This window comes from Carcharhinus amblyrhynchos, chromosome 33 (assembly GCF_965287045.1).
Source record: "Carcharhinus amblyrhynchos chromosome 33, sCarAmb.v2.hapA, whole genome shotgun sequence".
Classification (NCBI taxonomy): domain Eukaryota; kingdom Metazoa; phylum Chordata; class Chondrichthyes; order Carcharhiniformes; family Carcharhinidae; genus Carcharhinus; species Carcharhinus amblyrhynchos.
The window spans coordinates 20,855,389-20,927,477 of record NC_137356.1 but is presented as its reverse complement, the minus strand read 5'-3'; the positions used below and the strand labels follow the sequence as shown (position 1 = coordinate 20,927,477).

Here is a 72,089-nt window from a genome sequence, read left to right as displayed (position 1 = left end):
AGCAATCTCCCAAATCAATGGATCAGGTAAATGCCCTGCATTCTGACGATGAAATCAGTCAGATATAAAGCACAAACAGGCCCTTCAGCTCAACTTGCAAATGGGACTAGTTCAGTTCAGGAAACCTGATAGTATCCATGGATTAGTGTTTGTCCCATATCCCTCTAAACCTTCCCCATCCATATACCTGTCACCTGCCTTTGAAATGTTGTAATTGTCCCCATCTCCTCTGGCAGCTTGTTCTATATACACACCACCCTCTGGAAAAGGTTGCTCCTACCCTGGAGAAAAGACCTTGACTATATATCTTATTTATGTCTCTTGTGATTTTATAAACCTTTAAGGTTCCCCCTAATTCTCCTCAGCCCCCATGTGTCTTTTTCACTGGGCTCTCACACTCCTACCATGAAGTCAGCAAGGAGAAACAGCAACACTGGTGCCTACCAAAGGCTTGTCCTTAACCCCTTACTATACTCAGGCAGCATGGTGGCAGTGATCTCAATTCCATTCACTCTCAGTTGACAGTCTGTGTGGAGTTTGCACATTCTCCTACAGGCCAAAGGTGTGCGGTTTGGGTCGGCTGGCCACACTGAATTGCCTCTTAGCCCCCGACCCTAACAGGGTGAATATGCAAGGTTTTGTGGTTCAGGCCTGAGTGGGATTGTCAGTGCAAGCTTGATGGGCTGAATGTGAGGTAATGCATTTTGGAAGGTCTAAAACAGATAAGAAATATACAGTAAATGGCAGAACCCTTCAGAGTATTGATAGACAAAGGGATCTGGGTGTCTAGGTAGACAAGTCACTGAAAGTGGCAATGCAGGTGGAGAAGGTAGTCAAGAAGGCATACGGCATGCTTGCCTTCATCGGCTGGGGCACTGAGTTTAAAAATTGGCAAGTCATGTTGCAGCTTTATAGAACCTTAGTTTGGCTGAAGTTGGAATACAGTGTTGAATTCTGGTCACCAGACTAACAGAAGGATGTGGAGGCTTTCGAGGGGATATAGGATTTTGCCTGGTATGGAAGGCATTAGCTGTGAGGGGAAGGTGGATAAACTTGGTTTGTTCTCTCTAGAATGACAGAGGATGATGGGAGACCTAATAGAAGTCTACAAGATTGAGGCATGGTCAGAGTGGATAGTCAGAAGCTTTTTCCCAGGATGGAAGGGTCAGCCACGAGGGGACGAAGGGTTGAGGGGCAAATTTTAAAGGAGATGTACGAGGCAGAATTGATCCCTGTGATACTCCACTGGTTATATCTTTCCACTGTGAAAAGGACCCATTTATTCCAACTCTGTTTTCTATGTGACAGCCAGTTTTCAATCCATGCTAACACACTCTCTTCAATCACTTGGTCTTTTACTTTTGTGCACCAGCATCTTATGTGGCACCTTGCTGAATGCCTTTTGGAAATCTAAATACACTACATCTGCAGGTTCCCCTTGATCTATTCTCCCTGTTACATCCTCAAAGAATTTCAGCCAATTTGTCAAGCATGATATACCTTTCATAAAAGCATGTTGACTAAGTTTGCTTCTATTCATGTTTGCTAAATGATTAGCTCTTTCCTCTTTGATTATTGACTCCAGCATCTTGCCTATGATAGATGTTCAATAACTGGCCTCGAGCTCCCTGCCTTCTGTCTTTCTCCTTGTTTTGAACAAGGCAGTCACGGTTGTGATTTCCAATTTTCTGATACCTTCCAGAATTTAGCAAGTGATGCAAATTTTTAACCAATGGGCCCACTATTCCTGCAGCTGCTTCCATTAAACCCTAGCATGCAGTTCATTGGGTCATAAGAACATAAGAAATAGGAGCAGGAGTAGACCATCTAGCCCTTCGAGCCTGCCCCACCATTCAATAAGATCATGGCTGATCTGAAGTGGGTCAGTTCCACTTTCCTGCTTTCTCCCCATAACCGTTAATTCCCCTGTCCATCAAAAACCTATCTACCCGTGACTTAAATATATTTAGCGAGGCAGCCCCCACAACTTCAATGGGCAGAGAATTCCAGAGATTCACCGCCCTCTGAGTGAAGAAGTTCCTCGTCAACTCTGACCTGAACTGCTCCCCCCACCCTTATCTTGAGGCTGTGCCCTCAAGTCCTGCTGTCCTTTCTAAGCGGGAAGAATCTCTCTCCCTCTACCCTATCCATCCCCTTCATTTTCTTATACGTCTCTATAAGATCCCCCCCTCATCCTTCTGAACTCCAACAAGTACAGACCCAGTCTATTTAGTCCTTCTTAATAGTCCAACCCCCTCATGTCCTGTATCAGCCTAGTGAACTTCTGCACTCCGTCCAAGGCCAATATATCCTTCTGCAAGTGCAGCGATCAAAACTGCACACAGTACTCCAGCTGCGGCCTCACCAGTACCCTGTATAGTTGCAGCAAGACCTCCCTACTTTTATATTCTATCCCCCTCGCGATAAAGGCCAGCATCCCATTTGCCTTCTTGATCACCTGCACCTGCAGACTGGGTTTTTGCGATTCATGCACAAGGACCCCCAGGTCCCTCTGCACCGTAGCATGCTGCAGCTTTTCGCTTTTAAAATAATAATCCCTCCTACTATTATTCCTGCCAAAGCGGATAACCTCACACTTGCTCACATTATACTCCATCTGCCAGGTCCTCGCCCACTCACTCAGCCTATCCAGATCCCTCTGCAGACTTTCCACACCCTCCACGCAATTTGCTTTTCCACTCGTCTTCGTGTCATCAGCAAATTTCTTCACCCTACTCTCAGCCCCCTCCTCCAGATCATCGATATAAATGGTAAATAGCTGAGGCCCCAGCACTGATCCCTGCGGCACTCCACTAGTCACCAACCGCCAACCAGAGTAGCTCCCATTGATACCAACTCTCTGCTTCCTATTAGACAGCCAATCCTCTATCCACGCTAACACCTTACCCCCAACTCCGTGCACCTTAACCTTCTGTAGCAACTTTTTATGGGTCCTGGCAACTTCTCTGCCTTGAGCCCCTTGGGTTTCTCTAATACTCTATCCCTTGTGATTGGGATTTTTGTAAGGATCTTCCTTGGTGAAGACTGATTTATTCAGCATACCGGCCATTTCATTGTTTGCTATTATCAATTCACCCGCCTTGTTCAGTTCAGGTCCCACATTTCCCTTCGCCTGGCCATCTCCTATTTCTGAATCAACTCGAACTGCTTCTCATGCTGCAAGGAAGTTTCCTCTTTTCTCTCTTCTAATGAGCTTTTTTGATTTTAGTTTTAAGTGTTCATCTTAATATTTCTTCAATGTTGAGGTTTCCACTCCTGCCACCCTTTCAGACACTGCACATTCCCACCATCCTATGGGTGATGAAGGTTTTGTCTAAATTCCCTGACCTTCATTGGAAAGGCTTGTGGAAGAGCAAATGTGCCACAAAGCTTTAGAACACCCTTAGTTAACAATGTGATCCTGAGCTCAGCCTCTTCCTTTCTTTGGTCTCCATTAATTTGTTACTTTACTTGCTACTCACAGTAGAGGGAACACTGTTCCAGAACTTTCCAGCAGAGCATGGGGCAAGCAAGGATTCTTCTGAAGTTGGTTATACGGAAATCTTTGTTTTAACTGGTGCTTTGGATGGTGGTGGTTGCTACATGGAAAATTATACATTTAAAAAGGATACAAACAGAGAGAGGGAGACGTACATCACAGAAATGTAGATTGACAGGGTTTTAGATGGAGGAGCCATCTCTTGCTGATGTGACACTAAACATATCGAAGTAAATGAGGAATAACAAGAGAGAATCGGAGAATCCTACAGTGAGGAAGGAGGCCATTTAGCCCATCGAGCCTGCACCAACTACAATCCCTCACAGACCCTATCCCCATAACTCCAGGTGTTCGACCTGGAGTTCAGTTACAAGTGGTGTACCTCAAGGATCTGTTTTGGGGCCACTGCTGTTTGTCATTTATATAAATGTCCTAGATGAGGGTGTAGAAGGATGGGTTAGTAAATTTGCTGACGACAAAGTTGGAGGAGTTGTAGACAGTGAGGATGGATGTTACAGTTTGCAGAGGGATGTAGATAAGCTGCAGAGCTGGGCTGAGAGGTGGTAAATGGAGTTTAATGCAGAAAAGTGTGAGGTGATTCACTTTGGTAAGAATAACAGGAGTACAGAATATAGGGCTAATGGAAGGACTCAATAGTGTTAACGAGCAGGGAGATCTCGGGGTACATGTTCATAGCTCCCTGAAAGTTGGCACCCAGGTTGAGAAGGTTGTTAAGAAGGCGTACAGTGTGTTAGCTTTTATTGATAGAGGGATTGAATTTCGGAGCCGTGAGGTCATGTTACAACTGTACAAAACTCTGGTGCAGCTGCACTTGGAGTATTGCGTACAGTTCTGGTCACCACATTATAGGAAAGATGTGGAGGCATTGGAAAGGGTGCAGAGGAGGTTTACCAGGATGTTCCCTGGTATGGTGGGAAGGTCTTATGAGGAAAGGCTGAGGGACTTGAGGTTATTTTCATTGGAGAGAAGAAGGTTACGAGGTGACATAAGAACATAAGAACATAAGAAATAGGAGCAGGAGTAGGCCAACTAGCCCTTCGAGCCTGCCCCGCCATTCAATAAGATCATGGCTGAGCTGTCGTGGCTCAGTTCCACATTCCCGTCCTCTCCCCATAACCCTTAATCCCCTCGCTTATCAAAAACCTATCAACCCGCGTCTTAAAAATATTTAGCGAAGCAGCCTCCACCACTTCAACAGGCAGAGAATTCCAGAGATTCACCACCCTTTGAGTGAAGAAGTTCCTCCTCAACTCTGTTCTAAACCGCCCCCACTTTATCTTGAGGCTGTGCCCCCTAGTCCTACTGTCCTTTCTGAGCGGGAAGAGTCTCTCCACTTCTATCCTATCCATCCCATTCATCATCTTATACGTCTCAATGAGATCTCCCCTCATTCTTCTAAACTCTAACGAGTACAAGCCTAATCTATTCAGCCTTTCCTCATAGCTCAACCCCCTCAACTCCGGCATCAGCCTAGTAAACCTCCTCTGCACTCCCTCCAAGGCTAAAATATCCTTGTGTAAGTACGGCGCCCAAAACTGCACACAGTACTCCAGCTGCAGCCTCACCTAAACAAGGAATACAAGGTGAACAGAGGATTGGATAGGGTGGACAGTGAGAGCCTCTTTCCTCGGATGGAGATGGCTAACACGAGGGGACATAGCTTGAAATTAAGGGGTGGTAATTATAGGATGGATGTCAGAGGGAGGTTCTTTACTCAGAGGGTAGTAAGGGTGTGGAATGCCCTGCCTACAGCAGTTGTGGACTCGCCAACTTTAAGGGCGTTCAAATGGTCAGTGGATAGGCATATGGATAACATTGGAATAGTTTAGGTTAGAGGGTCATTAGATTGGTTCCACTGGTCGGCGCAACATCGAGGGCCGAAGGGCCTGTACTGCGCTGGAATGTTCTATGTTCTATAACCCCATGCATTGACCCTCGTCGTCCCCCTGACACTAAGGGGCAATTTACCACGGCCAATCCACCTAACCTGCACATCTTTGGGTTGTGGGAGGAAACCGGAGCACCCAGTGGAAACCCACGCAGACACAGGGAAAATGTGCCAACTCCATCCAGACAGTGACCCAAGGCCTGAATTGAACCCGGGTCCCTGGCGCTCTGAGGCTGCAGGGCTAACCACTGTGCCACTGTGCTGACACTGATGTGGCCATTCAATCTCCCCACTTCCACAGAACATAGAACATTCCAGCACAGTACAGGCCCTTCGGCCCACGATGTTGCACCGACCTGTGAAACCAATCTAAAGCCCATCTAACCTACATTATTCCAATATCATCCATATGTTCATCCAATGGCCATTTAAATGCCCTTAATGTTGACGAGTCCACTACTATTGCAGGCAGGGCATTCCACTCCCTTATTACTCTCTGAGTAAAGAACCTACCTCTGACATCTGTCCTATATCTATCACCCCTCCATTTAAAGGTATGACCCCTCATGCTGGCCATCTCCATCTGAGGAAAAAGATTCACACTGTCCACCCTATCTAATCTTCTGATCATCTTTTATGCCTCTATTAACCTTCTTCTCTCCAACAAAAATAGCCTCAAGTCAATCAGCCTTTCCTCATAAGACCTTCCCACCATACCAGGCAATTTCCACAGCTAAGATCAGAATTATGGAAAAGAATTCCGCTAAATTACCTCTCAGGGTCAGGGGGACAAGCATGGTAAATACATGGGGTTACAGGTATAGGGTCTGGGTGTGATTGTTACAGGTGCAGGGTCAATGGGCTGAATGGCCTGCTTCTGCACTGCAGGGATTCTATGATTCTCTGAATCGATCTGAAATTCCTTTCAACTTCCACATTGACAGACCCTCCCAATAATTGTCTGCTGATGTAGAACATAGAACACTACAGCACAAACAGGCCCTTCGGCCCACAAGTTGCACCCATCACATCCATACCTACCAGGCCATAGAACTATCTGTAACTCCCAATCTCATTAAATCACAGGTACTCATTCAGAAGTCTTTTAAAAGACCCCAGTGAGTTCGCCTCTACCACCAACGACGGCACCGATTCCACTCACTCACCACCCTCTGAGTGAAAAACTTACCCTAAACATCCCATCTGTCCTTGCTCCCCAGCACCGTAAACCTGTGTCCTCTTGTGGTGACCATTTCAGCCCTGGGAAATAGCCTCTGAGAATCCACCCTATCCATTCCTCTCAACATCTTATAAGCCTCTATCAGGTCGCCTCTCAACCTTCGTCTCTCCATGGAGAAGAGACATAGCTATCTCAACCTATCTTCATAAGGCATGCCTCCCAATCCAGGCAACATCCTTGTAAATCTCCTCTGCACCCTCTCAACAGCTTCCACATCCTTCCTGTAGTGAGGCGACCAGAACTGCGCACAGTACTCCAAGTGGGGTCTGACAAGGATCTTATAAAGTTGCAGCATTACCTCCCGACTCCTAAACTCAATCCCTCGATTAATGAAGGCCAGTACACCATACGCCTTCTTGACCACATCCTCCACCTGCGAGGCCTTCTGCTCCTCAACACTGCTAAGACTCCTACCCTTGATATTGTATTCCTTCATCCCAAAGGACCTGCCAAAATGGACCACGACACATTTATCCATGTTGAAGTCCATCTGCCACTTCTCCACCCAGTCTTGCATCCTATCTATGTCCCGCTGCAACTTCTGACATCCCTCCAGACTATCCACAAAACCACCAACCTATGTGTCATCGGCGAACTTACTAACCCATCCCTCCACTTCCTCATCCAGGTCATTTATGAAAATGACAAACAACAAGGGTCCTAGAACAGATCCCTGGGGCACTCCACTGGTGACCGACCTCCATGCAGAAAAAGACCCATCCAAAACCACTCTCTGCCTTTTGCAGGCAAGCCAGTTCTGGATCCACAAGGCCAAATCCCCTTGGATCCCATGCCCTCTCACCTTCTCAAGAAGTCTTGCAAGGGGGACCTTATCAAACGCTTTGCTGAAGTCCATGTAAACCACGTCCACCGCTCTTCCTTCGTCAATGTGTTCAGTCACATTCTCAAAGAACTCAACTAGGCTCGTAAGGCACGACCTGCCCTTGACAAAGCCGTGCTGACTATTTCTGATCATTCTAAACTTCTCCAAATGCTCATAAATCTTGTCCCTCAGAATCCTCTCCATCAACTTACCAACTACTGAGGTCAGACTCACCGCTTGGTAATTTCCCAGGCTATCCCTGTTCCCTTTCTTGAAAATAGGAACCACATCCGCATTCCTCCAATCCTCCGGAACCTCTCCCGTCTCCATTGACGACGCAAAGATCATCGCCAGGGGCTCTGCAATCACTTCCCTCACCTCCCACAGTAACCTGGGGTACATCCCATCCGGTCCCGGTGACTTATCTATCTTGATAGAATTTAAAAGTTCCAACACATCCTCTTTCTTAACATCCACACACTCAATCTTTTCAGTCCACCGCAAACCTGTAGTACAACCTCCCAGATCACTTTCCACCGTGAACACCGAGGCAAAGTACTCATTAAGCACCTCTGCCATTTCTTCTGGTTCCACACAGACTTTTCCCCCTTCACCTTTTATCGGTCCAATCCCTTCTCTTCTCATCCTTTTACTCTTCGCATATTTGTAGAAGGCCTTGGGATTCTCCTTAATCTTACCCACCAAGGCCTTCTCATGTCCCCTTCTGGCTCTTATTTATTTATCATTTGTAATTATTTATTTTTTGATAATGATAATTTTAATTATTAATTATATAATAATTATTACATTATAATTATTTATATATACAAATGATTTGCAGGAAAATGTAACTGGTTTGTTTGGTAAGTTTGCAGACAGCACAAAGGTTGGTGGATTTGCGGATCGCGATGAGGACCATCAGAGGATACAGCAAGATATCGATTAGTTGGAGACTTGGGTGGAGATGTGGCAGATGGAGTTTAATCTGGACAAATGTGAGGGAATGCATTTTGGAAGGTCAAATACAAATCGGAAATATACAGTAAATGGCAGAGTATTGATAGGGAAAGGGATCTGGGTGTCTCGGTACACAAGTCACTGAAAGAGGCAATGCAGGTGGAGAAAGTAGTCAAGAAGGCATACGGCATGCTTGCCTTCATCGGCCGGGGCACTGAGTTTAAAAATTGGCAAGTCATGTTGCAGCTTTATAGAACCTTAGTGAGGCCGCATTTGGAATATAGAGTTCAATCCTGGTCACCACACGACCAGAAGGATGTGGAAGCTTTGGACAGGGTGTAGAAAAGATTTACCAGGATGTTGTCTGGTATGGAGGGCATCAGTTATGAGAATATGGAAGTTGAAGGAAGTTTGTTTGTTCCCACAGGAATGACGGAGGTTCAGGGGTAACCTGATAGAAGTCGACACTATCAGCCGACAAGGCCTGTGGAGGATCATGTCAATGTTCGGCTGTCCCCCCAGATTCATTCAGATGGAATGCCAGTTCCATGATGGTACGATGGCCAGAGCACTGGACGGCAGAGAAACTTTGAAGGCTTTCCCAGTCACCAATGGTGTCAAACACCCAGACTGTTCAGCATGATGTTTACTGCCATGCTGAATGATGTATTCCAGGACAGTGTTGCTGGAATCAGCCGAAAGTACAGAGTGGATGGGAAACTCTTCAACCTGAGGAGACTTCAAGCCATTACCAAAGTGAAGGAGATTGTTCTGAGACACTTCCTCTTTGCCGATGACTGCGCCCTGTTTACTGGCTCAGAGCCAGAGATACAAGTCAGTATGGACAAATTTTCCACAGCTTGTGACAACTTTGGACTCACCATCAACATTAAAAAGACTGAAGTCATGCACCAGCCTGCTCCTCATGTACCGTACACAGAACCCATAATCACAATCAAAGGACAGAAACAGTGAGTTTTAAGGGGCGTCTTGAAAAATCCATGAATAGAATGGGAATAGAGGATATGATCTGCGGAAGGGGAGAGGGTTTGAGTTCAGTCGGGCAGCATGGTCGGTACAGGCTTGGAGGGCCAAAGGGCTGTTCCTGCCCTGTAAATTCTTTGTTCTTTGGTTGTTGTTATTTGTTGAACGCTTTCCCTTTCTGTCCGTCCAGTGTCTGCTTAGCTGCATTTTTGAAAATCTCAGAGGGTTTGAATTGAAATATTGAAAACATTGTGTTTGTTTATTCATTGTCAGTAATTTTAATCCCCAGAGAAACTCCTCTCTGTGGATTCCACTCCCACATAAATGTGAGGCTTCTTTCAATGTCCTTCCACAATGCCTCAGTAACCTCGAGTGCTGACTGGTTCACTCTCTGCTGCCAAAGTCCAAACATGCTTCGGGAATTCTCAATAACCTTCCGTATGCTACACACACTCTGGGAAGTGCAGAAGATATATTATCCCATCATCGCTACTCTTGGCGTTCCCTGTAAGTGTCGCTGTTAACTCCATGCATCATGTTTAACTGTGGCATTTCTCCTCTGTACCTCCGGATTCCTTTCACTCTCTCAGCCCATTGATGGTCCTGGTAAGTAACATATGCTGAATTAGTGCTGTTGATGGCGAAGAAACAAGAAGACAGAGATTTTGTGAGCTAAATCACAATTTGCCATGTTCAGTGTGTTCTATGTATCTGTCTCCATGTGTCACACTGGAACATATCTGCCTAATTCTGTTTGTTACACGATCACCTCCTCACTTTGCCAGATGTTTCATTCTTTTACTGAATTGGCGTGGGCATCTGTGTGTTCAGCATTTATTGCCCAATCGTTCTTGCTCTTGGGACAGTGCAGATGAAGCAGCTTTTGCTCTGCTGCTATATTTTGTGATATCGGAACGCCAGCAATTCCAGACTCCACGGACTTTTACTCGGAAACCATGAAGGAACAGCAGTATATTCCCAAGTCAGGACACAGAATAAAATTCTGATGCTTGCTGTACCAGGACATAGCAAGCTTTGATAGTTTAACACATCATTTGGACACAATGCCTGATGTAAAACTGCATGTTGCTATTTGCTCAGTTATGTTTTCAAGACTTTATTTGCATTTCCAAGTCTTTATTCTGCACACATTTTCAGATGTAGAGCAGCAATGTGACAGAGTTGTGATAAATATGCAGACAAAGAGTTGAACATCAAATCCCTACCGTGCAGAAGGAGACCACTGAATTTGCACGGATTTGCCGACACAGCATCTTACCCGGCCCCCTCCCTCTCCCCTTCACAACACTTAAGAATCATTTAGAGGAACACTGCAAACACCATTGCATCCAACACAATGCAGGAAGTGCTGGGAAATGGGACTGGGCTTGTGCGTGCATCATCACACGGGGCACCGCATCTAGAAGTAGCACGTTTCACCTCCACGTTTCTGAGTTAGTCTGAAAGTGTAGCGAAATACCCTATCATTTTTCACACAGTAATTGGATAAGTTGTCCATGGATGTTGCCTGATGTGGCTCTGTTGGCAAGGATGCTGAGATTTCTATGTTCTTCTTCCAATAATCCCAACTTTCATCTCCCCTGAACAATCTGCCTCGGCAAAGCTGTTCCCTGGACAAGCTCTGTCTCAATGGAGTGTGGGGAGGAGGAGAGTTTGATGCCCCAGCGCTGAACTGGACTGTGAACCCGTACTGTTTCCACATTTGTGCACTTTCTTCTAACAATCGGTGAGCAGTGATCACAGGAATATCCACTCCCCAAATCTCCCTCCCAGGCAACAGCAGCCTGATATCTATTACAGTTAAAGCCCAATTCTACACAGCTTTCAGTTCTTTCCAAGTTTGGGTGAATGCTGCTTTCACAAACAATAGCTTGTTATTTTCTACAAGATGGAGCAGCAATCCCCCATCTCAGGAATGACATTTCTTAACGTTTGCAGCAGATTCTGAAAGTCGTGCTGGTTTGGTGCATTGGCCGTGCTAAATGAACCTTGGGGCAGTAGTTATAGCTGGGGGAAGGGTAATTATGAGGCTATTAGGAGAGAATTAGGGAGCATAGGTTGGACTAGGAGACTACAGGGGCTGGGAACGTCCGAAATGTGGAGTTTATTCAAGGAGCAGCTACTGCGAGTCCTTGATAAGTATGTCCCTGTCAGGCAAGGAGGAAATGGTTGAGCAAGGGAACCGTGGTGCACTAAAAAAGTTGATTCGCTGGTTGAAAGGAAAAAGGAGGCTTATGTCAGGATGAGGCTTGAGGGCTCAGGTAGTGCACTGGAAAGCTTTAGATTATCCAGGAGGGAGTTAAAGAGTGAGTTAAGAAGAGCTAAAAGAGGACATAAGAAGACTTTGGCTGATAGGATTAAGGAGAATCCTAAGGCTTTCTATAGATGTGTTAAGAAGAGAAGATTGGTTAGGGCAAGATTCGGGCCAGTTGGAGACAGCAGTGGGAAGTTATGTGTGGAACCGGAAGAGATTGGAGAGGCATTGAACCAATACTTCTCTTCGGTATTCACGCAGGGAGACATAAATGTAGTTGTGGAGAATACTGGGTTACAGGGTTGTAAACTGGATAGTATTGCAGTAGATAAGGAGGATGTGCAAGATATTCTTGAGGGTTTGAAAATAGATAAGTCCGCTGGGCCGGACGGGATTTACCCTAGGATTCTCTGGGAGGCAAGAGAGGCGATTGCAGAGCCTCTGGCACTGATTTTCAGGTTGTCGTTGGTCACAGGTATAGTGCCAGAAGATTGGAGGATAGCAAATGTTGTCCCATTGTTTAAGAAGGGGAACAGAGACTTCCCCGGGAATTATAGACCGGTGAGTCTTACTTCTGTTGTGGGCAAAGTTTTAGAAAAAATGATTAGGGATAGGATTTATAGTTATTTGGAGAGTAATGAATTGATTGGAGATAGTCAGCATGGTTTTGTGAAGGGTAGGTCGTGCCTTACTAACCTTATTGAGTTTTTTGAAAAAGTGACCAAAGAGGTGGATGGGGGTAAGGCAGTTGACGTGGTATATATGGACTTTAGTAAGGCATTTGATAAGGTTCACCATGGAAGGCTTCTGCAGAAAATGCAGATGTATGGGATTGAGGGTGATTTAGTTAATTGGATCAGGAATTGGCTGGCGGATAGGAGACAGAGGGTGGTGGTTGATGGAAAGTATTCGTCATGGAGTTCGGTTACACGTGGTGTGCCTCAGGGATCTGTTTTGGGGCCACTGCTGTTTGTAATTTTTATAAATGATCTGGATGAGGGTATAGATGGATGGATTAGTAAATTTGCTGATGACACCAAAGTCGGAGGAGTGGTAGATAGTGGAGAGGGGTATCATAGTTTACAGAGAGACTTGGACAAGTTGCAGAGCTGGACCGAGAGGTGGCAGATGGAGTTAAATGCGGAAAAGTGTGAGGTAATTCACTTTGGCAGGAATACCAGATGTGTAGAGTATAGGGCTAACAGTAGGACTCTGAATAGTGTTGATGAACAGAGGGATTTAGGTGTATGTGTGAAAGTTGGGAATCAAGTCGATAAGGTTGTTAGGAAGGCACACGGTGTCTTGGCATTTATTGGTAGGGGGATTGAATTTAGGAACCGCAGCGTCATGTTGCAACTGTACAAAACTCTGGTGCGGCCGCACTTGGAGTATTGTGTACAGTTCTGGTCCCCACATTGTAGGAAGGATGTGCAGGCTTTGGAGAGGGTGCAGAGGAGGTTTACCAGGATGTTGCCTGGTATGGAGGGAAGGTCCTATGAGGAGAGACTGAGGGATTTGAGGTTGTTTTCGTAAGAAACCTCAAGATAAAGGGGAGGCGGTTTAGAACGGAGTTGAGGAGGAACTTCTTCACTCAAAGGGTGGTGAATCTCTGGAATTCTCTGCCCGTTGAAGTGGTGGAGGCTGCCTCGCTAAATATTTTAAAGAAGCGGGTTGATGGGTTCTTGATAAGAGAGGGGATTAAGGGTTATGGGGAGAGGGCGGGAAAGTGGAACTGAGCCACGACAGATCAGCCATGATCTTATTGAATGGCGGGGCAGGCTCGAAAGGCTAGATGGCCTACTCCTGCTCCTATTTCTTATGTTCTTATGTTCTTATGAAAGAAGGCGGCTAAGAGGAGACCTTATTGAAACATACAAGATGATTAGAGGTTTAGATAGGGTGGACAGTGATAGCCTTTTTCCTCGGATGGAGAGAGCTAGCATGAGGGGACATAGCTTTAAATTAAGGGGTGGTATTTATAGGACGGATGTCGGAGGTAGGTTCTTTACCCAGAGGGTGGTGAGGGATTGGAATGCCCTACCTGTTGCAGTTGTAGATGCGCCTAGTTTGGGGGCGTTTAAGAGGCCCGTGGATACGTTTATGGATGGAAAGGGATTGGTTTAGGTAAGAGGGTCATTGCTTTTTTCTTAATTGGTCGGCACAACATTGTGGGCTGAAGGGCCTGTTCTGCGCTGTAATGTTCTATGTTCTAATTCCCCCTCTGTGTCCCCGAACAGGCGCAGAAGTGTGGCGACTTGGGGATTTTTCATAGTAACTTCATTGCAGTGTTAATGTAAGTGTATTTGTGACACTAATAAATGCATTTTTGCTTTAAGAACTTAGATTCTGTATCTATTATGGATAGTTTGATCCTGTTTGGTTCTTTATTTCACAGTCCATTGCTGTTTTTGCAATGCCTGTCTCCAACAGGAGAAACTCTCACAAAGACACTCTTCAGTATATGTAGTAATGAAAATTCTAATTTCAGACTGAAATCTCATTGAATACTGCTGCTTTTTCTTTTTCAAACTCCCTTACAGTGAACTTAGTGACGATTGTGATCCTATCTCAAGGACGATGTGGTCTCTCGAAATGTGTCGCTCGATACCTGGTATCCATGGCAGTGGCAGATCTACTGGTTATTATAGTTGATGTGATACTCAGACAGATTCCCATTGCTCACGTCACACACTTCCTTTTTGTACGGAACATTAAATTATGTAATATACACGGCGTCCTGCTTTATGCAATAACTGACTGTTCAGTCTGGTACACAGTTGCTTTTACCTTTGATCGATTTGTGGCAATTTGTTGTCAGAAGTTGAAAGCAAAATATTGCACAGAGAGAACAGCGACCATAGTTGTGGGAAGCGTGACGGTGCTGTTCTTATTGAAAAATACTTTCTGGTATTTTGTTTTGACCAGTGAATATACACTGTTTAACATTCCTTGGTTTTGTAACGTGTTAGACACCTTTCTTCTTTCAAGGGTATGGGGAGCAGTAGAAACAATACATTATATTTTAACTCCGTTTGTTCCTTTCTTTCTGATCCTTCTGCTCAATGCGCTGACTGTTAGACACATTCTGGTATCGAGCGGGGCCCGGAGGAGACTCCGGCTCCACAGCAGTGGGAAGAATCCCAGTGATCCTGAAATTGAGAAGCGAAGAAAATCCATCATTTTACTCTTTGTCATCTCGGGAAATTTTATCTTGCTCTGGGTGATGTTTCTGGTGAATTCTATATACTTGCGAATTATCAGGATGCAAAATAAGGCATCAATTAGCATTTCGGATGTCCTCCAAGAAATCGGTTTTATGCTTCAGCTTTTGAGTTCTTGCACAAATACCTGCATTTATGCAGCAACTCAGAATAAATTCCGTAACGAATTAAAGTCGGTGCTGAAATATCCCATCACTCTGATCTTGAAATGTTGCTGGGGAAACAAATAGAAATTAAAACATGCCCAGCTGGCTCCGGGAATAGAAACAAAGAGCAAAACATCCCGTAATCGATTGCTATTTCATTGTTAGCTTCAACAAATATGCAGCAATTTGACTTCATGCGAGAAACTGGATAAATCATTCCAACCTTTAATATGTTAATGAAATAAGATAAACAAACAACTTTCCACCTGGATCAAATAATCTGCTTGTTCTTTCTCTTGTTGTATATTTTTTATTCATTTATGTGATGTGGGTGTTGCTGGCTGCAACCAGCATTTATTGTCCATCCCAAACTGCCCCCCATTTCAGAGCACATTTGAGAGTCACCCACACAAAAAGAACAAAGAACAAAATCAGCCCGGGAAACAGGCCCTTCGGCCCAACGAGCCCGCGCCACCATCTCAACACCACCAGTCCCCCTCTCCACCCATGACCCCTATCTAATGTTTTATGGCCATCCAGATTGAGGGAATCTGATTTAGGGACAATTTACTCCTGCCAATCAGCCTAACAGCACATCTTTGGGGTGTGGGAGGAAACCGGAGCACCCGGAGAAAACCCACGCAAGCACGGGGAGAATGCGCAAACTCCCACAGACACCAGCCCAAATCCATGTGTCTGCACAGCAATCAGCGATAGTCACTGAGATGTCGTCTTGCCCAGTATCTGGTCCAGTTTAGACACACACTAACGACATGAAGCACTGGGCCAATCTCAAACAACCAAGAGCAGCCCCAGTACGACCCATTGCGTGTATGCCCCTCGTTGGACACGAGGTGGACCGACTTAAAACCTGTGAATGAAAGAGGAAAACATGATTATGTTGCAGCTTTTTAGAACCTTAGTTTGGCTGAACTTGGAATATAGTGTTCAATTCTGGTCGCCAGAGTAACAGAAGGATGTGGAGGCTTTGGAGAGGATTCAGAAAAGATTTCCCAGGATTTGGGCAGTTGGATAAACTGGGTAGTTCTCCTAGTATGACAGGGGTTGATGGGAGACCTGATTGAAGTCTACAAGATTGAGACATGGTCAGAGTGGATCGTCAGAAGCTTTTTCCTGGGGTGGAAGGGTCAGTTACTCGGGGACACAGGGTTAAGGGGCAAGGTTTAAAGGAGATGTACAAGGCACATTTTTTTTTTAAGAGTAGTGGGTGCCTGGAACCTGTTTGCTGGGGGAAATAGTGGATGGAGATATTGTAGTGACTTTTATGGGGTGTCTTGACAAATACATAGGATGGGAATAAAGGGATACAGTCCCCAGAAGGGTCGGGGGTTTAGTTCAGTCGGGCAGCATGTTTGGTGCAGGATTGGAGAGCCAAAGGGCCTGTTCCTATGCTGTAATGTTCTTTTTGAATAGATTCCTTCTGCATTGTAGGGTTTCTATACTCATACCGAGCTGTGACAAAATTTCTCCCTTCCCCCTGCATCCTGAACTGATTCCATTCTGAAATTTGTTAATGGCCCTGCTGTCCTGGGTTAGAGCTCAAACCATGAGTGCACTGGAAAGAACATTGGTGCGACGACAGTCTCTCAATGTCAGTAAAACTGAGGAGAGAGTCATTAACTTGCAGTGTAGTGGAGGACAGGCCCCGTCTCCATCAACAGGAATCAAGTGATCTCCATTAATTTGTTACTTTACTTGCTACTCACAGTAGAGGGAGCACTGTTCCAGAACTTTCCAGCAGATGGGTACAATTACAGCATTTCAAAGGCAGGTGACAGGTATATGGATGGGGAAGGTTTAGAGGGATATGGGACAAACACTGATCCATGGATACTATCAGGTTTCCTGAACTGAACTAGTCCCATTTGCAAGTTGAGCTGAAGGGCCTGTTTGTGCTTTATATCTGACTGATTTCATCGTCAGAATGCAGGGTGTTTACCTGATCCATTGATTTGGGAGATTGCTTAGTGTCATCCTGCAGGCTGCTTCCACTGTGTGCCATGCAGATAGTGCTCCCACACCAGAACAATTGCTAGATTTGTAATCATCTCAATTTAGCAGAGTGCTAATGTCAGCCAGCAATGGGCCATGTGAAGGGATTGTGGATGGACACTTGAACCAAAGCTGTAATGGGCAGATGTATCTGTGGCAGGGAGATTGGGGAGGATGTGGAGAGGTCGCTTTCTCCCTCATGTCACAGACAGTCCAGCAGTTCTACCCAATAGGACTCAGCCAGCTTGATCAGCAGAACATCCTCCCAGGTCAATTCCTCATCTCTGCATCCCTGAGTGAACAGAGTTCAGCAGCCAGGGAGGACAACTGGTTTAGTGATCTGCCCCTCTCCAGGGTGTGATCACCAGGGGAGAGATGAAGCACCCTCAGCTCCACATGGACACCCCCAGACCTGATCACACCCCCTCCCCTACACTGGGCTCTGAAACAGACAGAAAAACAGCAGCAGCCCATCAAATCCAGAGAGTTAGTGTTTCTCTCTCAACCCTCAGTAAACCAATCACTCAGCAGGCCCAGTTCTGTGCTGGGATTGGCTCAGCCCAGCCATCAGTCCCATGGAGCCATTGAACTAAGATGGAGGATGCATTGACCAATCAGCTCCCAGACACTAGAAACAAGGAGGCGGTGCTTTATTGATCATTTGATGACTGGTTGAACAGAGTTTGTTTGTGTTTCCTGTACAGGAACAAGGTGATCAATGAAGCAGAGATCAGAGAGACAGCTGTCACAGTCAGGCTCACAATCAGGACCACCTCAGACTCCACACCTACAAAGCAATGAGAAACCAATGGTTAGTGAAGCTAACACTGAGGGGGAAATGGAAACCAGCAGACAGCCAACTCACCCCCTGGAGACCTCTCCTCCATCCTTCCCTCAGCCTCATTCAGGGAGGCTGTTGCCAGCTTGGTCCCATCAGTATCCAGAATGAGCAGGGGTCCAAGTGAGGCCTCAGCCTCCCACTTCAATCCAGCTTCACTCTCTGCAATATCAACCATTCCAGTTAGAGAGGGGAAAGGGGGGAGCTCCCACATCTAGAGGATCAATGTCCTACCAGCATCAGCTACAAGATCTCTCCTTCCTCTGGACCCAAATCCCAAATCCCTTGTGGTCCCACAGTTCCCCACATGGCAACAGGCACAAATGTCAAAGCTCGATTCCTCCAATGGGGTCCAGCTAAACAAGAGAAATCAGTCAACCAGGTTGTGCATCATTTCTCCACACAAACACATTCCTGAGGGAGAGAGGGGGAACTCACACATTCTGCATCTTCTGCCAAGTACAAGCTTTGTTCCTGGAATCTCTCCGATCCACTGGAACAACTCTCAGGTGACAGGTGATGAAAATCTGAGGGACACATTCAACACAAGTGCTTATTGAGTGACTCCCTCCCAACATGGAGAGCCCAATGATCAGCTTCCACTTACCAAGGAACGCTCATCCCCAAAGAAACGGAAGGCATCCAGGTCAAAGCGGAGCTTGTCCGGCTCCCGCTCCTCTCCTGGCAACACAAAGGTTGAAAAGGAATCCTCAGCTTTGCTGTCCAGGAGGCAACTGAAGAAAGATGGGAAAAGAGACATGAAGTGAATCCAGAGAAGCCATTGAGATGGGAGGAGCTGGAGAAAGCAGAGAGCTCCTTACCCTTTGGAGTCAATGATGCTGTAACTGGGCCTGGAGTCCTGGCCTGGCCTCAATGTAGCTACACAGCAGTCAATGTCGAGCTTCAGGGCCATGTGGTTGCTCATTGAAACAGAGGCCTCAATGTGAATGAGCTCACCCAGGTAGTAGACAGTGGAAGTACGCTCTGTAAGCCAGTCACCTGAAGGACAAGAGTTGGAGACAGTGGGTATAACTCCCAGTGAGTGAGGACAGGAAATCACTCACTATCCACCCATCACATACCATTCATCAGGCGCAGTGAGAATGACAGATGCCCTTCTCCAGACCTGGTGGAGCTGAATGGGATCCAGGTGGGTTTGATGGGGTCACTGCTCACATTGCCCTTCCTGGAAAGACAGTGGAGCCATTTTAGGACAAGGTCAGAGGTCACTAGCAGCTGGAGATCTTATTGACAATTGAGGAAAGATTCTCACCTCAAATAACGACACTCAATGGGAACGACAGCTCCATTGGTTCTCACAATAACAGATCCACGATACTCTGGGCTGTGGCTCAGGTGGGTGCTGTAGATCAGGAAATCTCCACTCATCTGAAAGACAGCAGCTTAAGGAATGAAGAACTGATGTGAAATGAGAATGTTCTACACTGGGGTTAACAATGAACTCATCCCATTAGAACAATTCTTCAGAGGGGATTGACAGGGTCAGTGTGAAGAGGCTGTGCCCCCCTCCTCCCCAGGCTGGCAAGAGTCTGTTGGGTGGTGGGGGGCGTCATCATGATGTGGAGATGCCAGCATTGGACTGGGGTAAACACAGTAAGAAGTCTGACAACACCAGGTTACAAGCAGACCATTGTTCACAAGCTACCCAGCCTTCAGGAGAACAGTGACCACAATACCACACAACCCTGCCACAGCAACCTCTGCAAGACATGCCGGATCATCGACACGGATGACATCACATGTGAGAATACCATCCACCAGGTACACGGGAAATACTCTTGCAACTCGGCCAACATTGTCTACCTGATACGCTGCAGGAAAGGATGTCCCAAAGCATGGTACATTGGGGAGACCATGCAGATGCTACGACTACAGATGAATGAACATCACTCGACAATCACCATGCAAGACTGTTCCCTTCCTGTTTGCGAACACTTCAGCCGTTATGGGCATTTGGTCTCTGACCTTTGGTTAAGCCTTCTCCAAGGCAGCCTTCACAACACAACAGCGCAGAGTCGCTGAGCAGAGACTGATAGCCAAGTTCCGCACACGAGGACAGCCTCAACCGGGATCTTGGGTTCATGCCGCACTCTCTCACCCCCATGACTTGCCTGGGTTTGCATAACCTCACTGTCCTGTCTGGAGACATTGCACATCTCTTTAACCTGGGCTTAATGCTCTTTCCACTCACATTGTCGGCCTCTTTAAGACTTGAACAGCAGGTTAGTTGTAAAGATTCACATTCTAATCAGTAATCTGTAAACTGTCTGTGCTTTATATGCTCTGTCTGAGGCCAGAACTCTCCATTCACCTGATGAAGGGGCAAACCTCAAAAGCTTGAGTTTACTAACAAATAAATTGGTTGGACTTAAACCTGGTGTTGTCAGACTTCTTACAGGGGAGGGGGGTAAGAGAAGAGGAGAGAGTCATCTCAGGACAGGGGTCAGTCATTTAGAACATAGAACATAGAACACTACAGCACAAACAGGCCCTTCGGCCCACGAGTTGCACCGATCACATCAACACCTACCAACCTACAGACCTATCTATAACCCTCAATCTCATTAAACCCCATATACTCATCCAGAAGTCTTTTAAAAGACCCCAGCGAGTTCGCCTCCACCACCACTGACGGCAGCCGATTCCATTCACTCACCACCCTCTGAGTGAAAAACTTACCCCTAACATCACTTCTGAACTTCCCTCCCTGTATCTTAAATCTGTGTCCTCTCATAGCAACCATTTCAACCCGGGGAAATAGCCTCTGAGAGTCCACCCTATCTATTCCTCTCAACATTTTGTAAACTTCTATCAGGTCGCCTCCCAACCTTCGTCTCTCCAGGGAAAAGAGTCCCAGCTCCCTCAACCTAACTTCATAAGGCATGCCTCCCAGTCCAGGCAACATCCTTGTAAATCTCCTCTGTACCCTCTCAATAGCTTCTACATCTTTCCTATAGTGAGGTGACCAGAACTGCGCACAATACTCTAAATGAGGCCTGACAAGGGTCTTATAAATTTGCAGCATTACCTCCCGACTCCTAAACTCAATCCCTCGATTAATGAAGGCCAGTACACCATACGCCTTCTTGACCACCTCCTCCACCTGCGAGGCCGATTTAAGAGTCCTGTGCACCCGGACCCCAAGATCCTTCTGCTCTTCAACACTACTCAGACTTCTGCCCTTGATAGTGTACTCGTTCATCCCGTTGGTTCTGCCAAAATGGACGACTACGCATTTATCCGCGTTGAAGTCCATCTGCCACTTCTCCGCCCAGTCCTGCATCCGATCTATGTCCTGCTGCAACTTTTGCCATCCTTCCAGACCATCCACAACACCACCGACCTTAGTGTCATCAGCGAACTTACTTACTCATCCCTCCACTTCCTCATCCAGGTCATTTATGAAAATGACAAACAACAAGGGTCCGAGAACAGATCCTTGAGGCGCTCCGCTGGTGACTGACCTCCATTCAGAAAAAGCCCCATCCACAACCACTCTCTGCCTTCTGCAGGCAAGCCAGTTCTGGATCCACAAGGCCTAAGGCCCTTGGATCCCATGCCCTCTCACCTTCTCAAGAAGTCTTGCATGGGGGAAATTATCAAACGCCTTGCTGAAGTCCATGTACACTACGTCCACGGCACTCCCTTCGTCAATGTGTTCAGTCACATTATCGAAGATCTCAACTGGGCTTGTAAGGCACGACCTGCCCTTGACAAATCCATGCTGACTATTCCTGATCATGTCAAACCTCTCCAAATGTTCGTAAATCTTGTCCCTCAGAAGCCTCTCCATCAGCTTACCAACCACTGAGGTCAGACTCACCGGACGGTAATTTCCCGGGCTATCTCTGTTCCCTTTCTTGAAAATAGGAACTACATCCGCAATCCTCCAATCCTCTGGAACCTCTCCCGTCTCCATTGACGATGCAAAGATCATCGCCAGGGGCTCCGCCATCTCTTCCCTCGCCTCCCACAGTATCCTGGGGTACATCCCATCTGGTCCAGGCGACTTATCTACCTTGATCGAATTCAAAAGTTCCAACACATCCTCCTCCTTAATATTCACGTACTCAATCTTTTCCATCTGCTGCAAATCCATAACAAAATCTCCCGGATCAGCTTCCACTGTGAATACTGAGGTGAAGTACTCGTTAAGCACCTCTGCCATTTCTTCTGGTTCCACACAAACCTTTCCCCCCTCACCTTTTATAGGTCCTATCCCTTCTCTTCTTATCCTTTTACCTTTCACATATTTATAGAAGGCCTTGGGATTCTCCTTAATCTTACCCGCCAAGGTCTTCTCATGACCCCTTCTGGCTCTCCTAATTTCCCTTTTAAGTTCCTTCCTACAGTCCTTATACTCCTCAAGATCTTTAACCTCTCCTAATTCCCTGAACCTCTTATACACCTTCCCTTTCCTCCTGACTAGGTTCAACACAGCCTTTGTGCACCACGGTTCCCGCGACCTACCAAAACCCCCTTGTCTCATCGGAACGTTGCCATTCAGAGCTCCAGACACACATTCCTTGAATATCTGCCACCTTCCTTCGGTACTTTTCCCTAAGAACGCCTCCTTCCAGTTTATTTGTCCAAGTATCTTCCTGACTTCTTCGTATCTCCCCTTACCCCAGACAAACACCTTCCTAGCCTGCCTGATCCTATCTCGTTCCAATGCAATTGTGAAGGAGATAGAATTATGGTCACCATTTCCAAGATGCTCTCCTACCGAAAGATCCATCACCTGCCCTGGTTCATTCGCCAGTACCAGGTCGAGTACAGCCTCTCCCCTCGTAGGCTTATCCACATACTGTGTCAGGAAACCTTCCTGAACACACCTAACAAACTCCTCCCCATCCAAACCCCTTACCCTAGGGATATTCCAGTCGATGTTTGGGAAATTGAAGTCTCCCATCACGACAACTCTGTTATTAAAACATCTCTCCAGAATCTGTTTCCCTATTTGCACTTCAACTTCCCTGTCACTATTGGGCGGCCTATAGAATAGACCCAGCAAAGTTTTCGACCCTTTGCTGTTCGTAACTTCCACCCACAGAGGCTCTGTAGATAGTCCCTCCACGGCATCCTCTTTCTCTGCAGCCATGACACTGTCCCTGATCAACAGTGCCACTCCACCACCCCTTCTGCCACCCTCCCTGTCCTTCCTGAAGCACCTGAAGCCTGGCACCTGAAGTACCCAGTCCTGTCCCTGAGACATCCAAGTCTCCGTAATGGCCACCACATCACAATCCCAAACAGCAATCCAAGCCCTAAGCTCATCTACCTTATTCACTACACTCCTTGCATTAAAATATATACACTTCAGCCCCTCAGTCTGGGCATTTCCCTTCTCCACCGCCTGTCTAACCTCCCTCCCATACTGCCTGCAGTCCTCCCCTACCTGGGAGCGAACCTCCTCCGTCCCAGTCTCCCCATCACAGTTCCCTCCCCCCATCCTTTCTAGTTTAAAGTCTCCCCGGTAGCCTTAGCCAATCTTCCCGCCAAGGTATTAGTCCCCCTGGTATTTAAGTGCCACCCGTCCTTACTATACAGGTCCCACCTACCCCTAAAGAGGTCCCAGTGATCTAGGAACCGAAATCCCTGCCCTCTACACCAGTCCCTCAGCCACGCATTCACCCTCCACCTCATTTCATTTCTTCCCTCATTCTCCCGTGGCACAGGCAGCAATCCTGAGATTACTACCTTCGCTTTTCTCTTCCTCAGCTGCCTACCCAGTTCCCTATAGTCCCTTTTCACGAGTGCCTCCCTCTTCTTGCCTATGTCAGTAGTACCTATATGTACTACAACCTCTGGTTCCTCATCCTCCCCTTTCAGGATGTCTGGGACCCGCCCAGAGACATCCCGGATCCCAGCCCCAGGGAGACAAACCATTTAGGATTAACGTGGTCAGGAATTTCTCCATCCGGCAGCGAATGAATCCAAGAACAAAGAACAAAGAACAACCCGGCACGGGAAACAGGCCCTTCGGCCCAACGAGCCCATACTGCCATCTTAAAGCATTTTCCTACACCTACCTTGCCCCGTGTGTATGTGAATGGTACCCCTATTGTAACCAGATTCAGGGGAGAATAGTGTAGGGACAATTTGTTACACCAATCAGCCTAACAGCACATCTTTGGGGTGTGGGAGGAAACCGGAGCACCCGGAGGAATCCCACGCAACCACAGGGAGAATGTGTAAACTCCCACAGACACCGGCCCAAATCCATGTGTCTGCACAGCGAGCAGTGATAGTCACTGAGCTGTTGTGGTGCCCGTCTGCTGGTCCAGGTTTAAGCACACACATCGACACAAAGTACTAGACCACTCTCGAAACATCCAAGAGCAGCCCACGCACGACCCACCGTGTGCATGTCCCTCGTTTGACAACAAGGTGGACCGACACCTGTGGATTAAAAGAGACAAAACATTAACATGTAGTATTACATTTCCAGTAACGTCCCGAGGCTCTGACCCTTTTTAAAAACCGTCTCCTTATAACCCTCCATCCCTGTTTCACTCATGTGCCGAAGTAAACAAGTCCTGCGTGCCTGCCTCCACCACCTTACTTGGCAGTGCATTCCATACCCCCATGACCCTGTGTGAAAAACCTCCCTCTAGAATCCAAATTATACTTCTCCCCCCTCACCCTTAGCTCGTGACCCCTCGTGATATTTGTCTCCAATCTAGGAAAAAGCCTGCCACTGTTGACTCTATCTATACCCTTCATTATTTTATACACCTCTATCAGATCCCCACTAAATCTCCGTCTTTCTAAGGAGAAGAGCCCCAGTTTACCCAATCTTTCCTCGTAACCCAGTCCTTCCATACCAGGCAGCATCCTGGTAAACCTCCTCTGCACCCACTCTAGGGTCTCCACGTCCTTCCAGTAGTAAGGTGACCAGAACTGGATGCAGTACTCCAATTGCAGTCAAACCAACATTCTGTACAACTGTAGCATTAGACGCCAGCTCTTATACTCTATACCCCTCTCTATAAAGGCTAGCATTCCGGAAGCTTTCTTCGCAACCTTCTCCACCTGGGTTGCCACCTTCAGATACTTGTGCACTTGCACTCCCAGGTCCCTCTGCATTTCTATACTCTTAATTGGTCTACCTTTTATCATGTAATTCCTCCCTGCATTATTCCTTCCAAAATGCATCACCTCACATTTGTCTGGATTAAACCCCATCTGCCATCAATCTGCCCAAAATACCAGCCTATCTATATCCTGCTGTGTCACCTGACACTCCTCCTTACTATCCACCAATCCTGCCATCTTGGTGTCATCTGCAAACTCGCTGATCACACCACGTACGCCCCCTTCCAAGTCGTTTATATATATTACAAAGAGAAGAGGTCCCAGTACTAAGCCCTGCAGAACACCACTGGTGACAGACCTCCAGCTAGAAAAGGACCCTTCCACTACAACTCTGTCTGCCTGTGGAATTCTCTCCAGCCCCAGAGAGCCAGGAATGGTCACTCACTGAAGATATTCAGGACAGAGGCATTTCTTTCTGGCCATTGAGGGAATCATGTTGTAAAGACAGGAACATGGAGGCTGTGGGAAGCTCAATCCTGATCATAATGACTGGGGAACGGGCTGAAGAGCCTCATCTGGTTAGCAGTGTCACTATGCAACCTCAGCCCTTGCTGCAAGGAGAGATCATTAGCACAAGACCAGAATTAACAGGGAATGGATTCAATAAAAGCTTCAGTTCACAGGAAAAGGAGCTACAAGTTCTCAGGAATTGGGAGCAGGGAAATAGCACAGTTTGGAATCAGGGATCCTTTTATTCCAATGACTGGGAGAGTGGGAAGTGTGGAGTTCCTCTTTAGTCCAATCCATCTCAACTCCCATTTCATTCAGATTCAACCCATTTCTATTCAACTGGACTGAAACTCAACCCTCAGTTGAGTTGATCTGAATGAGGGGGAAATCAAACTGAAAAATCCTCAAAATAGGAAAAGCTGGGAGGAAGCAAAGAGAAGCTTCCAGAACAATGGGGTTGGAGAGACTCAGACCAGTGAAAGTCAAATCCTGAATAGAAAGCTAGTTTGGCCTTTAGAAAGCAGGAGACAGCTATCTCCTCAATATCAATGAGATCTGACCAAGTGTTGGAGTGAAGAGTGGGGAACAACCTCCAGCCCCAGCTCAGAGGCAGAGTTTGAGGATTCACATTCCCTGCAATCTGCTGCCACACTCATGGAGCTCATAGTCAAAGAGGACAGTGTGGTTCTGAGAGTAGATCCTGGTTGGCCGACAACCTGCTGTCCCCAGGGTCAGATCAGCAGCTTTAACCAGGTGCCTGGTTCCAAATAAATCCAGCTGGACCCTGAGCAGCAGCTTGTCCTCTCCACACTGCACCCTCACACTCTGCACTGGAGACACACCTTGACCCTCAGACACACGCAAATGGGAATCAAAGGGAGGCCCAGGAGGAGGGAGTGTCTGAGGCCTCGGGGTGGCTTTGACTATTCCCCATGGAAACTGTTGCCACGTATCAGAGCAACAAACAGCTCCAACTAACACCAGCACTGGGAAGAAACCCCTCACTCCAAAATCCCCCATCATAACAAACAACTCAAGCATCCCTTCAGGCACCAAGTAACACCTTTTATACACACAGCCCACACTCAGCTGACAGCAATTTACACACACACACCCCCCGGGGCTTTTTTTAACCAATCAGGTTGTTTTTTCCCAATGATATAGACTGTATTTTTTAATTTTTTTTTGACAGAGTCAAAATTTTATTTCCAAATGCAGCAAAGTTGACATTTCCATTCGAATCCCAGTCGTTCTTTTGGGTGGGTTGATCCAAGTAAACAAACTTAAATTACGTTCGGACAAAGAAAAAGGGGGCGGCTCCCCAAAAGGAGGGGGAACGGCCCGAACAGAAACAAAGGAAACTTAAAACGAGTCAAATCAAAATGTGATTCTCGGGGTCTATAAGGCACCTCAGCGAGGCGCAGGAAGGGCTCCACGCACACGGAATAGAGTTGGCCGGACAAGGGGCAGCCCTGCCGTACCCCTCTCCCGAAGCGAAGGGGCACCGTCAGCGACCCGTTAACCTTAATCAGACACTCTGCGGCAGAGAAAGGTTTCATGATACAAAAGATAAAGACAGTGGGAATGGGGAGAGTAAAGAAACGGAAAGGGTGCGATTTTCCCAGCCGGCTGCGCTGCTCGAGTCGCTCAGTGAGCCGGGGAATGTCAGCGGGAGGGAAACAAACGGGATTGGCGACGAGCGTCCAGCCAGTGGCGATCTTCCCAGACCATTCTATTGGATGTTATCAGCCTGGCGCTGGGGAAGAGCGTGAGGCTGATTCCAACATTCAGGAGCTGCTCTGGATCTATTCAGCCCAGGACCCAATCGTCTGGGTTTGCAAAAGTTTCCCACCCCGCCAGTGCAGTTCACAGAGTCACAGAGATTTACAGCATGGAAACAGGCCCTTTGGCCCCACTAGTCCATGCTGCCCTTTTGTTTTAAACCCCACGCTAGTGCCAATTGCCCATGGAACTATCTAAACGCTTTTTAAAAGACAAAATGATCCTGCCTCTACTATTACCTCTGGCAGCTTGTTCCAGATACTCACCACCCTCTGCCAGAAAAAATTCACCCTCTGGACACTTTTTGTATCTCTCCCCTCTCACCTTAAACCGATGCCTCTATTTTTGGACTCCCCTACATTTGGGAAAAGATATTGACTGTCTCGCTGATCTGTGCCCCTCATTATTTTACAGACCTCTCTAAGATCACCCCTCAGCCTCCTACGCTTCAGAGAAACAAGTCCCAGTCTATCCAGTCTCTCCTTATAACCCAAACCATCGAGTCCCAGTAGCATCCCAGTAAATCTTTTTTGCACTCCTCCTATTTTAATAATACCCTCTCTGGTGGCGTTCCAGGAAATAGGGTCCAGGTGAAGGTTGGGACGAAGGCACTTTATCTGAATGCACGAAGCATTCGGAATAAAGTGGATGAGCTGGTGGTGCAGATCGGCACAAATGGATATGATCTGGTGGCCATTACAGAGACGTGGCTGCAAGGTGACAGGGACTGGGAGCTGAATGTCCAGGGGTATCAAGTGTTTAGGAATGATAGGCGGGAGGGAAAAGGGGGTGGCGTAGCTCTGCTGATTAAGGATAGCATCAGGGTGGTAGCAAGGGATGATATTGGAGCCAATGAGCAGAAAGTGGAATCGTTGTGGGTGGAGATTAGGAACAGCAAAGGGAGGAAGACGCTGGTGGGTGTCATCTATAGGCACCCGAATAATGATCTGGAGGTGGGGCGGGCTGTTAACGCGCAAATAAATGCGGCGTGCAGGAATGGGACGGCCGTAGTTATGGGGGATTTCAATCTGCATATTGATTGGTCGACCCATGTTGGACACGGTGGGCTTGAGGAAGAGTTCTTGGAATGCTGCCAGGATAGTTTCCTTGAACAGTGTGTGTTGGAGCCGACGAGGGAGCGAGCTGTCTTGGATCTGGTGTTATGTAATGAGGCGGGTAGAATTAGGGACCTTGCGGTGAAGGATCCTCTTGGGGAGAGTGATCATTGTATGGTGGAGTTCCTGGTGCAGATGGAGGAGGAGAAAGTGGGTTCCCGGACATGTGTCCTTTGTTTGAACAGAGGGGAGTACGGTAGGATGAGAGAGGAATTGGCGAATGTGGACTGGGGGAGCGCGTTGGAAGGTAGGTCTGCTGAGGAGCAGTGGAGGATCTTTAAGGAGATCTTTCTTGGTGCTCAGCAGAAATTTATTCCAATGGTCAAAAAGGACCGTAGGAAGAGAGGTAATAAGCCGTGGATAACGAAGGAGGTGAAGGAAAGTGTTAAATTAAAAGCGGAGGCGTTTAGAGTAGCTAAGAATAGTGGGCGAGAAGAGGATTGGGAGAGGTTTCAATGTCAACAAAGATTGACAAAGAATTTGATAAAGAAGGGTAGGAGAAACTATGAAGCTGGGCTAGCGCTTAATATAAAAAAGGATAGCAAGAGTTTTTATAAATATATAAAAATGAAGAGGCTGGCTAGGGTGAACGTTGGACCCTTAGAGAATGAGAAGGGGGACTTAGTGGTAGGGGATGGGGAAATGGCTGAGGTCTTGAATAACTTTTTTGTTTCTGTCTTCACGGAGGAGGACGTGAATAATTTGCCGGGTGTTAGCGATGGAAAGGTGGTCGGAGTGGAGGGTCTCAATGACATTACTGTTACTAGAGAGGCGGTGCTCGACAGACTGGAGGGACTGATTGTGGACAAGTCCCCAGGACCGGATGGAACGCATCCGAGGGTTCTGAAAGAAATGGCGGAGGTGATCGTGGATGCCTTGGTGGTTATTTTCCAAATGTCGCTGGATTCCGGGGAAGTGCCGGAAGATTGGAAAACGGCTAATGTTACGCCATTGTTTAAGAAGGGTGGCAGGCAAAAGGCAGGGAATTATAGGCCGGTTAGTTTAACGTCTGTTGTAGGTAAAATGTTAGAATCTGTCATCAAGGAGGAAATAGTGAGGCATCTTGAGGGGAATTGCTTGATAGAGCCGACGCAGCACGGTTTCATTAAAGGGAAGTCGTGTCTGACAAATTTACTGGAGTTCTATGAGGATGTGTCTAGGGCGGTGGATAGAGGAGAGCCGGTGGATGTGGTGTTTCTTGATTTTCAGAAGGCGTTTGACAAGGTACCTCACAAGAGGTTATTACAGAAGGTCAGGGGACAGGGAGTTGGGGGTAGGGTGTTAGCGTGGATAGAGGACTGGTTGTCAAATAGGAGGCAGAGAGTGGGGGTCAATGGGTGCTATTCGGATTGGCGGTTGGTGACTAGTGGAGTGCCCCAGGGGTCGGTGCTGGGGCCTCAGCTATTTGCCATTCATATAGATGATCTGGAGGAGGGAACCGAGTGTATGGTGTCGAAATTTGCTGATGACACCAAGATTGGTGGAATGGCAAATTGCGCGGAGGGTGTGGAGAGTCTGCAGAAGGATCTAGATAGGCTGGGCGAATGGGCCAGGAACTGGCAAATGGAATTTAATGTTGGCAAGTGCGAGGTGGTCCACTTTGGTAGGAATAATGGTAGGAAGGATTATTACTTACGTGGCGAAAAACTGCAGCAGGCGACGGTGCAGAGGGACCTCAGGGTCCTTGTGCATGAGTCGCAAAAACCCAGCTTGCAGGTGCAGCAGGTGGTCAGGAAGGCGAATGGGATGCTGGCCTTCATAGCGAGGGGGATTGAATATAAAGTAGGGAGGTCTTGCTGCGGCTATATAGGGCATTGGTGAGGCCGCAGCTGGAGTACTGTGTGCAGTTTTGGGCGCCGTACTTACACAAGGATATTTTGGCCTTGGAGGGAGCGCAGAGGAGGTTTACTAGGCTGATGCCGGAGTTGAGGGGGTTGAGCTATGAGGAGAGGTTGAATAAACTAGACTTGTACTCGTGAGAGTTCAGAAGAATGAGGGGAGATCTCATTGAGACGTATAAGATGATGAATGGGATGGATAGGATAGGGGTGGAGAGACTCTTCCCGCTCAGAAAGGACAGTAGGACTAGAGGGCACAGCCTCAAGATAAAGGGGGGCGCGGTTTAGAACGGAGTTGAGGAAGAATTTCTTCACTCAAAGGGTGGTGAATCTCTGGAATTCTCTGCCCGTTGAAGTGGTGGAGGCTGCCTCGCTAAATATTTTTAAGACGCGGGTTGATGGGTTTTTGATAGGCGAGGGGATTAAGGGTTATGGGGAGAGGGCGGGAATGTGGAACTGAGCCACGACAGATCAGCCATGATCTTATTGAATGGCGGGGCAGGCTCGAAGGGCTAGATGGCCTACTCCTGCTCCTATTTCTTATGTTCTTATGTTCTAATAGAGTGACCAGAACTGCACACAGTGTTCCAAGTATGACCTTACCAATGTCTTGTACAACTTCAATAAGACGTCCCAACTCCTGTATTCAATGTTCTGACCGATGAAACCAAGCATGCCGAATGCCTTCTTCACCACTCTGTCCACTTTCAAGGAACTATGAACATATACCCCTGGATCTCTTTGTTCTGTAACTCTCCCCAGTGCCCTACCATTAACTGAGTAAGTCCTGTCCTGGTTCAATCTACCAAAATGCATCATCTCGCATTTGTCTCAATTAAACTCCATCTGCCACTCGTCAGCCCACTGGCCCAACTGATCGAGATTCCATTGCACACAGAGAGAACTTTCCTCACTGTCCACCGTGCCAACAATCTTGGTGTTATCTGCAAACTATCTAATCATGCCTCCGATATTCACATTAATATAAACGACAAACAAGTGTCTACACAAGTGGGGATCATGTCTGGTCCCCCATTAATGTGGGCTAGACCTGATGGTCTCACTGGAGGGACGAGAGCCCATTGAGGCTCCCCGGGGAGTTCGGGGCCAGGGGATGCCTGGGAGATGAATACACACACAGTAGCCCCCTCAGCACGCTGCTGCCCACCTCTCGAGTGGGATTAGCCCCCCACACCGACCGGCGTAAATCCCCTGACAGCCCCTGTCTGTACAGAGTGCCAGAAATTCATTAAACTGAGCTCTCCGAAAACACAGGTGGCAAAAACTACCATGTTCCTGACCATTGGGCACTGGCACGGTGGCACAGTCGTTAGTACTGTTGCCTCACAGTGCCAGAGGCCCAGGTTCAATTTCCAGCCTGGGTCACTGCCTGTACAGAGTCTGCATGTTCTACCTGTGTCTGCGTGGGTTTCCTCCGGGTGCTAAGGTTTCCTCTCACTGCCTGAAAGACGTGCTGGTTAGGGTGCATTGGCCAGGCTAAATTCTCCCTCTGTGTACCCGAACAGGCACCAGAGGGTGGTGACTAGGGGGTTTCCACAGTAACTTCATTGCAGTGTTAATGTAAGCCCACTTGTCACACCAATAAATAAACTGAAACTTTGTTTTGGTGATAATTGTACCCAAGATGTCTCCAGGTGGGACTGGTTACCCGACAACTGTCGGAATGGAACAGGAAGGAATAAAGAAAGCAATGAGACAAAATGAAAGCAACAGAAAAGCTGGAATGAAGGTGGAGAGTCTGATGTGAAATTGTTGAACTCAGAGCTGAGTCCGGAATGTTGTCGAGAGTCCATTCGAAAGAGGAGCTGCTGTTCCTCCAGCTCGCGTTGAGCTTCATCCCAACACTGTCACAGGACAAGGACAGCAAGGTCAGAGTGTCCGCAAGGTGGGGGATTGAAATGACAAACCACAGGAAGCTCAGGGTCACCAGCCCAAGTGACCAGAAAATCCCACCCAACGTTAAACAATTTATTGGAGTTGTTTGAAGAAGTAAAATGTGTCGTGAATAAAGGGGAACCAGTGGATGTACGGTACTTAGGTTTCCTGAAGGTATTTAATAAAGTGCCACATCAAAGACTGTGGTGAAAAATAAAAGTTCCTGGTGTGGAACGGACCGGGGAAATGTTCCATTTCACTCTGGGAGAAAAAGTGTTGGATTGGAACTAAGAACAATACAGGAACAAGCCCTTTGGCCCACCGAGTCTGCAGCAATTAGTCATCCTGATTTAGACCATTACTTGTTTCCCATGTGCAGTTTCTATCTCTCTGTTCACCTCCCGTTCATGTGTCTATCAAGATACACCTTGAATGTTGCTAATGTGCCTGATTCCACCACCTTCTCCAGCAGCGAGTTCCAGGCACCCATCACTCTCTGTGTGAAAAACTTCCTCTACACATCTTCTCGAAACTTCACCCCCTCACCTCGGACTTGTGCCCTCTTGTAGTTGATTCTTCCACCCTTGGAAAAAGCCTCTGACTATCCACCCAATCTCTGCTTCTCATGATTTTGTCAGGTGTGTCCCTCGGACAATCCCTGATGCACCAACAGAATTGCTAGCCAATTCCTGCTCCGCCGTTGGGACCCCGGGCGTGAGGGATTCAATTCTGCCCAGTGTGTCTGACCAGCTGAGACATGGAAAAGGTTTCAGTTCAGGAAAATGCAGCAAATCAGATCTTCAACTGAGCCCGAGAGAGAGAAAAACCAATGAACAGAACAGAAGGATTTGGAGAATGAGTGAAATACAGAAGATGTGACTATTTTCTCTCCATGAAATCTCTCTAATCCAGGCCAATCATCAGTACTGGGGAAAGAACTGGGTAGCACGATGACACAGTGGTTAGCACTGCTGCCTCACTGCGCCACGGACCCAGGTTCAATTCACAGCTTGGGTCACTGTCCTTGCAGAGTTGCACATTCTCTCTGTGTCTGCATGGGATTCCTCCGGGTGTTCCGGTTTCCTCCCACAGTCTGAAAGACATGCTTGTTCGGTGTATTGGCCATGCTAAATTATCCCTCAGTGTCCCCGAACAGGCACCTGAATGTGGTGACTACATTTTCACAGTAGCTTCATTGCAGTGTTAATGTAAGCCTACTCGTGACACTCAAAATAGCGGAGGCAGGGGAGGCAATGGCCCAGTGATATTAACACGATGCTATGAATCCAGAAACTCAGCTCATGTTCTGGGGATCCAGATTCGAATCCCACCACGGCAGATCGTGGAATCTGAATTCATTAAAAAATATCTGGAATGAAGAATCTACTGATGACCATGGAACCATTGTCAATTGTCGGAAAACCCACCCGGGTCACAAATTTCCTTTCGGGGAGGAAATCTACCTTCCTTTCCCGGCCTGGCCTACATGTGACTACAGAGCCACAGTCATGTGGTTGACTCTCAACTGCCCTCTGAAATGGCCTAACAAGCCATTCAGTTCAAGGGCAACTAGGGATGGGCAATAAATGCTGAGCAGCCAGTGATGGCCATGTCCCACAGAGGAATCAAAAAAACTCAACACTGAATTCAGAGTAAACGGTGCAGCTCGATAATCAGTCCCAAATGTTTGATGTTGTTCATTCATGGGATGTGGACATCATTGACTGGGCCAACATTCAGAGGGATATCATGCCTAACAAATTTGATAGTATTTGTTGAGAAGGTGACCAGTTGTGTAGAGCAGTTGATGGAGTTGAAATGGATTTCCCAAAGCCTTTGACAAGGTCCCACATGGGAGAATTATAAAGAAATCAAATGCAGATGGGATATAGTGTAACTTTAATAAAGTGGATTCAAAATTGGCTCAGTTGTGGAGGGGGATAAGAAAAGGAAAAACAGACCATTGTTCGCAGCAAACTACCCAGCCTTCAGGAGAACAGTGACAACAATACCACACAACCCTGCCACAGCAACCTCTGCAAGACATGCCGGATCATCGACATGGATACCATCATCACACGTGAGAACACCATCCACCAGGTACACGGTAAATACTCTTGCAACTCGACCAACATTGTCTACCTGATACATTGCAAGAAAGGATGTCCCGAAGCATGGTACATTGGGGAGACCATGCAGACGCTATGACAACAGACAAATGAGCGTTGCTCGACAATCACCAGGCAAAACTGTTCCCTTCCTGTTGGCGAACACTTCAGTGGTCACGGGCATTCAGCCTCTGACCTTCGTTAAGCATTCTCCAAGGCGGACTTCACGACACACGACAGCACAGAGTCACTGAGCAGAGAATGATAGCCAAGTTCTGCACACGTGAGGACAGTCTCAACAGGGATCATGGGTTCATGTCGCACTATCAGTAACCCCCAGGACTTGCCTGGGTTTGCAAAGCCTCACTTACTGTACTGTCTGGAGACAATACACATCTCTTTAAACTGTGATCAGTGCTCCTTCCACTCACATTGTCGGCCACTTCAAGACTTGAACAGGTGCAAAGATTTGCATTCTGATCAGTAATCTGTAAACTGTCTGTGCTTTATATGCTCTGTCTGAGGCCAGAACTCTCCATTCACCCTCGAAAGCTAGTGAGTTTACTATCAAATAAATCGGTCGGACTAAAACCTGGTGTTGTCAGACTTTTTACTGTTATTAGTGACTTGAAACCAGTGTCCAGTTGTGACGACAGGGATCTGAGCTGTGTCCCCTATTATTTATCATTTAATTAAAAGACAGAGAGCACTACTGGGGGGGTAGGATTAGTAAGTTTGCCGATGACACAAAGATTGGCCGGGAGGTTAACAGTGAGATTGTGAATCTTCAGCTACAGCAAGATATAGACGGGATGGTCAAATGGGCGGATAAGTGGCAGATGGAATTTAACCCTGAAAAGTGTGAGGCGATACACATTGGAAGGAGTAATTTGTTAAGTAATTATTCAGTGAACGGCGTGACACTAGGAAGTTCCTGAAGCACAAAGGGACCTTGGCGCGTTTGTCCACAGATCTCTGAAAGCTCAAAGGCATGTTAGTAAGATGGTGAAAAAGGCATTTGGGACATTTGCTTTTCTCATTCCAGGGATAGATGCCAAAAGCTGGGAAGTCATGTTGGAGTTGTCTTGATTTGGTGAGGCCACAGCTAGAATACTGTGTGCAGTTCTGGTCACCACTTTATAGGAAGGTCACCACCTCGTGGAACCCAGCTGGTGATAGTCAGGAGGCTGCCCCTGCCTGTGCGACTGAACTCAAACACATACCCGGAAGGCAGTGCAGTACCAGCATCAACGTTTATGCCTTAAGGGTCCACAATGGGCACCCCCGCGCTCCCACCGGTACGCTCTCCCTGCCTACCATGGCCAGTTTGTTATTGGTAGGCAACCCATTGAGGTGACGCTTGACACCAAGGATGGTGTTGGGTTGTCATCGTCCAGACTCATGGGAACGCTGGTTATTGGGAGGGGGTGGGGAGCTGGGATGAATAATTGGACTAAATGTTTCTCTCTCTCTGCCACCATCCAATGACCCCCATCCCAACCCCATGACCCCCCCATCCACCATCATTTTGAAACTCCTGCTGAAAAAAGCAGTTTTTACACAAATTCAGCTCTTAGAATCTGTTTGGGAGAATCCCACCCAGGGTGTGCATGAAGTTTTAAAGTTGTTTTTCAATCTCCAATCCCATGATGTCAATCTTAATTCATAAAGAAATGATTGCCCTCTATTCATTGGATGAGTTGTCCATCTGGTGAACAAATAGCATCTACAGAACGCAATAATCACCAATCTTCATTGTGGCTCAGTTATCACGTGGATGGTTTTTACCTGAGATCTCTGCGTCTTTTCCATGGCACGTTAAGACAAACACATGCCGAGGTAGATGGGGACACAGTAGTATCGTCACTAGATTTGTAATCCAGACACCCAGGTACAAATCCCACCACGGCCGCTGGTGAAATTAGATTTCAATAAAAATCTAGAATTAAAAGTCTAACAATGACCATGAAATGATTGCCAATTGTTGGAAAAACCTATTTGGTTCACTAATGACCTTTAGGGATGGAAATCTGCCATTTTTACCCGGTCTGGCCGATATGAGATTGCAGATCTCCAGGTGTGTGGGTGACTCTCAAACGTGCCCTGAAATGGGGGGGCAGTTTGGGATGGACAATAAATGCTGGTTGCAGCCAGCAACACCCACATCACATAAATGAATAAAAAATATACAACAGGAGAAAGAACAAGCAGATTATTTGATCCAGGTGGAAAGTTGTTTATTTATCTTATTTGATTAACGTATTAAAGGTTAGAATGATTTATCCAGTTTCTCACATGAAGTCAAATTGCTGCATATTTGTTGAAGCTAACAATGAAATAGCAATCGATTACGGGATGTTTTGCTCTTTGTTTCTATTCCCGGAGCCAGCTGGGCATGTTTTAATTTCTATTTGTTTCCCCAGCAACATTTCAAGATCAGAGTGATGGGATATTTCAGCACAGACTTTAATTCGTTACGGAATTTATTCTGAGTTGCTGCATAAATGTAGGTATTTGTGCAAGAACTCAAAAGCTGAAGCATAAAACCGATTTCTTGGAGGAAATCCGAAATGCTAATTGATGCATTATCTTGCATCATGATCATTCGCAGGCATATAGAATTCACCAGAAACATCACCCAGAGCAAGATAAAATTTCCTGAGATGACAAAGAGTAAAATGATGGGTTTTCTTCGCTTCTCAATTTCAGGATCACTGGGATTCTTCCCACTGCTGTGGAGCCGGAGTCTCCTCCGGGCCCCGCTCGACACCAGAATGTGTCTAACAGTCAGTGCATTGAGCAGAAGGATCAGAAAGAAAGGAACAAACGGAGTTAAAATATAATGTATTGTTTCTACTGCTCCCCATACCCTTGAAAAAAGAAAGGTGTCTAACACGTTACAAAACCAAGGAATGTTAAACAGTAGATATTCACTGCTCAAAATAAAATACCAGAAAGTATTTTTCAATAAGAACAGCACCGTCACGCTTCCCACAACTATGGTCGCTGTTCTCTCTGTGCAATATTTTGCTTTCAACTTCTGACAACAAATTGCCACAAATCGATCAAAGGTAAAAGCAACTGTGTACCAGACTGAACAGTCAGTTATTGCATAAAGCAGGACGCCGTGTATATTACATAATTTAATGTTCCGTACAAAAAGGAAGTGTGTGGCATGAGCAATGGGAATCTGTCTGAGTATCACATCAACTATAATAACCAGTAGATCTGCCACTGCCATGGATACCAGGTATCGAGCGACACATTTCGAGAGACCACATCGTCCTTGAGATAGGATCACAATCGTCACGAAGTTCACTGGAAGGGAGTTTGCAAAAGAAAAAGCAGCAGTATTCAATGAGATTTCAGTCTGAAATTAGAATTTTCATTACTACATACACTGAGAGTGTCTTCTTTGTGAGAGTTTCTCCTGTTGGAGACAGGCATTGGAAAAGCAGCAATGGAATGTGAAATAAAGAACCAAACAGGATCAAACTATCCAGAATAGATACAGAATCTAAGCTCTTAAAGTTAAAATGCATTGATTAGTGTAACAAATACACTTACATTAACACTGCGATGAAGTTACTATGAAAAATCCCTGAGTCGCCACACTTCTGTACCTGTTCGGGGACACTGAGGGAGAATTTAGCACGGCCAATGCACCAAACCAGCACGACTTTCAGAATCTGCTGCAAACGTTAAGAAATGTCATTCCTGAGATGGGGGATTGCTGCTCCATCTTGTATAAAATAACAAGCTATTGTTTGTGAAAGCAGCAATCACCCAAACTTGGAAAGAACTGAAAGCTGTGTAGAATTGGGCTTTCACTGTAATAGATGTCAGGCTGCTGTTGCCTGGGAGGGAGATTTGGGGCGTGGATATTCCTGTGATCACTGCTCACCGATTGTTAGAAGAAAGTGCACAAATGTGGAAACAGTACGGGTTCACAGTCCAGTTCAGCGCTGGGGCATCAAACTCTCCTCCTCCCCACACTCCATTGAGACAGAGCTTGTCCAGGGAACAGCTTTGCCGAGGCAGATTGTTCAGGGGAGATTAAAGTTGGCATTATTGGAAGAGGAACATAGAAATCTCAGCATCCTTGCCAACAGAGCCACATCAGGCAACATCCATGGACAACTTATCCAATTACTGTGTGAAAAATGATAGGGTATTTCGCTACACTTTCAGACTAACTCAGAAACGTGGAGGTGAAACGTGCTACTTCTAGATGTGGTGCCCCGTGTGATGATGCACGCACAAGCCCAGTCCCATTTCCCAGCACTTCCTGCATTGTGTTGGATGCAATGGTGTTTGCAGTGTTCCTCTAAATGCTTCTTAAGTGTTGTGAAGGGGAGAGGGAGGGGGCCGGGTAAAAGCTGTGTCGGCAAATCCGTGCAAATTCAGTGGTCTCCTTTTGCACGGCAGGGATTTGATGTTCAACTCTTTGTCTGCATATTTATCACAACTCTGTCACATTGCTGCTCTACATCTGAAAATGCGTGCGGAATAAAGACTTGGAAATGCAAATAAAGTCTTGAAAACATAACTGAGCAAATAGCAACATGCAGTTTTACATCAGGCATTGTGTCCAAATGATGTGTTAAACTATCAAAGCTTGCTATGTCCTGGTACAGCAAGCATCAGAATTTTATTCCGTGTCCTGGCTTGGGAATATACTGCCGTTCCTTCATGGTTTCCGAGTAAAAGTCCGTGGAGTCTGGAATTGCTGGCGTTCCAATATCACAAAATATAGCAGCAGAGCAAAAGCTGCTTCATCTGCACTGTCCCAAGAGCAAGAACGATTGGGCAATAAATGCTGAACACACAGATGCCCACGCCAATTCAGTAAAAGAATGAAACATCTGGCAAAGTGAGGAGGTGATCGTGTAACAAACAGAATTAGGTAGATATGTTCCAGTGTGACACATGGAGACAGATACATAGAACACACTGAACATGGCAAATTGTGATTTAGCTCACAAAATCTCTGTCTTCATGTTTCTTCACCATCAACAGCACTAATTCAGCATATGTTACTTACCAGGACCATCAATGAGCTGAAAGAGTGAAAGGAATCCGGAAGTACAGAGGAGAAATGCCACAGTTAAACATGATGCATGGAGTTAACAGCAACACTTACAGGGAACGCCAAGAGCAGCGATGATGGGATAATATATCTTCTGCACTTCACAGAGTGTGTGTAGCACACGGAAGGTTATTGAGAATTCCCGAAGCATGTTTGGACTTTGGCAGCAGAGAGTGAACCAGTCAGCACTCGAGGTTACTGAGGCATTGTGGAAGGACATTGAAAGAAGCCTCACATTTATGTGGGAGTGGAATCCACAGAGAGGAGTTTCTCTGGGGATTAAAATTACTGACAATGAATAAACAAACACAATGTTTTCAATATTTCAATTCGAACCCTCTGAGATTTTCAAAAATGCAGCTAAGCAGACACTGGACGGACAGAAAGGGAAAGCGTTCAACAAATAACAACAACCAAAGAACAAAGAATTTACAGGGCAGGAACAGCCCTTTGGCCCTCCAAGCCTGTACCGACCATGCTGCCCGACTGAACTCAAACCCTCTCCCCTTCCGCAGATCATATCCTCTATTCCCATTCTATTCATGGATTTCTCAAGACGCCCCTTAAAACTCACTGTTGTATCTGCTTCCATTCCTTCCCCCAGCAATGGGTTCCAGGCATCCACCACCATCTGTGTCAAAAATCTGCCTCGTATATCTCCTTAAAACCTTGCCCCGGCACCTTAAACCTCTGCTTCCTCGTAAGTGACTCTTGCACCCAGGGAAAAAGCTTCTTACTGTCCACCTTGTCCATGCCTCACAATCTTGTTGTTCATCCATCAGGACCTCGACACCATGAGTCATATTGAGGCTGGTTGCGGTGTGTCCGAAGATGACTGATCAGGGCCAATTCGGGTATGGAATGTCCTGGCACATATTGGGCAGATTTGTGTGGGCACTGTAGTTGTTGCGCTGGTGGCTCTGGATTTGTGCAACTGGTGTTTAAGTTGTGCTTCAGCACTGCACCTTGCTTCATAAGCTTGACAGCCTTTGTGGGTGAGGCAGCAGCAGGTAGGGCGGTTTTGTGCCAGTCTTTTCCAGGTGGTCGTGTTTATGTCAAGCGACTTCAAGGAGGACTTTAGTGTGTTTTTGTAATGTTTCCTCTGCCCTCCATGCGAGCGTCTTCCAGCAGAGAGTTCCCCAAAAAGGAGCTGCTTGGATCTGCGCTCGTCCAGCAAACGGATGATGTTAGCGCGAGTGGGCGGACACGATCACTCCGGACTCAGGGTCAGGTTCAACAGCGGGACAGCTTTATTTTAACATCGACGGAGGTGCAGTCAGGACAGACAGACCGACCTGTCCCGCAAGCACTCTAAAGACCCGCCGCAATGGGTTACAGTTATACCTGATCTTCAATACATTGTACAATTCAAATACTAATGTTTTGTTTCCAGTATTCGACTCTGACCATCCTGTTTCGATGTCTTCAAGTATTGGAACGATGTTTTTAAGTGTGTGTTAATGGTTTCTGTCTGATGGGTTTATTAATGGTCTAGAATCTCCGGGGTTTGAACAATGGGTGTTTGACTGATCTCAGGAAGTTTGTGGGGCCAGGGATGCCTCCTTAGTTATGCTAATTCTTAGGTTTCTCCATAGAGGGTTGCTTGATTAGAGCAGAGGTGCTGATTTGGTTGGATGGGGGTGTACTTTTTAATTTCCATCCTGTAGGTGCCATCCTGTCCGGTTCCCTTTGTGTGCAAGCCCTCATTTGCATTCTAAAAGCATGTCCTTGCCTGCGAGTCTGTGTCTGTTCCCTTGTGACCTTTAGTGAGGAGGCTCTGAGTGCAACTTTACTCTGCTTCCATATTGTGTATCCAATTTCAGAAAATTTATTGTCCAATAACAATGACATGACCTGCCCACCGGGTCTGTGCTCTCATCAGCCGTGTGTGGACTGATGGTAGACTTGCTCCAGAGAGAACTTCAGTGTCTGGTACATTGTCTTGCCGTCTAATGTGTAATATTCTGCGAAGACAAGTCATGTGGAAATGATTGAGCTGTCTTGCATGCCTTCGATAGACAGTCCACATTTCACAGGCATACAGGAGGGTAGTGAGTACCGCGGTGCTGTAGACCTTCAGTTTTGTTTGTGAGCTGATTCCTCGACGTTCCCATACAGTGGAGTGCAGTCGACCGAAAGCAGAACTTGCCTTTGCTATTCTGCAGTTAACTTCTGTATCAATAGTCACTGCTTGGGAGAGGGTGCTGCTAAGATCAGTGAACTGGTCCACTGCCTGTAGTTTCTGTCCTTTGATTGTGATTATGGGTTCTGTGTACGGTACATGAGGAGCAGGCTGGTGCATGACTTCAGTCTTTTTAATGTTGATGGTGAGTCCAAAGTTGTCACTAGCTGTGGAAAATTTGTCCATACTGACTTGTATCTCTGGCTCTGAGCCAGTAAACAGGGCGCAGTCATCGGCAAAGAGGAAGTGTCTCAGAACAGTCTCCTTCACTTTGCTAATGGCTTGAAGTCTCCTCAGGTTGAAGAGTTTCATAGAACATAGAACATAGAACACTACAGCGCAGAACAGGCCCTTCGGCCCACGATGTTGCGCCGACCAATAAAAAAACAATGACCCACTAACCTAAACCAATCCCTTTTCGTCCATAAACATATCCACGGATCTCTTAAACGCCCCCAAACTAGGCGCATTTAGAACTGCAGCAGGCAGGGCATTCCAATCCCTCACCACCCTCTGGTTAATGAACCTACCCCTTACATCCATCCTATAACTACCCCCCCTTAATTTAAAGCCATGCCCCCTCGTGCCAGCTTTCTCCATCCGAGGGAAAAGGCTATCACTATCCAGCCTATCTAAACCTCAAATCATCTTATATGTTTCAATAAGATCCCCTCTTAGCTGCCTTCTTTCTAGCGAAAACAACCCCAAATCCCTCAGTCTCTCCTCATAGGACCTTCCGTCCATACCAGGCAACATCCTGGTAAACCTCCTCTGCACCCTCTCCAAAGCCTCCACATCTTTCCTGTAATGTACTCTGTACTTGAGGCTGATTCCAGCAACACTGTCCTGGAATACATCATTCAGCATGGCAGTAAACATCATGCTGAACAGTCTGGGTGTTTGACACCATTGGTGACTGGGAAATCCTTCAAAGTTTCTCTGCCGTCCAGTGCTCTGGCCATCGTACCATCATGGAACTGGCATTCCATCTGAATGAATCTGGGGGGGCAGCCGAACATTGACATGATCCTCCACAGGCCTTGTCGGCTGACAGTGTCGACTTCTATCAGGTCACCCCTGAACCTCCGTCATTCCTGTGGGAACAAACAAACTTCCTTCAACTTCCATGTTCTCATAACTGATGCCCTCCATACCAGACAACATCCTGGTAAATCTTTTCTACACCCTCTCCAAAGCTTCCACATCCTTCTGGTAGTGTGGTGACCAGGATTGAACTCTATATTCCAAATGCGGCCTCACTAAGGTTCTATAAAGCTGCAACATGACTTGCCAATTTTTAATCTCACTGCCCCGGCCGATGAAGGCAAGCATGCCGTATGCCTTCTTGACTACCTTCTCCACCTACATTGCCTCTTTCAGTGACCTGTGTACCTGTACACCCAGATCCCTTTCCCTATCAATACTCTGCCATTTACTGTATATTTCCTATTTGTATTAGACCTTCCAAAATGCATTCCCTCACATTTGTCCAGATTAAACTCCATCTGCCCCATCTCTACCCAAGTCTCCAACTAATCGATATCCTGCTGTATCCTCTGATGGTCCTCATCGCGATCCGCAAATCCACCAACCTTTGTGCTGTCTGCAAACTTACCAAACAAACCAGTTACATTTTCCTGCAAATTATTTATATGTATAAATAATTATTAAATTATAATATAATTATTATATAATTAATAAAAATTATAACAATTATTATATGATAAATAATTATAAATTATATATAAATAAGAGCCAGAAGGGGTCATGAGAAGGCCTTGGTGGGTAAGATTATGGAGAATCCCAAGGCCTTCTACAAATATGTGAAGAGTAAAAGGATGACAAGAGAAGGGATTGGACCGATAAAAGGTGAAGGGGGAAATGTCTGTGTGGAACCAGAAGAAATGACAGAGGTGCTTAATGAGTACTTTGCCTCGGTATTCACGGTGGAAAGTGATCTGGGAGGTTGTACTACAGGTTTGCGGCAGACTGAAAAGATTGCGTGTGTGGACGTTAAGAAAGAGGATGTGTTGGAACTTTTAAATTCTAACAAGATAGATAAGTCACCAGGACCGGATGGGATGTACCCCAGGTTACTGTGGGAGGTGAGGGAAGTGATTGCAGAGCCCCTGGCAATGATCTTTTGCGTCGTCAATGGAGACAGGAGAGGTTCCGGAGGATTGGAGGATTGCGGATGTGGTTCCTATTTTCAAGAAAGGGAACAGGGATAGCCCGGGAAATTACCGAGCGGTGTGTCTAACATCAGTGGTTGGTAAGTTGATGGAGAGGATTCTGAGAGACAAGATTTATGAGCATTTGGAGAAGTTTAGAATGATCAGAAATAGTCAGCATGGTTTTGTCAAGGGCAGGTCGTGCCTTAGGAGCCTAGTTGAGTTCATTGAGAATGTGACTGAACACAGTGACGAAGGAAGAGCAGTGGATGTGGTTTACATGGACTTCAGCAAGGCATTTGATAACATCCCCCATGCAAGACTTCTTGAGAAGATGAGAAGGCATGGGATCCAAGGGGCTTTGGCCTTTTGGATCCAGAACTGGCTTGCCTGCAGAAGGCAGAGAGTGGTTGGGGATGGGTCTTTTTCTGCATGGAGGTCGGTCACCACTGGAGTGCCCCAGGGATCTGTTCTAGGACCCTTGCTGTTTCATAAATGACCTGGATGAGGAAGTGGAGGGATGGGTTAGTAAGTTCGCCGACGACACAAAGGTTGGTGATGTTGTGGATCGTCTGGAGGGATGTCAGAAGTTGCAGCGAGACATAGATAGGATGCAAGACTGGGCGGAGAAGTGGCAGATGGACTTCAACGTGGATAAATGTGTAGTGGTCCATTTTGGCAGGTCCAATAGGGTGAAGGAATACAATATCAAGGGTAGGAGTCTTAGCAGTGTTGAGGAGCAGAAGGCCTCGCAGGTGGAGGATGTGGTCAAGAAGGCGTATGGTGTACTGGCCTTCATTAATCGAGGGATTGAGTTTCGGAGTCGGGAGGTAATGCTGCAACTTTATAAGACCCTTGTCAGGCCCCACTTGGAGTACTGTGCACAGTTCTGGTCGCCTCACTACAGGAAGGTTGTGGAAACTATTGAGAGGGTGTAGAGGAGATTTACAAGGATGTTGCCTGGATTGGGAGGCATGCCTTATGAAGATAGGTTGAGGGTGCTTGGTCTCTTCTCCCTGGAGAGACGAAGGTTGAGAGGCGACCTGATAGAGGTTTATAAAGTGTTGAGAGGAATAGATAGGGTGGATTCTCGGAGGCTATTTCCCAGGGCTGAAATGGTCACTACAAGAGGACACAGGTTTACGGTGCTGGGGAGCAAGTACAGATGAGATGTTCAGGGTAAGTTTTTCACTCAGATGGTGCTGAGTGAGTGGACTCGGTGCTGTCGTTGGTGGTAGAGGCGAACTCGCTGGGGTCTTTTAGAAGACTTCTGAATGAGTACATGGGCTTTAATGAGAATGGGAGTTACAGATAGTTCTATGGCCTGGTAGGTATGGATGTGATGGGTGCAACATATTGATATTGGAATAGTGTAGGTTAGATGGGCTTTAGATTGGTTTCACAAGTCGGTGCAACATCGTGGGCCGAAGGGCCTGTACTGTGCTGTAATGTTCTATGTTCTGTGGAAGTGGGGAGATTGAATGGCCACATCAGTGTCAGCACAGTGGCACAGTGGTTAGCCCTGCAGCCTCACAGCGCCAGGGACCCGGGTTCAATTCAGGCCTTGGGTCACTGTCTGTATGGAGTTGGCACATTTTCCCTGTGACTGCGTGGGTTTCCACTGGGTGCTCCGGTTTCCTCCCACAACCCAAAGATGTGCAGGTTAGGTGGATTGGCCGTGGTAAATTGCCCCGTAGTGTCAGGGGGACGACGAGGGTCAATGCATGGGGTTATGGGGATAGGGTCTGTGAGGGATTGTAGTTGGTGTAGGCTCGATGGGCTAAATGGCCTCCTTCCTCACTGTAGGATTCTATGATTCTCTCTTGTTATTCCTCATTTACATCAATATGTTTAGTGTCACATCAGCAAGAGATGGCTCCTCCATCTAAAATCCTGTCAATCTACATTTCTGTGATGTACGCCTCTCTCTCTCTCTGTGTCCGGATGCTTTTTAAATGTATAATTTTCCCCGTAGCAACCACCACCATCCAAAGCACCAGTTAAAACAAAGATTTCCCGTATAACCAACTTCAGAAGAATCCTTCCTTGCCCCATGCTCTGCTGGAAAGTTCTGGAACAGTGTTCCCTCTACCGTGAGTAGCAAGTAAAGTAACAAATTAATGGAGACCAAAGAAAGGAAGAGGCTGAGCTCAGGATCACATCGTTAACTAAGGGGGTTCTAAAGCTTTGTGGCACATTTGCTCTTCCACAAACCTTTCCAATGAAGGTCAGGGAATTTAGACAAAACCTTCATCACCCATAGGATGGTGGGAATGTGCAGTGTCTGAAAGGGTGGCAGGAGTGGAAACCTCAACATTGAAGAAATATTAAGATGAACACTTAAAACTAAAATCAAAAAAGCTCATTAGAAGAGAGGAAAGAGGAAACTTACTTGCAGCATGAGAAGCAGTTCGAGTTGATTCAGAAATAGGAGATGGCCAGGCTAAGGGAAATGTGGGACCTGAACTGAACAAGGCGGTGAATTGATAATAGCAAACAATGAAATGGCCGATATGCTGAATAAATCAGTCTTCACCAAGGAAGATCCTTACAAAAATCCCAATCGCAAGGGATAGAGTATTAGAGAAACCCAAGGGTCTCAAGGCAGACAAGTTGCCAGGACCCGATGAACTGTACACTAGGGTTTAATGGAAGCAGCTGCAGGAATAGTGGGCCCATTGGTTAAAAATTTGCATCACTTTCTAAATTCTGGAAGGTACCAGGAAATTGGAAATCACAACCGTGACTGCCTTGTTCAAAAAAGGGAGAAAGACAGAAGGCAGGGAGCGCGAGGCCAGTTATTGAACATCTATCATAGGCAAGATGCTGGAGTCAATAATCAAAGCGGAAAGAGCTTATCATTTAGCAAACATGAGTAGAAGCAAACTTAGTCAACATGCTTTCATGAAAGGTATATCATGCTTTACAAATTTGTTGAAATTCTTTGAGGATGTGGCAGATGGAATTTAATCCTGATAAATGCGAGATGATGCATTTTGGAAGGAATAATGTAGAGGGGAGTTATATGATAAAGGGTAGACCTATTAAGAGTATAGAAATGCAGAGGGATCTGGGAGTGCAAGTGCACAAGCCTTTGAAGGTGGCAACACAGGTAGAGAAGGTTGCAAAGAAAGCTTAGGGTATGCGAGCCTTTATAGGAAGGAATACAAGAGCTGGCGCCTAACGTTGCAGTTGTACGGAACGTTGGTTAGACCACATTTGGAGTACTGCATCCAGTTCTGGTCACCTTACTACCGGAAGGACGTGAAGACCCTGGAGAGAGTGCAGAGGAGGTTTACCAGGGTGCTGCCTGGTATGGAATGACTGGGTTATGAGGAAAGACTGGGTAAATTGGGGCTGTTCTCCTTCGAAAGACGGAGATTGAGGGGGGAGCTAATAGAGGTGTATAAGATAATGAAGGGTCTCGATAGAGTAAACAGTGGCAGGCTTTTCCCGAGATTGAAGACAAATATCACGAGGGGCCACGGGCTTAAGGTGAGGGGGGAGAGGTATAATTCGGATGCTAGAGGGAGGTTATTCGCACAGAGGGTTGTGGGGGTGTGGAATACACTGCCAAGTAAGGTGGTGGAGGCAGGCACGCTGGACTTGTTTAAGGTTTACTTTGATAGACACATGAGTGAAATCGGGATGGAGGGTTATAGGAGACTGTTTTAAATCAGGATCAGAGCCTCAGGACGTTCCTGGAAATCAACTGTTCCACGTGTTGATGTTTTTCTCTTTTACTCCGCAGGTGTGTCGGTCCACCTTGTTGTCTAACGAGGGGCATGCACGCGGTGGGTCGTACGTGGGCTGTTCTTGGATGCTTTGAGAGTAGCCTAGTACGCTTGTGTACGCTTAATCTGGACCAGCAGACGGGCACCACGACAGCTCAGTGACTATCACTGATTGCTGTGCAGACACATGGATTTGGGCCAGTGTCTGTGGGAGTTTGCCCATCCTCCCTGTGGTTGAGTGGGTTTCCTCCAGGTGCTCCGGTTTCCTCCCACACCCCAAAGGTGTGCTCTTAGGCTGATTGGTGTAACAAATTGTCCCTAAACTATTCCCCCCTTGATCTGGTTTCCAATGGGGGCACCATAAGCATAGACATGGGGCAAAGGTGGAGGAGGAAAGCACATTGTTAAAATGGTGGCACAGGCTCGTTGGGCCAAAGGGCCTGTTTCCCGTGCTGTGTTGTTCTTTAACAGGGAGAATAGATCAAGGGGAACCTGCAGATGTAGTGTATTGAGATTTCCAAAAGGCATTCAGCAAGGTGCCACATAAGATGCTGGTGCACAAAAGTAAATGGCCAAGTGATTGAAGAGAGTATGTTAGCATGGATTGAAAACTGGCTGTCACATAGAAAACAGAGTTGGAATAAATGGGTCCTTTTCAGAGTGGAAAGATATAACCAGTGGAGTATCACAGGGATCAATTCTTGGCCCACAATTGTTGACTATTTGCATTAATGACCCAGAGGAAGGAACAGATTGTGAGGTGTCCAAATTTGCTGATAAGATCAGGCAGGTTGTGATGAGATTGTGATGCTGCAGCAGGATAGAGATAGATTGGGTGACTGGGTAAAAACCTGGCAAAAGGAATTTCGTGTGGGGAAGTGTGAGGTCATGAACTTCAGTAGGAGGAAGGGAAAGGCAGATTGGAGAGACTCTGCAGGCGAGTGAAGTACAGAGGGATCTGGGTGTTCGAGTGCTTGAATCAAAAAGCCAGCAGGCAAGTCCAACATTTTGGCCATTATTGCAAAGGGTTGGAGTTTAAAAATAGGGAGGTTTTGTTACAATTTTACAGGGTGTTCGTGAGGCCTCATCTGGAATCCTACTTACAATTCTGGTTATCTTTCCTAAAAAAAGTGTAACATTGGAGGCAGTCCAAACCAGATTCACCAGGCTAAATTCTTGGGAGAGGGTTGTCTTACCCAGAGAGACTAAATAGTCTGGGTCTGTATTCCTTGGGATTTTGGAGGAATGAGGGGTGACCTTATTCAAACATAGAAGATGCTGAGGGGGCTCGACAGGGCAGATAGATGTTTTCACTAGTGGGAGAGTCTCGAACAAGATGACATAGCTCCAAAATAAAGGGTTGGCCATTTAAACTGTGTAGAAATTCCTTCTTTCAGAATGGAATTCTCTGCCCCAAAGTCGGGGGGAGGAGACTGGATCTGAACACCGAGAAATTGAAGTTCTTGACCATTCGTACTTGATTCCTGTTGATGGAGACGGGGCCTGTCCTCCACTAGGCTTCAAGTTGATGACTCTCTCCTCAGTTTTACTGACATTGCTACGACTCTCTCACCAATTTCCTTTCCAGTGCACTCATGGTTTGAGGTCTAACCCAGTACAGCAGGGCCATCAGCAAATTTCAAAATGGAATCAGTTCAGGGGGTGGAGGAGAGAAATTTTGTCACAATGTAGAGCAGAGCACATTGTGAGCATTGAATACAGTAAACTCAATAGAAAGTTCTAGTCAGTGTCCAAAGTCTTTTCCTCTCTTTGTCCATATTCCTTCCTTATCTAGAGTTGTCCCACCTACTCCTGTTGTACCTTTCCAATCCCATTCTCTGTGGAACTGGATCAATCCTCAAGCCCTATCTCCTCCACTCTTTAACACCATTTCACATCAATTCTTTATCTTTTTCTGTTTTGATGAAATCCTTGATATGGAAACACAGAAACTAGAAGCAGGAGTGGGCCATTCGGCCCTTTGAGGCTGTTCCTCCATTCATTTTGATCCTGGCTGATCATCACATTCAATATTCTGAAGTGTTCAATACCGTAGTGTTGGACCTTCACCTGATACTTGTCACCCTTTGTGGAACTCACTGCGTAACGTACCTGAGTTCAAAAGGGCCACTGCAAACTGGTCAAGGTGAGTGAGGGGACATTGACCCACTTTTCACTTTCCAACACATTGTCCCACATTAAACTCTGCTGCCATCATGTCACTCACCTACTTCATCCTTCAATGTCTCCTTCCCACTTGCTGCTTCCACTGGCACCAACTACGATACAATCAGTAAAGATACACAACGATACCTCCTCCATGATCATCCACAACACAGGTCCCCCACATGGCTGTGTCCTCAGCCCCTTACTAGACTCCTTATCCACCTATGGCTGTGAGGCCAAATTCCCCTCCAACTCCATTTTTCAGTTTGCTGATGGCACCACCGTAGTGGGTCAGATCTCAAACAATGATGAGATAGGACAGAAATCAGATCGAGAATCTGGTGAACTGGTGCAATGACAATAATCTCTCCCTCAGTGTCAACAAAACAAAGGAGATCATCATCGACTTCAGGAAGCATAATGGAGGTCATGCCCCTGTCTATATCACCGGGGATGAACTGGAAATGGACGACAGCATCAAATTTCTCGATGGCCACATCACCAACAACCTGTCCCGATCCCTCCGTGTCAACACCATCGTTCAGAAAACCCACCAATGCCTCGACTTTCTCAGGTGACGAAGGAAATTTGGCATGTCCTCTACAACTGTCACCAACTTTCACAGATGTTCCACAGAGAGCATTCTTTCTGGTTGTATCACAGCTTGGTGTGGCTCCTACTCTGTCCAAGACCGCAAAAACTTACAAAGGGTCATGAACGTAGACCAATCCATCACACAAACCAGTCTCCTATCCAATCACTCTGTCAACACTTCCGGCTATCTTGGAAAAGCAGCCAGCATAATAAAGGACATGTACAACTCAGACATGCTCTCTTCTAACTTCTTCCAACGCGAGACAGATACAAAATTCGAAGGTCACGTACCAACTGGCCTAAGAACAGCTTCTTCCCTGCTGCCATCAGGCTTTTAAATAGACCTACCTCACAAGTTGATCTTTCTCTAAACCCTATCTATGACAGTAACATTACATTCTGGCTATCTCCTTTCTTTCTGAATGAACTGTATGCTTTGTCTGTATCGCATGCAAGAAACAATGCTTTTCACTGTAAAGCAATACATGTGACAATAAGAAATCAAATCAAAATCTTCTGACCCCATCGTGGTTTCTCATTGAACACACCCCTCGCCTCTGCGAAACCCATGGATGGGATTCACTGTCGGCAGAACGATAAGAACCCACCAGCCCAAGTGACCAGAAAATCCCACCCAACGTTAAACAATTTATTGAAGTTGTTTGAAGAAGTAAAATGTGCCGTGAATGAAGGGGAACCAGTGGATGTGCAGTACTTAGGTTTCCTGAAGGTATTTAATAAAGTGCCACATAAAAGACTATGGTGAAAAATAAAAGTTCCTGGTGTGGAACGGACCGGGGAAATGTTCCATTTTACTCTGGGAGAAAAAGTGTTGGATTGGAACTAAGAACAATACAGGAACAAGCCCTTTGGCCCACCGAGTCTGCAGCAATTAGTCATCCTGATTTAGACCATTACTTGTTTCCCATGTGCAGTTTCTATCTCTCTGTTCACCTCCCGTTCATGTGTCTACAAGATACGCCTTGAATGTTGCTAATGTGCCTGATTCCACCACCTTCTCCAGCAGCGAGTTCCAGGCACCCATCACTCTCTGTGTGAAAAACTTCCTCTACACATCTTCTGGAAACTTCACCCCCTCACCTCGGACTTGTGCCCTCTTGTAGTTGATTCTTCCACCCTTGGAAAAAGCCTCTGACTATCCACCCAATCTCTGCTTCTCATGATTTTGTTGACCTCCGTCAGGTCCCCCCTCAGCCTCAGTTTTTCCAGAGAAAACACCTGAGTTAATTCCATCTTTCCTCATACCTTCAAACCATCCAGGGGTGACTGAACCTGTTTGTTTAGTGACTGTAATTAATGTCACTCCCCATGGATACTAAATGTGTCACTCGGGGGCTCCCTCTTCTAATAATAAGGGAATCATTTCAGTGAGAATCATTTCAACCACCCCCAGCAATAACAGGGAGCAGTGACTCTACAGAGCGGGAGAGGAGAGATCGGAATCTGGGAATAATGAATTGAAATGTTACAACAATGGATCAGAATCTGGGAATAAAAGATCGGAATATTACAACAATGGATCGGAGTTTAACTGATGGACTTAACTATCTTGTTTGGGAGACTGATTGGATGACATTAACATGGCGAATTTATGGGCTAATTTTTGTGATTCAAGCAGGTTATTACCCTGTCCTCGCTATTGTTGGTATCCCGGGTAAGTCTCTAACTCCAGCTGCCTCACTCTTGTTTTTGTTTAAGTTTTGAGAAGACTGAAGCTGTTGACTTCAGTTGCAATCACAAATTTGGAAACATTCCTCTGTTCACCACTTGCACAGAAAACTCCAGCTGAGATTAAAATATAAAGCATGGTTTAATTTTCCACAAACATACGAGGGAGAGGTTTCACAACATTCACCTCTTCTTACACTCACACAATCAATGGGGGATAGGGAAAGAGAAAGCGGGTTCAGGACACAGCCAGAGTGAAATACAAGGACGGGTTTTGTACGTGTCCAGAGTCAGGAATCGTGAGTCAATAGGAATGTTCCTTCTGAGGGGAAGTTGACTGGTTGTTGAGTTCTTTGTCTTCCATCCTCCATGACGGAAGAAGGTACATAGAATGAGTAAGTCTGTAGGTCTGAGTTCCAATATTCCAGCAGTCAGCAGGTTTGAAAAGGGTTGGAGTTCCCTCTGCTGCCACCAGCTTGGTGATAGACAGCACAGGCCATTGCCTGGAGTTCTGCTCATATTCCAGATGAGACAGGAATTGCTGGAATTCAGTTCCAACAAACAACACAACAGCACCTTTCAGAGGTGGTCATTTGATGGAGCTGCTCAATGTTGGACGCAGGGTGACCGGAATCTTGAGGTTTAATTGAGTCAGGAGTTCTTTGCTGTCGGAGACACTGGTCACGAGTCAGTAAACAGGCTCTCTTTTCCAAACCGGTTGGAGTCACTAATGTTGTGGCCATTTGCACCATTCTGGGAGATTGCGACCTGTGAAGAATTGTCTATGTTTGAAGGTGCTTGGATCAGGCTGAGTGTCCGTGTAGCCATCGTTATGTTGAAACTCAGGCAAGGCATCAGGTGACCAGCTGCAGATTCTTTTTTCAGGTTGGCTAATGTCCATTTTGAAAAGAACTGAAAAAATTGTCTTTATTAAGTATCCCAGCTGATGAATAAATATCTGTACAGATAGTTTCTGTCACACCTCAACCGTGACAGGAAGCAACACTTGAATCAAACTGTGAGTGTCCAGACCATCGAGCTGTGGACTTCCCTCCCTGCACCTCTCTACTGCTCAACCTCACTTCACCATTTGAAATATCACTCCTTCATACCCAACTATTTTACCCAACCAAAAATACATTTCAAAACCTCAATGTCCTGAATGAATCTGATAGGCTTGCTTGCATAATGATGGACAATTTTCCTATTTATTCCCCATCCACACAGTGAACTCAGTGATGATCGGGGTCCTAGCTCAGGGGAAGTGCGGTCTCTCCAAATGTGTAACGCGTTACCTCGTGGCCATGGCGACGAGAGATCTCCTGGTAATCATCTTGGATGTGGTATTGAGACAGATTCCAATTGTTTTTTGGGAACAGTTTACTTTCCTGGACGATGTCCCAGTGTGTAATATCCACGGTGTGCTGCTTCATGCAGCCACTGACTGTTCCGTCTGGTTCACTGTCGCGTTCACCTTTGATCGATTTGTGGCTATTTGTGGTGAGAATCTGAGAAAGAAATATTGTACCGAGAAAATGGCGGCTGTGGCCCTGGGAACCGTGAGTGTGCTGAGCTGTTTAAAGAACACGATGTGGTATTTTATATACACCGGTCGGTATTTGCTGTTCAACTCCCCCTTCTTTTGTTTTGTACCGGAGTCTGTTCGGTTTTCTGACGTCTGGGTTTCGATCGAGTTCCTCCACCACATTCTGACCCCATTTGTACCATTTGTCCTGATTCTGCTGTTCAACATTTTCACGGTGAAGCACATTTTAGTGAGCAACAGAGCTCGCAAGAGACTGCGAAATCACAGCATTGGGGAGAGTCCCGGAGATCCAGAGATGGAGAAGCGAAGGAAATCCATCATTTTGCTCTTTACTCTCTCAGCAAATTTCATCCTGTTGTGGTCAACATTTATGGTATATTCCATATGGTACCGCATGTGGTTGTTGCGATATCGATCCGTAGACATGCATCTAATTGTTATTGAATTTGGCTTCATGCTGCAGCTCCTGAGCTGCTGTACAAACACTTATATTTACGTGGTGGTTCAGGCTAAGTTCAGAGAGCAGTTGATGAGTGTGTTTAAATATCCCTTTATTAAAATTGCGCGATTATTGAATGATGAAAAGAAGTGATTCCCTGAGATTAAGAATGTTTGCTCAATAGCACAATATTGGTTTGAATTTATTTGGACCATCAGGAAAGGGAATGTGGCTGACAGGGTGACTTAATCGGACAGGAACTGAAATCTCCCTTTCCTGATGGCGGGATGCGTTTATTGGATTACATTAGCGGCAGTTCAGTGGCAGACGGTACTCACGGTGTCTGCTGATGGGAAAATCATTTCCGTACTTGTGAATCTCATGCACATTCATTAAATTACAACTTTTCCACAATAAGTCTGACCATCAAGGTGAGGTCAGCAGCAAACAACAAACTCATGCTGCTCGGCTTAGGGTAAAGCTGAGCAGCACCAGGTGAAGTGGTCAGTTTGGATAAGTGGTGGGTGGGGGTCTCTGAGGCAAAGAGGGAGGGGTGAGGAGAATGTTCACTGACATGGACTTGTTCTTGTTGGTAAGAGTCATAAAGGTTTACAGCGTGGAAGCAGGCCCTTTGGCCCAACTTCTTCATGCTGTCCCAGCTTTTACTATTAAGCTAGTTCTAAATGCCCCCGTTTGGCCATGTCCCTCAATACCAAACCTACCCGTATAACTATCTAAATGCTTTTTAAAAGACAAAATTGTACCCACCAATTTATTAAGATCCCGTTGGAATCCTGGATAGCCTTATTTACTGTCCACTATGCCACGAAGCTTGGTGTCATCTGCAAACTTACTAACCATGTCTCCTAAATTCTCATCCAAATCATTCATATAAATGACAAATAGCAGTGGTCCCAGCACCGATCCCTGAGGCACACCGCTGGTCACGGGTCTCCAGTTTCAAAAACAACCTCTACAACCACCTGCTGTCTTCTGTCTCAATCCAATTTTGGATCCAGTTGGCTACCTTCCCCTGGACCCTGTGAGATTTTACCTTCTGCAGCAACCCACCATGCGGGACCTTGTCAAAGGCCTTGCTAAAGTGCGTTTAGACAATGTATTATGAGTGGGGAAGGGCAATAAACTGATTGGTGGGTGGTTTGGAGGAAAAGGAGTCAGAATGCAGACGTTGTCTGGCCGATAGGACGGGAGCGTCCTGTCAGATAACGGGTCCTGAATGTCTAAGGGGGGACAGTTATGCCACAAAGGGAAGGTCCACACTCAGAGGGAGAGATGCAGCTTAACAGAGGGCAGGCTAACAGTGTCTGAGGGTGAATTGAGGGATGTACGTTTCAAAACGGGGCTTTGTAATGAGGAGAGGAAGTCCCAGGTGAAGACATAGAGGAGACACACTCAGACACTGAGGATGATGGTGAGGATTCTGAGGAAGAGGCCAGGAATGTCCCAGAGGTGTGAGGCTCATGGAGAGATGTGCCAGGGAGGTCAGACACCATTTGATTTGATCTGATTTTGTGCAGGAATGAGACACAGAATGAGGATCCCATCAGCAGGAAACCACTCAGATGCCAGGATGGTCGCCACCTCCACCAGCCTCGTCCCTGCCACCCCCACAACAATTTTTAAAGCCACATCCTCTTCCAGCCAGAAGGGCAAAGCAGACGTTTACCCCCCACAGCTGTGGGTGAATAAGTGTGCAATGCTTCAACAGCCAGACCAACTTTGTGCCTCTTCACACCTTCATTCTCTTTTCCTCACATTACATCTTGATGTGACATCAGTGTCTGAGAGAGAGGCGGCTGCTGTCTTTGACTCCATCTTGTCTGTGACAACTTTAACTTTGTCTACTGACCGCTGTTCTCCATCACTTCCTCCTCATCTGGCCCCAGGACCTCCACATCTGGCACAGCTGCAGCTGTCCGGCCCCATCCATCCATATGTCCGCCCCTCGATCCCTCCCTCCCTCTCCTCCTCCCTCCCTCCTTCTCTCCTTCACTCTCTCTCTCATTCATGCACACACACACACACAGACACACACACACACACACATACACACAGAGACACACACACGCACACACGCACACACACACGCACACACACAGACACACACACACACACGCATACACACACACACACACACACACACAGACACACACACACACACACACGCACGCACACACACACACATAAACACACACACACACACACACACACACACACACACACCCCTCTGCTTCAGGATAATGGGGACATTTATTGACACATTAAGTCACACCCAATCCCCTTGTGTCTCTGCATCCACTGGCCACATACTGGGCTGTGAATTGGGGATCGTTCCCCAATCATTTTCTCAAGCAGAACCCTCACAGGGTTTGGCTTCAGTGCCGTGTGTTTCTGAGGTTGATGACACATTCAGCCCAGCAGTCAGTCCCTCTCTCACTCACACAGCCTCATTGCTTGATGTCCATATTGGAGAGTGTTGCTGCAATGCCATCCTGCCACTTTTCCTGGCGGAGTGAAGGGGCTCCTTCACCCCCTTGTGCCTCTGGATGCTGGAACCTGGGTGGTCCGCACAGCCACTCACCTCCCCCCCTTCCCCCCACTCCCGTCATCTCTGTCCAGGCTCCCTTGCTCAGGCTGGAGGGGTTTTGGTGACACATCGCTGGAGAGAAGCAACTCCTGGTGTTCCAGGAAATTCAGGAGAAGGCTCAGGGAGACATCAGGAATCTATCGAGCCAGTCCCTGTGTAAACCCTGACTGTGCAGGGGAGAGAGGGCCCAGAATTGAGGGGAGGGGGAGTGAGGAGGGTGTCCCAAGAGGTAATGGGACTGGGGTAGGGGAGTGAGGGGGTGTCCCAGGGGGTGAAGGGACTTGGGGAGGGGAGTGAGGGGGTGTCCCAGGGGGTGAAGGGACTGGGGGAGGGGAGTGAGGGGGTGTCCCAGTGGGTGAAGGGACTGGGGGAGGGGAGTGAGGGGGTGTCCCAGGGTGTGAAGGGACTGGGGGAGGGGAGTGAGGGGGTGTCCCAGGAGGTGAAGGGACTGGGGGAGGGGAGTGAGGGGGTGTCCCAGGGTGTGAAGGGACTGGGGGAGGGGAGTGAGGGGGTGTCCCAGGAGGTGAAGGGACTGGGGGAGGGGAGTGAGGGGGTGTCCCAGGAGGTGAAGGGACTGGGGGAGGGGAGTGAGGGGGCGTCCCAGTGGGTGAAGGGACTGGGGGAGGGGAGTGAGGGGGTGTCCCAGGGTGTGAAGGGACTGGGGGAGGGGAGTGAGGGGGTGTCCCAGGAGGTGAAGGGACTGGGGGAGGGGAGTGAGGGGGTGTCCCAGTGGGTGAAGGGACTGGGGGAGGAAGTGAGGGGGAGTCCCAGGGGGTGAAGGGACTGGGGGAGGGGAGTGAGGGGGTGTCCCAGGGGGTGAAGGGACTCGGGGAGGGGAGTGAGGGGGTGTCCCAGGGGGTGAAGGGACTGGGGGAGGGGAGTGAGGGGGTGTCCCAGGGGGTGAAGGGACTGGGGGAGGGGAGTGAGGGGGTGTCCGCACCGTGGCTCAGGTCATGAGGTCCGTGTCCAGGGTGGAGGACGTGGGGACCCACAAGTGTCAGCACCAGGGGATGTTGGGGTCTGACTCCAGCTGCCCCTCCCTCCCCTGAGAGCCTGAAGGGAAGAGGATCAGCAGGAGTCCAGCCCGGGGCCCTCCTGCTGGATTAACTCCCACCCAGAGCCCTCGGCTGAGCTTTAGTAAGGCCCCCTGACCTTTCCCCCCTGCCCCCTGACCCACCCTTCATTGAATAGAATAAAGTGACGTTAGATAACTTATATCCTTGTACTATATATAATGTACCACATGTATAATCTCATAAAGTTATATCAATCAATTCCATCCCTTTTATTCATTTATTTCTCATTTTCTTTACATTTGTACTTTAAAAATCTTCCGTGTTTTGGTTTATAAAAGTGTTGATGACAGCGTGTAAATCAACAGATCGAAGCGTGTTTGATTCAATGTGCACCGTAAGTATGTATCACATGTTATAGCGTGACAATAAACTCTTTGTTGCATTTATTTTGTATTTATTTGCATGTAGTACAAGTCTGGGGGTGAAGCTTCTCTATTTATAGGTATTTGTTATATTAATTCACCCACGGGCTATAGTTATGAAAATTTATTCACCCTTAAAAGGGGGAAACCAATTTTTTTCCTTCCCCCTCCCGTGCCCCCCCCCACCCCCTCCCTCCGGGCCCCGAGGCTTAAGCCTGCTCAGCCTAATGGTTAATCCGCCACTGCCTGCCGGGGACACGAGGGGCATCCAACTCTCTGACACCCCCCACCCCACCCCTCCCTGCCACTCACACACCTCCAGGGAGGGCAGCAGTCAAACATCCGTGCTGCCCGAGAGCAGGTTCGGACCCACAAGCACCCTCAAGGACATTCCCCCCACCCCCACCCCCCCCCCCCAACCCCCACTCCCCTCCCCCCTCCCCTCCCCATCCCACAGGACACCCTCCAAGGTCAACTCACACAACAGGGCATGGAAGTCCCCTCCACCTGGGCTGGAGGTGGATCCTGGGGAGGGATCTCGATGGAGTGGAAGGATGTGGAAGATTCAGAAAGTGTCGGCACTTAATGGGTGAATATCGGCACCAGTGTGGATCGGTCACCATTGGATCGAATATTCACCCACCGAGCCTCCACCTTGTCTGTTTCTGCTGACCCAGTGCCTCATCTCAGTGGAGTGTGAGGGTGGCAGTGCCCACACCAGCGATGCAGCAAGGAGGCACTGCTGCCGGCATGGAAGAGCGAACACCACCCCCCCCAACCCACCACCACCCACCCCTCTCCACAGGATCCCTACCCACCCCTCCCTCCATCAAAGCAAACCCCTCTTATATCTAATACTGTCCTCCAGTGAGCTCAAGGCCAGGGGCTGTCGAGGTGCTGCCCACCTCGGCTGTGAGTTGGATAATGAACACCCGGCTCCCTGATGTGGGTGGGGCCTGGAGTAAACGCTGTGTATCCACATTTCTGAATCCTATAATAAGCCCATTCGATGGTAGGACATGTGAGGCTCTCTGTCAGGCCGGAGTGAGACACATTGCTGAGGGTGAGAGGAGCATCGCTCTGTCCTCAATGCAACTCATCACCCACAGGTTCTGACCAATAGCTTCAGTGCCCTGTCCGTGACACCAGGCAACAGCCTGGGAGCACATTACTGGCACCACCTCACTGGTGAGATGTTGGTGTCCATGGTGAGAGAGCGAGTCGCTCCTTGTCCTGAAGCGAGACACAATGAGACCATTCCTAGCGCTTTGGCCCAGTCGGGTCCTGTCCATTTCCTAGGCTACATCCACCTCCTCCTCTGCGCGGTCACCCTCACAGCCCTCCTCAACATTTTCCTCAGCCAAGGAGATGTGAAGCTCTTCCATCTCCTCCAGGCCCATCTGGTCTCCCCTCTGTAGCACAAGTTGTTGAGAGCACAGCAGACTGCAAGGATGTGGGAGACCCTCCGGGGGCTGGTGGTGGGAGTGGGGTGGGGGTGATAGTGCTTCTCTCTCTCTCTCTCTCTGGAGTTCTGCTGTGTGAAGAGAGGTCATCCTCTGGAGGCTGCTGTCTGAGGGTCTGAAGACATGTGTCTCTCTGTATCTCTGCCCAGAGGGATGAAGAGGCTGGAGAATCAGTAATTCACCTAAACCTGTCTGTTTCTCCAACTGATTTTGAAGGAGAGTTTCAGTCTATGAGAGGAATATTGCTTAAATTGGAACTAATAGAAATCGCTCGCAGTTAAAGAGTTGTATCTCATCTTGTTTAAGTATTTCAATTGATAAAAGAACAAAGGATAAAGTACAGCACAGGAACAGGCCCTTCGGCCCTCCAAGCCTGTGCGGATCATGATGCCTGCCTAAACTAAAACCGTACGCACTTACAGAGTCCGTATCCTTCTATTCCCATCCTGTTCTTGTCTCCATCTAATTGCCCCTTAAATGCCACTATCGTTCCTGCCCCCACCCCCTCCCCAGGCAGCCCGATCCAGACATTCACCACCCTCTGTGTAACATCTCCTCAAAACTTTTCCCCACACACCTTAAACCGATGTCGCCTAGAACTTAGCTTTTCTACCCTAGGGAACAGCATCTGACTATTCACTCTGTCCACGCCACCCAGTCTTGGAGACCTCCATCAGGTCGCCCCACAACCTCTGTCGCTCCAGTGAGAACAGATCGAGTTTCTCTGACCTCTCCTCATAGCTAATACCCTCCAGACCAGGCAACATCCTGGGAAACCTCTTCTGTCCCCTCTCCAGAGCACCCACATCCTTCCGGGAGTGCGGCGAAAAGAATTATACACAGTTTTCTAAACGAGGCCTGGCTCAGGTTCTCAATGCCCTGAGCGATGAAGGCAGACATGCCGTCTGCTCTCTTAACATCTTACCCACCTGCGTTGCTACTTTCAGTGATCAGTGGACACGTCCACCCAGATCTCTCTGCCTGTCAGTACTCCTAAGGGTTCCACCCTTAGTAGAAGGGTAAAAAATTGAGCTAATTCTTCTTGTTATAATTAAATTGTGTTGTTAAATAAAGTTTGTTTTGATAAAAGCTCCCCGGTATTTCAGTATAATCACACCCGCAGTGAAACATATTATCTTCACACGGTCTAGTCTAACTTCATGATGTAAGCAGCACGGTGGCACAGTGTTTGGCACAGCGCCAGGGACCCTGGTTTGATTCCCGGCTTGGCTCACTGTCTGTGTGAAGTCTGCATGTTCTCCCAGTGCCTGCATGGGTTTCCTCCGGGTTGCTCCGGTTTCCTCTCAAAGACATGCTGGTCAGGGTGCATTGACCCAAACAGGAGCTGGACTGTGACGACTAGGGGAACTTCACAGTAACTTCATTGCAGTGTTAATGTAAGCCTGCTTGTGATGAATAAATAAAAAACACCGATGGCATTAATATCGATGGTAAAAGGGTGAAAACCCAGCACTAACCCTGATCGTACTCCACTAGTTAAAGCCTGCCAGAATTGGCCCATTTCTCCCTCACTTCACTTCTTGTCTTTTTTTTGATTTGATTTATTCTTGTCCCATGTGTTAGTATACAGTGAAAAGTATTGTTAACTTTACCTTGGAGTTTCTGATCTGGTTCCTGAACATGGTGTGGCTGGCTGGGAGATGTCACACAGCTTGGCCGTGCTGTGCTGGAATGAACCACTTGTGTGGTTTGTGATAATTATAGGACGGATGTCAGAGGGAGGTTCTTTACTCAGAGGGTAGTAAGGGCGTGGAATGCCCTGCCTGCAGCAGTAACTCGCCAACTTTAAGGGTGTTCGAATGGTCAGTGGATAGGCATATGGATAACATTGGAATAGTTTAGGTTCGAGGGTCATTAGATTGGTTCCACTGGTCGGCGCAACATCGAGGGCCGACCAGTTGCTCCTTCCAAAGTGAATCATTTCACAGTTTTCCGCAGTGATGAGAACGGTGATGAAAGCTGATGAGTAGTGTGTGCGCATTCACATGACCAAACATCCAAACAGTGGCCTGGCTTTAAGGAAATCTATTGGTCGTCTCATGCTTCAGAAATGAGCCAGACGCTCACAGAGAAGCTGCTCTCGCTTCCTGCCCATGACCCCTGACCCCGGCTTTCAGAATTTCCACGTCTAAGATCAGAATTATGGAAAAGAATTCCGCTTTTCTTCTCTGTCCCGCTTCTCACATTGAGGAATTTGGGATTTTTCCCGAATGGTACCCACTGTTGGCAATGAATGCCGGGTGGTACGGTGGCACAATGTTTAGCACTGCTGCCTCACAATGACAGGGACACGGTTTTGATTCCAGCCTTGGTGACTGTGGAGAGTTTACGCGTTCTCCCTGTGTCTGTGTGGGTTTCCTCCGCGTGCTCTGGTTTCATCCCAGATTTGTGGGTAAGGTGCATTGGCCATGCTAAATTACCTCTCAGGGTCAGGGGGACAAGCATGGTAAATACATGGGGTTACAGGTATAGGGTCTGGGTGTGATTGTTATAGGTGCAGGGTCAATGGGCTGAATGGCCTGCTTCTGCACTGCAGGGATTCTATGATTCTCTGAATCGATCTGAAATTCCTATCAACTTCCACATTGACAGACCCTCCCAATAATTGTCTGCTGATGTAGAACATAGAACACTACAGCACAAACAGGCCCTTCGACCCACAAGTTGCACCAATCACATCCATACCTACCAGGCCATAGAACTATCTGTAATTCCCAATCTCATTAAATCCCATGTACTCATTGAGAAGTCTTTTAAAAGACCCCAGCGAGTTCGCCTCTACCGCCAACGACGGCACCGATTCCACTCACTCACCACCCTCTGAGTGAAAAACTTACCCTGAACATCTCATCTGTACTTGCTTCCCAGCACCGTAAACCTGTGTCCTCTTGTAGTGACCATTTCAGCCCTGGGAAATAGCCTCCGAGAATCCACCCTATCTATTCCTCTCAACACTTTATAAACCTCTATCAGGTCGCCTCTCAACCTTCGTCTCTCCAGGGAGAAGAGTCCCAGCTCCCTCAACCTATCTTCATAAGGCATGCCTCCCAATCCAGGCAACATCCTTGTAAATCTCCTCTGCACCCTCTCAATAGTTTCCACATCCTTCCTGTAGTGAGGCGACCAGAACTGCGCACAGTACTCCAAGTGGGGTCTGACAAGGGTCTTATGAAGTTGCAGCATTACCTCCCGACTCCTCAACTCAATCCCGCGATTAATGAAGGCCAGTACACCGTACGCCTTCTTGACCACATCCTCCACCTGCAAGGCCTTCTGCTCCTCAACACTGCTAAGACTCCTACCCTTGATATTGTATTCCTTCATCCCATTGGTCCTGCTAAAATGGACCACTACACATTTATCCATGATGAAGTCCATCTGCCACTTCTCCGCCCAGTCTTGCATCCTATCTATGTCTCGCTGCAACTTCTGACATCCCTCCAGACTATCCACAACTTCACCAACCTTCGTATCAACGGCAAACTAACTAACCCATCCCTCCACTTCCTCATCCAGGTCATTTATGAAAATGACAAAAAGCAAGGGTTCTAGAACAGATCCCTGGGGCACTCCACTGGTGACTGACCTCCATGCAGAAAAAGACCCATCCACAACCACACTCTGCCTTCTGCAGGCAAGCCAGTTCTGGATCAACAAGGCCAAAGCCCCTTGGATCCCATGCCCTCTCACCTTCTCAAGAAGCCTTGCATGGGGGACCTTATCAAACGCCTTGCTGAAGTCCATGTAAACCACATCCACCGCTCTTCCTTCGTCAATGTGTTCAGTCACATTTTCAAAGAACTCAACTAGGCTCGTAAGGCACGACCTGCCCTTGACAAAGCCGTGCTGACTATTTCTGATCATTCTAAACTTCTCTAAATGCTCATAAATCCTGTCCCTCAGAAGCCTCTCCATCAACTTACCAACCACTGAGGTTAGACTCACCGCTCGGTAATTTCCCGGGCTATCCCTGTTCCCTTTCTTGAAAATAGGAACCACATCCGCATTCCTCCAATCCTCCAGAACCTCTCCTGTCTCCATCGACGATGTAAAGATCATCGCCAGGGGCTCTGCAATCACTTCCCTCACCTCCCACAGTAACCTGGGGTACATCCCATCCGGTCCCGGTGACTTATCTATCTTGATAGAATTTAAAAGTTCCAACACATCCTCTTCCTTAACATCCACATACTCAATCTTTTCAGTCTGCCGCAAACCTGTAGCACAACCTCCCAGATCACTTTCCACCGTGAATACCGAGGCAAAGTACTCATTAAGCACCTCTGCTATTTCTTCTGGTTCCACACAGACTTTTCCCCCTTCACCTTTTATCGGTCCAATCCCTTCTCTTCTCATCCTTTTACTCTTCACATATTTGTAGAAGGCCTTGGGATTCTCCTTAATCTTACCCACCAAGGCCTTCTCATGACCCCTTCTGGCTCTTATTTATTTACCATTTATAATTATTTATTATATAATAATTAAATTTTAATTGTATCAGAATTATAATAACTATTATATTATTTTATAGTTTTTTGTCCATATAAATAATTTGCAGGAAAATGTAACTGGTTTGTTTGGTAAGTTTGCAGACAGCACAAAGGTTGGTGGATTTGCGAATCGCGATGAGGACCATCAGAGGATACAGCAGGATATCGATTAGTTGGAGACTTGGGCAGAGATGTGGTAGATGGAGTTTAATCTGGACAAATGTGAGGTAATGCATTTTGGAAGGTCTAATACAAATAGGAAATATACAGTAAATGGCAGAGTATTGATAGGGAAGGGGATCTGGGTGTCTCGGTACACAGGTCACTGAAAGAGCCAATGCAGGTGGAGAAGGTCGTCAAGAAGGCATACGGCATGCTTGCCTTCATCGGCCGGGGCAGTGAGTTTAAAAATTGGCAAGTCATGTTGCAGGTTTATAGAACCATAGTGAGACCTCACTTGGAATATAGAGTTCAATCCTGGTCACCACACTACCAGAAGGATGTGGAAGCTTTGGAGAGCCAGAGATACAAGTCAGTATGGACAAATTTTCCACAGCTTGTGACAACTTTGGACTCACCATCAACATTAAAAAGACTGAAGTCATGCACCAGCCTGCTCCTCATGTACCGTACACAGAACCCATAATCACAATCAAAGGGCAGAAACTGCAGGCAGTGGACCAGTTCACTGATCTTAGCAGCACCCTCTCCCAAGCAGTGACTATTGATACAGAAGTTAACTGCAGAATAGCAAAGGCAAGTTCTGCTTTCGGTAGACTGCGCTCCACTGTATGGGAACGTCGAGGAATCAGCTCACAAACAAAACTGAAGGTCTACAGCACCGCAGTACTCACTACCCTCCTGTATGCCTGTGAAATGTGGACTGTCTATCGAAGGCATGCAAGACAGCTCAATCATTTCCACATGACTTGTCTTCGCAGAATATTACACATTAGATGGCAAGACAAAGTACCAGACACTGAAGTTCTCTCTGGAGCAAATCTACCATCAGTCCACACACGGCTGATGAGAGCACAGGCCCGGTGGGCAGGTCATGTCATTGTTATCGGACAATAAATTTTCCAGATTTGGGTACACAATATGGAAGCAGAGTAAAGTTGCACTCAGAGCCTCCCCACTAAAGCTCACAAGGGAAGAGACACAGACTCGCAGGCAAGGACATGCTTTTAGAATGCAAATGAGGGCTCGCACACAAAGGGAACCGGACAGGATGGCACCTACAAGATTGAAATTAAAAAGTACACCCCCATCCAACCAAATCAGCACCTCTGCTCTAATCAAGCAATCCTCTATGGAGAAACCTAAGGATTAGCATAACTAAGGAAGCATCCCTGGCCCCACAAACTTCCTGAGATCAGTCAAACACCCATTGTTCAAACCCCGGAGATTCTAGACCATTAATAAACCCATCAGACAGAAACCATTAACACACACTTAAAAACACCGTTACAATACTTGAAGACATCAAAACAGGATGGTCAGAGTCGAATACTGGAAACAAAACATTAGTATTTGAATTGTACAATGTATTTGAGTTCAGGTATAACTGTAACCCATTGCAGCGGGTCTTTAGAGTGCGTTCAGGACAGTTCGGTCTGTCTGTCCTGACTGCACCTCCGTCGATGTTAAAATAAAGCTGTCCCGCTGTTGAACCTGACCCTGAGTCCGGAGTGATCGTGTCCGCCCACTCGAGCTAACATCATCCATTTGCCGGACGAGCGCATATCCAAGCAGCTCCTTTTTGGGGAACTCTCTGCTGGAAGACGCTCGCATGGAGGGCAGAGGAAACATTACAAAAACACACTAAAGTCCTCCCTGAAGTCGCTTGACATAAACACGACCACCTGGGAAAGACTGGCACAAAACCGCCCTACCTGCTGCTGCCTCACCCACAAAGGCTGTCAAGCTTATGAAGCAAGGTGCAGTGCTGAAGCACAACTTAAACACCAGTTGCACAAATCCAGAGCCACCAGCGCAACAACTACAGTGCCCATACAAATCTGCCCAATATGTGCCAGGACATTCCGTACCCGAATTGGCCCTGATCAGTCATCTTCGGACACGCCGCAACCAGCCTCAAAATGACTCATGGTGTCGAGGTCCTGATGGATGAACAACAAGATTGTGAGGCATGGACAAGGTGGACAGTGAGAAGCTTTTTCCCTGGGTGCAAGAGTCACTTACGAGGAAGCAGAGGTTTAAGGTGCCAGGGGCAAGGTTTAAAGGAGATATACGAGGCAGATTTCTGACACAGATGGTGGTGGATGCCTGGAACCCATTGCTGGGGGAAGGAATGGAAGCAGATACAACAGTGAGTTTTAAGGGGCATCTTGAGAAATCCATGAATAGAATGGGAATAGAGGATATGATCTGCGGAAGGGGAGAGGGTTTGAGTTCAGTCAGGCAGCATGGTTGGTACAGGCTTGGAGGGCCAAAGGGCTGTTCCTGCCCTGTAAATTCTTTGTTCTTTGGTTGTTGTTATTTGTTGAACGCTTTCCCTTTCTGTCCGTCCAGTGTCTGCTTAGCTGCATTTTTGAAAATCTCAGAGGGTTCGAATTGAAATATTGAAAATATTGTGTTTGTTTATTCATTGTCAGTAATTTTAATCCCCAGAGAAACTCCTCTCTGTGGATTCCACTCCCACATAAATGTGAGGCTTCTTTCAATGTCCTTCCACAATGACTCAGTAACCTCGAGTGCTGACTGGTTCACTCTCTGCTGCCAAAGTCCAAACATGCTTCGGGAATTCTCAATAACCTTCCGTGTGCTACACACACTCTGGGAAGTGCGGAAGATATATTATCCCATCATCGCTGCTCTTGGCGTTCCCTGTAAGTGTCGCTGTTAACTCCATGCATCATGTTTAACTGTGGCATTTCTCCTCTGTACCTTTGGATTCCTTTTACTCTCTCAGCTCATTGATGGTCCTGGTAAGTAACATATGCTGAATTAGTGCTGTTCATGGTGAAGAAACATGAAGACAGAGATTTTGTGAGTTAAATCGCAATTTGCCATGTTCAGTGTGTTCTATGTATCTGTCTCCATGTGTCACACTGGAACATATCTGCCGAATTCTGTTTGTTACACGATCACCTCCTCACTTTACCAGATGTTTCATTCTTTTACTGAATTGGCGTGGGCATCTGTGTGTTCAGCATTTATTGCCCAATCGTTCTTGCTCTTGGGACAGTGCAGATGAAGCAGCTTTTGCTCTGCTGCTATATTTTGTGATATCGGAACGCCAGCAATTCCAGACTCCACGGACTTTTACTCAGAAATCATGAAGGAACAGCAGTATATTCCCAAGTCAGGACACGGAATAAAATTCTGATGCTTGCTGTACCAGGACATAGCAAGCTTTGATAGTTTAACACATCATTTGGACACAATGCCTGATGTAAAACTGCATGTTGCTATTTGCTCAGTTATGTTTTCAAGACTTTATTTGCATTTCCAAGTCTTTATTCTGCACACATTTTCAGATGTAGAGCAGCAATGTGACAGAGTTGTGATAAATATGCAGACAAAGAGTTGAACATCAAATCCCTGCCGTGCAGAAGGAGACCACTGAATTTGCACGGATTTGCCGACACAGCATCTTACCCGGCCCCCTCCCTCTCCCCTTCACAACACTTAAGAAGCATTTAGAGGAACACTGCAAACACCATTGCATCCAACACAATGCAGGAAATGCTGGGAAATGGGACTGGGCTTGTGTGTGCATCATCACACGGGGCACTGCATCTAGAAGTAGCACGTTTCACCTCCACGTTTCTGAGTTAGTCTGAAAGTGTAGCAAAATACCCTATCATTTTTCACACAGTAATTGGATAAGTTGTCCATGGATGTTGCCTGATGTGGCTCTGTTGGCAAGGATGCTGAGATTTCTATGTTCCTCTTCCAATAATGGCAACTTGAATCTCCCCTGAACAATCTGCCTCGGCAAAGCTGTTCCCTGGACAAGCTCTGTCTCAATGGAGTGTGGGGAGGAGGAGAGTTTGGTGCCCCAGCGCTGAACTGGACTGTGAACCCGTACTGTTTCCACATTTGTGCACTTTCTTCTAACAATCGGTGAGCAGTGATCACAGGAATATCCACGCTCCAAATCTCCCTCCCAGGCAACAGCAGCCTGATATCTATTACAGTGAAAGCCCAATTCTACACAGCTTTCAGTTCTTTCCAAGTTTGGGTGATTGCTGCTTTTACAAACAATAGCTTGTTATTTTCTACAAGATGGAGCAGCAATCCCCCATCTCAGGAATGACATTTCTTAACGTTTGCAGCAGATTGTGAAAGTCGTGCTGGTTTGGTGCATTGGCCGTGCTAAATGAACCTTGGGGCAGTAGTTATAGCTGGGGGAAGGGTAATTATGAGGCTATTAGGAGAGAATTAGGAAGCATAGGTTGGACTAGGAAACTACAGGGGCTGGGAACGTCCGAAATGTGGAGTTTATTCAAGGAGCAGCTACTGCGAGTCCTTGATATGTATGTCCCTGTCAGGCAGGAAGGAAATGGTCGAGCAAGGGAACCGTGGTGCACTAAAAAAGTTGATTCTCTGGTTGAAAGGAAAAATGAGGCTTATGTCAGGATGAGGCTTGAGGGCTCAGATAGTGCACTGGAAAGCTTTAGACTAGCCAGGAGGGAGTTAAAGAGTGAGTTAAGAAGAGCTAAAAGAGGACACAAGAAGACTTTGGCTGATAGGATTAAGGAGAATCCTAAGGCTTTCTATAGATATGTTAAGAAGAGAAGATTGGTTAGGGCAAGATTCGGGCCAGTTAGAGACAGCAGTGGGAAGTTATGTGTGGAACCGGAAGAGATTGGAGAGGCATTGAACCAATATTTCTCTTCGGTATTCACGCAGGGAGACGTAAATGTAGCTGTGGAGAACACTGGGTTACAGGGTTGTAAACTGGATAGTATTGCAGTTGATAAGGAGGATGTGCAAGATATTATTGAGGGTTTGAAAATAGATAAGTCCCCTGGGCCAGACGGGATTTACCCTAGGATTCTCTGGGAGGCAAGAGAGGCGATTGCAGAGCCTCTGGCTCTGATCTTCAGGTCGTCGTTGGTCACAGGTATAGTGCCAGAAGATTGGAGGATAGCGAATGTTGTCCCATTGTTTAAGAAGGGGAACAGAGACTTCCCGGGAATTATAGACCGGTGAGTCTTACTTCTGTTGTGGGCAAAATTTTAGAAAAAATGATTAGGGATAGGATTTATAGTTATTTAGAGAGTAATGAATTGATTGGAGATAGTCAGCACGGTTTTGTGAAGGGTAGGTCGTGCCTTACTAACCTTATTGAGTTTTTTGAAAAAGTGACCAAAGAGGTGGATGGGGGTAAGGCAGTTGACGTGGTATATATGGACTTTAGTAAGGTGTTTGATCAGCTTCACCATGGAAGGCTTCTGCAGAAAATGCAGATGTATGGGATTGAGGGTGATTTAGTTAATTGGATTAGGAATTGGCTAGCAGATAGGAGACAGAGGGTGGTGGTTGATGGAAAGTATTCGTCATGGAGTTCGGTTACAAGTGGTGTGCCTCAGGGATCTGTTTTGGGGCCACTGCTGTTTGTAATTTTTATAAATGATCTGGATGAGGGTATAGATGAATGGATTAGTAAATTTGCTGATGACACCAAAGTCGGAGGAGTGGTAGATAGTGAAGAGGGGTATCATGGTTTACAGAGAGACTTGGACAAGTTGCAGAGCTGGGCCGAGAGGTGGCAGATGGAGTTTAATGCGGAAAAGTGTGAGGTAATTCACTTTGGCAGGAATAACAGATGTGTAGAGTATAGGGCTAACGGTAGGACTCTGAATAGTGTTGATGAACAGAGGGATCTAGGGAAATGTGTGAAAGTTGGGAATCAAGTCGATAAGGCTGTCAGGAAGGCATATGGTGTCTTGGCGTTTATTGGTAGGGGGATTGAATTTAGGAACCGCAGCGTCATGTTGCAACTGTACAAAACTCTGGTGCGGCCGCACTTGGAGTATTGTGTACAGTTCTGGTCCCCACATTGAAGGAAGGATGTGGAGGCATTGGAAAGGGTGCAGAGGAGGTTTACCAGGATGTTGCCTGGTATGGAGGGAAGGTCCTATGAGGACTGACTGAGGGATCTGAGGTTGTTTTTGTAAGAAAGAAGGCGGCTAAGAGGAGACTTTATTGAAACATACAAGATGATTAGAGGTTTAGATAGGGTGGACAGTGATAGCCTTTTTCCTCGGATGGAGAAAGCTAGCACGAGCGGACATAGCTTTAAATTAAGGGGTGGTAGTTATAGGACGGATGTCAGAGGTAGGTTCTTTACCCAGAGGGTGGTGAGGGAATGGAATGCCCTGCCTGTTGCAGTTGTAGATGCGCCTAGTTTGGGGGCGTTTAAGAGGTCCGTGGAAACGTTTATGGATGGAAAGGGATTGGTTTAGGTTAGTGGGTCATTGCTTTTTTCTTAATTGGTCAGCACAACATCGTGGGCCGAAGGGCCTGTTCTGCGCTGTAATGTTCTATGTTCTAATTCCCCCTCAGTGTCCCCGAACAGGTGCAGAAGTGAGGCGACTTGGGGATTTTTCATAGTAACTTCATTGCAGTGTTAATGTAAGTGTATTTGTGACATTAATAAATGCATTTTTACTTTAAGAACTTAGATTCTGTATCTATTATGGATAGTTTGATCCTGTTTGGTTCTTTATTTCACAGTCCATTGCTGCTTTTGCAATGCCTGTCTCCAACAGGAGAAACTCTCACAAAGAAGACACTCTCAGTATATGTAGTCATGAAAATTCTAATTTCAGACTGAAATCTCATTGAATACTGCTGCTTTTTCTTTTTCAAACTCCCTTACAGTGAACTTAGTGACGATTGTGATCCTATCTCAAGGACGATGTGGTCTCTCGAAATGTGTCGATCGATACCTGGTTTCCATGGCAGTGGCAGATCTACTGGTTATTATAGTTGATGTGATACTCAGACAGATTCCCATTGCTCACGCCACACACTTCCTTTTTGTACGGAACATTAAATTATGTAATATACACGGCGTCCTGCTTTATGCAATAACTGACTGTTCAGTCTGGTACACAGTTGCTTTTACCTTTGATCGATTTGTGGCAATTTGTTGTCAGAAGTTGAAAGCAAAATATTGCACAGAGAGAACAGCGACCATAGTTGTGGGAAGCATGACGGTGCTGTTCTTATTGAAAAATACTTTCTGGTATTTTATTTTGAGCAGTGAATATCTACTGTTTAACATTCCTTGGTTTTGTAATGTGTTAGAGACCTTTCTTCTTTCAAGGGTATGGGGAGCAGTAGAAACAATACATTATATTTTAACTCCGTTTGTTCCTTTCTTTCTGATCCTTCTGCTCAATGCGCTGACTGTTAGACACATTCTGGTGTCGAGCGGGGCCCGGAGGAGACTCCGGCTCCACAGCAGTGGGAAGAATCCCAGTGATCCTGAAATTGAGAAGCGAAGAAAATCCATCATTTTACTCTTTGTCATCTCGGGAAATTTTATCTTGCTCTGGGTGATGTTTCTGGTGAATTCTATATGCTTGCGAATTATCAGGATGCAAAATAATGCATCAATTAGCATTTCAGATGTCCTACAAGAAATCGGTTTTATGCTTCAGCTTTTGAGTTCTTGCACAAACACCTGCATTTATGCAGCAACTCAGAATAAATTCCGTAATGAATTCAAGTCGGTGCTGAAATATCCCATCACTCTGATCTTGAAATGTTGCTGGGGAAACAAATAGAAATTAAAACATGCCCAGCTGGCTCCGGGAATAGAAACAAAGAGCAAAACATCCCGTAATCGATTGCTATTTCATTGTTAGCTTCAACAAATATGCAGCAATTTGACTTCATGCGAGAAACTGGATAAATCATTCCAACCTTTAATATGTTAATGAAATAAGATAAATAAACAACTTTCCACCTGGATTAAATAATCTGCTTGTTCTTTCTCTTGTTGTATATTTTTTATTCATTTATGTGATGTGGGTGTTGCTGGCTGCAACCAGCATTTATTGTCCATCCCAAACTGCCCCCCATTTCAGAGCACATTTGAGAGTCACCCACACACAAAGAACAAAGAACAAAATCAGCCCGGGAAACAGGCCCTTCGGCCCAACGAGCCCGCGCCGCCATCTCAACACCACCAGTCCCCCTCTCTACCCGTGACCCCTGTCGAATGTTTTATGGCCATCCAGATTGAGGGAAACTGATTTAGG

General features: G+C 46.8%; 1 protein-coding gene across 1 annotated transcript; it reads right to left on the bottom strand.

The window, feature by feature from the left end:
* Nucleotides 1-17,717: 17,717 nt before the first annotated feature.
* Nucleotides 17,718-59,269, bottom strand: LOC145360934 (zona pellucida sperm-binding protein 3-like). The gene is made up of 10 exons (XM_080216440.1): nt 59,174-59,269; nt 26,103-26,299; nt 19,179-19,289; nt 18,988-19,091; nt 18,727-18,904; nt 18,513-18,639; nt 18,344-18,432; nt 18,140-18,261; nt 17,933-18,067; nt 17,718-17,854 (listed from the first exon to the last, which is right to left on the bottom strand). Exons 1-10 carry the CDS (start codon nt 59,267-59,269, stop codon nt 17,718-17,720), a joined length of 1,296 nt encoding a protein of 431 aa, XP_080072566.1.
* Nucleotides 59,270-72,089: the final 12,820 nt, after the last annotated feature.

Bases quoted from the DNA above. Each gene is read 5' to 3' on its own strand.
- LOC145360934 (XM_080216440.1), bottom strand. From the start codon at position 59,269: ATGGGCCTGGAGGAGATGGAAGAGCTTCACATCTCCTTGGCTGAGGAA. The intron at 18,905-18,987 runs GTATGTGATGGG...CTTGTCCTTCAG, and splicing joins CTCACTGCGCCTGATGAATG to GTGACTGGCTTACAGAGCGT. The intron at 18,068-18,139 runs GTAGGACATTGA...TTGATATTGCAG, and splicing joins AGATCTTGTAGCTGATGCTG to AGAGTGAAGCTGGATTGAAG.